This window comes from Triticum urartu, chromosome 6 (genome assembly GCF_003073215.2).
Source record: "Triticum urartu cultivar G1812 chromosome 6, Tu2.1, whole genome shotgun sequence".
Classification (NCBI taxonomy): Eukaryota; Viridiplantae; Streptophyta; class Magnoliopsida; order Poales; family Poaceae; genus Triticum; species Triticum urartu.
The window spans coordinates 539,569,353-539,641,441 of record NC_053027.1 but is presented as its reverse complement, the minus strand read 5'-3'; the positions used below and the strand labels follow the sequence as shown (position 1 = coordinate 539,641,441).

Below are 72,089 nucleotides of genomic sequence, written 5' to 3'. Positions count from 1 at the left end.
GCATTATACTTTTTTGGAAAAAAGTTTCTTGTAAAAAATTTCCTTGTCCAAACTTTGTTTGTGACGCATAAATTCAAATACCCAATTCATTTGGGGGCTTCCTTCATGAAGCTTTTCCTCTTGCATAGGATTATACTTGTACGGCTTCGTTCCTTGTTCGTGTATTACGCCACAATATGCACCATATTGACTTAAGCGATTTGCAAGCTGGGTTGCCTCGCTCCTGTGTTTACCCCTACGTTCCCGATTGTTCGCTAGGGAGTAAAGGGAGCACCTCTGCGATTGTCACAATCGGGTCATCCGAGCCGAACCTCAGACTGGGTGAAGTCGAAAGCTAGCGCTCTGATAGTTTTCAATGATGATCGGCACACAACGCAACTCATGAGTACAAAAAATCTATTGCACAATTCTCATAATAACAATGAGCACTGAAGAAAGGTATCGGTGGGGGTACTATTTTCTTCGAAGATGCTTCTTACACTTCGTAGTAATATAGCATAAGTTCCCTGAGCGCGCTTTGTCTGTTACAGCCTTATGGCCTGATTGCCTGGTTATTGGAAGCACCGTCGATATTCTCGACAGATGGAGTACATAACACTTTTCGGTCCTTGACCGAAGAGGGAGAAGCCGACGGTCGGTTAAGACACATTTAAAGTTTGGTTGAACATGGATATGATATAAGTACTTCGGTACATGCAATCATTCTTTTACCCAAGTCACTTGGGGGCTCTTAAATTTATATGAGCCGTTTTATGATAAATGTTCTTCTTCTTAGTCGTTGCAAAGTTTTATTACTATTATTATTATCTATCACTCCTGTTTTCGACACGAGCGTGTGGTCACTAGCCGGGGAGCCTAATTTCTCTCTCAAAGCCGCTAGAGTTTAGTTTGCTAAACTGGCCTAATGAGAAGTACTCCGCCCTCGGGATAGGAGGTTGAAGCCGTAGGCTGACCCGCTTGAAGTCTTGAGATAGGATGTATCATGTTAAAGCACGACAGAAGCACTTCTTTTGCTAAGGCCAATTTTCGGATTGGCACCGAACACTTGATCTTGTTCGGACGTCAAGTTTTTACTCACGTTTTTTGGTTTTCCAAGCTTATGGCACTTTTAAACTATTTGTGTGTTTTCAGCACAAGTCTCATAGTGCAACGTCGGACACCTTTAGAGATTCGGAAAAAACATTCTCGGATATTGCTATATATGCATCGGTTTCGAATTGTGTCTTCAGTCAATAGTTGGGTTGCCCGGCTCCTGCGCTTGCCTCGTACGTTCCGCTTTGTTCGGCTAGGTGTGCAAAGGGACAACCACTGCGATTGTGCTTCCAGCTCACATGGTTAAGCACCTCAGTGGAGAAAGCCGAAAACTAACTGTCACAATAAGCGTAAACTGGTCAGCGATCCGATGACGGTGTTAAATGATGGGCCATTCATAACAATGGCCGAAGTGTTTACGGCTTGACCTCGACTGTCGCCGAACACTACCGGGGGCTATTAACTGGCCTCCCAAACTAAATCCTCGATATTTTGCTCTTACATTGGAGTTGAGGTTTCATGATCATGCTTAGCATGACAACCAAAGAAAGGAACCGATAGCGGGACTATTTTCTTTGGAAGACATTTCTTCTGTTAAACAGTAATATAACATATCTCTCTGCGTACCTTTGTTTATAAAACCGTGTGGCCAGATTGCCTTGTTTGTTGTAAATCTTTGCCGTCATAAAGACTTTATAAAGTAGGACAAACACTCCTCGGCTACTGGCCGAGGAGGTGGAAGCCGATGGTCAGTCAACAAAGTTTTGTACAATGTGGATCCGAGCATTAATGACGTAAAGTACTTGGATACATAGAGTCATTACACATAATTTGTGATTTTACTATGGATATCGATCCTTAATTCGGCCACCCGTGCCCGCATTAAGGCTCAGGGGCTACTGGGCTTCGGGCTTATTATTTACAAATATTAAAGGGGCACATCGATCCCCTGATCTGGTGTTGCCACCCGACCAATGTCTCGGGGGCTACTGCATTGCCGGTTCAATGTAGAAAATTTTATGTGCAATATAGTTTCCGAGGAGATTTTGATCCTCAGGTTGGTCGGCCGCACCCAACTTGAGTCTCGAGGACTGAGCACGCCGCTTTTAGTGTCCCGAAGTATTCTGCCGAGCTAGGACTTGATCCTTAGGCCGATTTTGTAAATCAACCTGAGTCTCAGCGGCTACTGGGATCAACGGTCTTATGTCATCCTTCATGTGCATCTCGGGTTTTAGACCGATACCCACCTTGAGGGCTACTGGCTCTATATCTCGACAGAGAATAAATTGCACCAATCAAAAATATTGACAAAAATCGGCCCACATTCGGGGTGGTGCACCACCTCGAAAGCAGTCCGGCATAAAGCTCGGGCGCTAGTGGCTGGCTCCATAGAGGGCATTTCCGGCATTAAGCTCGGCTAAACTCCTTCAAACTTCTTTGAACCAAGGTGATTTACGACACCTCGGATACAGTCCGGCGTTGGAGCTCGGATACATAGTCCGACATTGGAGCTCGGATACAGTCCGGCGTTGGACCTCGGATACATAGTCCGGCGTTGGAGCTCGGATACATTCCGGCATTAGCTCTGGGAAGCGGTCCGGCATTGGTGCTCGGCTGCAAAAGATACCTCGAATGCAGTCCGGCGTTGGAGCTCGGGCGCAAGAGGACGCTACCGCCCGGGAACAACTTCAAACCTAAGGTGTGGCATAAAATAACAAGGCATTGATAAAGGCCGGAAACTTAAAGGGGCTCCTCGGATACCCGACGTGTAAGCTCGTCGAATGCATTTCGGTGATCCTCAATACCAGTTTTCAAGACCGACGACCGAAGATGAAGAACGGTTCAGAAGAATCGAGGAGCGTCCCTAACTTGAAGACCGGTTCAGGGGGCTACAGACGGTGTCCTGGACTAGGGGGTACTCACCACGTCATCTCCCGATCTGTTAGATTGGGCTGAGGACCCCCATGGCCGTATACTCATGGGCCAGTCCGGACAGTTGCCGCATATAAGGAAGATTCCACAAGACTTGGCGATCAAGACAAGGACTCCTCCCCACCGGTGTATTCGGCTAGGACTCTTGTTATCCTACGCCTCTGGTGCATTATATAAACCAAGGCCAGGCTAGTCGATAGATCATATACATACAATCATACCATAGGCTAGCTTCTAGGGTTTAGCCTCTCTGATCTCGTGGTAGATCTACTCTTGTACTACCCATATCATCAATATTAATCAAGCAGGACATATGGTTTTACCTCTATCAAGAGGGCCCGAACCTAGGTAAAACATTGTGTCCCCTGCCTCCTGTTACCATCTGGCCTAGACGCACAGTTCGGGACCCCTACCCGAGATCCGCCGGTTTTGACACCGACAGCCGCCGTCCATGAGGACCTTGGTGAGCCAAAAGCCGTCCACGATTGGACTGAGGACCAAGGCGGCTGGTGCTCGGACTGTCCTGTATTTTGGTTCGTCACCGGCATTAAAAGTTATAGCCGTGTCGTTCCAAGGGTTTAGTGCTGCTATTTGACAGACTTCGGCGAGTCCGTATAGTGCTCTTTTGCGCCTATTGTTGGAGGCGAATGTCTCGAAGACCGTCAGTACTTTGCGGTCATGGTCACCTAGGGGGAGGGTGTTGTTCTGGGTTATTTTTGGTGAGGATATCCTCGCCGCTCTTGGCCACTTGCCGGAGTATCCAACATGCTCTAAGGCTATGTGTTGGTATGTTATCCGGTGTTGCATGTATATTGCATGACCCATCGAGCCATCCTTCTAGAACAGTTCTGCACCCCGTACTGGACTTGTATTTCTTTACTATTGAACCGAGCGTGTTGCAATGGTGCGTCCTTTTCGCCTGAACGAGGGTTTGAGTGGGGACCGAGGATTCCCAATGGGCTGCTTGAGTTTTCCAGGTGCTTTCCATTGCGTTGTACTTCTGTACGATAGTTGCCAAGTCAGCGAGGTGTAGGATGCAACGGCGGTTGATGGCGTTGAGGATTCCTTCATCCCTACAATTGTTGCGGAACACTGAGATCGCTTCCTTGTCGCGGCAATCTTTAATCTTGTTTTTGACAAGAAGGAATCTAGCCCAGAAGTGGTGGACCGTTTCCTGAGACTGCTGTTGTATGCTCATCAGAGCGCTTGTATTCGGGTGGGTGGGGGGTTTAAATCTGAAACCTGGCCCAGTTTTGGATTCGGAGTCTGAAGGCCTTCCGAACTTAGCAGATCAGGCTCCGGGATGTCCACTAATTTCTTAGGCCCGTCGTCCGATTCTATGTTCGGAGGGCAGGATGCATCTCCTCGCGGGTAGGTGTCCGGCTCTTCGAGACCGAAGATCCAGACATAGTCCATCCTTAGTATGGAGGAAGAGTTGTCGACTCACTCCTCGACTACCGCTATCTGGTGGGTGATCGGTGGAGATTTGATTTCTCTCTGATCGGGTTTAATCCCGATTCAATCATAGTCTATGGCAACCCCCAGGGCGGCGATGCGATCTAGGAGCTCATTTAAGGACGAAAGCTCCGCTGGATCCATTTGCTTGGAGTGTTCGGAGTCAACACGAAGGGAGTTTTCGATGACCCGAGAGGTCATCGTCGGCTTAACAACTGAACGGGCAGTCATGGTAAAGCCGCCCAGCTGGAGGGTTTGGCATGGAGCCAGCGTTCCTCCGGTGGTGATATTATCCTTGAGAACAAGGCGAATCATCGATCCTGTCGTCAACGTCACAGTGGAACTCTCAATGAAAGCACCAATGTCGGTGTCAAAACCGGCAGATCTCGAGTAGGGGGTCCCAAACTGTGCGTCTAAGGTCGATGGTAACAGGAGACAGGGGACACAATGTTTTACCCAGGTTTAGGCGCTCTCTATGGAGGTAATACCCTACGTCCTGCTTGATTGATCTTGATGAATATGAGTATTACAAGAGTTGATCTACCATGAGATCGTAATGGCTAAACCCTAGAGGTCTAGCTTGTATGGCTATGATAATGGCTATCCTCCGGACTAAGTCCTCTGGTTTATATAGACACCAGGAGGATCTAGGGTTACACAAGGTCGGTTACAAAGAAAGGAATCTACATATTTAGTCGCCAAGCTTGCCTCCCACGTCAAGGAGAGTCCCATCCGGACACGTGTGTAGTCTTCGGTCTTCGTATCTGCACAGCCCATCAGTCCGGCCCATGGCTAACAGGCCAGACGCCCGAGGACCCCTTAGTCCAGGACTCCCTCAGGTACTTTTGTAACTTACCCCACAATTCGGACAAGCGCGTCCCTAAGCCATGGTTCCCCACTCCCATCCCATCCGTCCACCCATTCGTACACTAAGGCCGGGTAAACCCGTGAAGCCCCACACCCTCCTCCGTATGCCACCCAGCCGGAGCCTCTTCCCCGACGACGACGTCCACAGCAACACCTTGACATCCCTCATCCACCGTACCGGATGAGGATCCATCGTCGATCTGGTCGTCTTGCCGGTTCAGCCACCCCGTCCTCCACGTCCAAGGAGCTGCCCCGATGTTCCCCTCGTCTTTCGCGCCACCTCCATTCCCACACCGCCGTCTTCACCCGCACCACCGGAAGAGCATCATCATCACCGTTTCCTCGGATGAAGCTGCGGCCTAATCAGCGCCACAAAAGAGGTTGTACACTGATCATCGCATTTTCTTCTTGATTTGATCTCACAGTGCTGCCGGCGCTCGGTCCCAAGCCGACACAGCGCGGCTCCATCCACGGCGGCGTTGCCGGCCACTTCCTCCATGGCGTCGCTCCCTCTGCGGCGACGTCCACATCAGTAGGAGTTGCTGCTGCTTTAGCTCTCGCTCGCGCCGCTGCTCTGCTCTTGCTCTTGGTCCCCTGCCTTGTCTGCTCTTGCTCTTGCTCTTGCTTGCTCCGATTTAGCTACACTTCAGTCGACTAAATCGACTTTTGGGTCAGTCGATTTTCAGGGGTGGGGAGGCTCGCCGGAGTTAAGGAAGAACCAGCCGCGGCAGGGAGAGGGGCTCGCCGGAGAGGTACCTCACTATCTATCTTAGAGTTTAGGGTGGGGGCAGTGGTCGCCGACGGTGGTGGGGCGGTGGCGTGGGGATCGCCGGCGAAAAAGCTCGGCACGGGGGCGGGGGGTAGAGGGATTGCCGGGGCGGTGGCGGACCAGCGCTGGGGAGTGTTTTCGGGACGGGTGGGGCGGCGCACCGCCGGCCGCGGGCGGCGGCGGGCGGCTGTTTGGCCGGTGGTGGCTGGCGACTCAGGGGGTGGAGGTTGAAGATGATCTGCAGGCCCTTGATTTCGTATCCAACGGCTGCAAAATCGACTGACTAGAGATAAAAAAGTCAGTCGACTGACGTGTAGCCTCACCTCTACTGCGTTCAGTTTCGACAGTAAAATTCAGTTTTGACAGCAAAATTCAGTTTCGACAGTTAAGTTCAGAGATGAACGACTGATGTATTTTACATCTAGCACTTTGTGGCTATGTATTTTACGTCATCTATTGGAGATGCTATTAGAATTCCACTCAGGTTAACGTTGTCTCTCTTGTCCTGCTTTAGCCTCGGTGTCGTACAACTCACCGGAGCTGCTTCAATGACGAAACCCTCCATCACAGTGTAGCAGTACCTCGGGCTCCATCTCCAGACGCCTAAGATCTTCTTCCCCTCCTCCTACAGCCAAGTCAGCCGGAGCATCTTCACCGGCCAACCCAAGCACGCTGAGATCAACATGGCTTCACCAAAGAGGTTGTACACTTGTTGCATCTCTTTTTTACTCTACATGTTATATATATTGTCCACTGAGAACACGGAGTAACGGCAAATACTATTATTTTATCCTACTATATGACAAGCAGTGAGGTACCAGGCAACTTAGCTATCCGTGATGGACTCTCTTGAACGCCATCATTATTTATCTCTGCGCGTTTGAGTTGTGCATTTGTCGATGGCCCTGGGAGCTGAGCTAGTAGGGCAGTGGCCTGGGCCCAAAGTAATAGAAGTAGCACAAAAACATTTTTTTAGTGTACACTTTTCCTTGCTCAAGCCTGCCTACTGCTACCTCTTGAGCACTGCGTTGGATTTCCCCGAAAGGAGAGGATGATGCAGCAAAGTGGCGTAAGTATTTCCCTCAGTTTTTGAGAACCAAGGTATCAATCCAGTAGGAGGCTACGCGCGAGTCCCTCGTACCTACACAAAAACAATAGCTCAACGCAACCAACGCGCTTAGGGGTTGTCAATCCCTTCACGGTCACTTACGAAAGTGAGATCTGATAGAGATGATAAATAATATTTTTGGTATTTTTGGTATAGAGATGCAAAGTGAAAAGTAAAAGGCAAAGTAAAAAAGCAAAGCAATAATAAAGTTATGAAGATTGGTATCATGAGAATGAGACCTGGGGGCCATAGGTTTCACTAGTGGCTTCTCTCAAGAGCATAAGTATTCTACGGTGGGTGAACAAATTACTTTTGAGAAATTGATAGAATTGAGCATAGTTATGAGAATATCTAGGTATGATCATGTATATAGGCATCATGTCCGAGACAAGTAGACCGACTCCTGCCTGCATCTACTACTATTACTCCACTCATCGACCGCTATCCAGCATGCATCTAGAGTATTAAGTTAAAAACAGAGTAACACCTTAAGCAAGATGACATGATGTAGAGGGATAGTTTCATGCAATATGATAAAAAAAACCATCTTGTTATCCTGGATGGCAACAATACAATACATGCCTTGCTGCCCCTTCTGTCACTAGGAAAGGACACCACAAGATCGAACCCAAAGCTAAGCACTTCTCCCATGGCAAGAAAAACCAATCTAGTAGGCCAAACCAAACTGATAATTCGAAGAGACTTGCAAAGATAACCAATCATACATAAAAGAATTCAGCGAAGATTCAAATATTATTCATAGATAGACTGGATCATAAACCCACAATTCATCGGTCTCAACAAACACACCACAAATAGAAGATTACATCGAATAGATCTCCACGAGAGAGGGGAAAAACATTGTATTGAGATCCAAAAAGAGAGAAGAAGCCATCTAGCTACTAACTATGGCCCGTAGGTCTGAAGTAAACTACTCACACTTCATCGGAGGGGCTTGGATGATGATGTAGAAGCCCTCCATGATCGATGCCCCCTCCGGCGGAGCTCCGGAACAGGCCCCAAGATGGGATCTCGTGGATACAGAAAGTTGTGGCGGTGGAATTAGGTTTTTGGCTCCGTATCTGGTCGTTTGGGGGTACGTGGGTATATATAGGAGGAACAAGTACGTCGGTGGAGCAACAGGGGGCCCACAAGAGTGGAGGGCACGCCTGGGGGGGCAGGCGCGCCCCCCTACCTTGTGGCCTCCTGTTAATTGGCTTGACGTAGGGTCCAAGTCTCCTGAGTTGTACTCGGTGAGAAAATCACGTTCCCGAAGGTTTCATTCCATTTGGACTCCGTTTGATATTCCTTTTCTTCGAAACCCTAAAACAGGCAAAAAAAAACAGCAATTCTGGGCTAGGCCTCCGGTTAATATGTTAGTCCCAAAAATAATATAAAAGTGGATAATAAAGCCCAATAATATCCAAAACTGTAGATAATATAGCATGGAGCAATCAAAAATTATAGATATGTTGGAGACGTATCACCTACTAGAATCGCCAGTGCTTGAAAGGAAAAGTGAATGAAAAACATAGGAATTGGAAAGTTTCCTATGGTACTACTTTTCATGAATTTGGTGCAAAGGAATGGAGCAAAGGAAAGCTGTAGGATTTGTTCCTTTACTGTCTCCTTGAAAGAAAAAACCGTAGGAATTTTAATTTCCACTTGTCCTCCTTTTCAAATTCTTATTCATGAAGCACAAGACTAAGAGAGCGTAATAGCATTATAACTGTACATTTTCTTGTGGTTTGACTTAATCTCACCATGCTTCTTTGCATCCTGTGTTCTTCCAATTCTTGTGAACCAAACACCCAGATTGGCAGAAATCATGTGTTTTTAAATTCTCTGTTTTGCACGTGCATTCCTATCCTATTCCTGTCTATTTCCTATCCCTGCATTGTTAGAATCCTCAAATTCAAACAAGCCCTTACACAATTACTTCTTACATATATGTGTCAAAGAAAACCTTGTGTGGTTTGTCCTGCTCCTGCGGTGCTGTGTTCCACCCCAGCTCAGCTACTCCAACGACGGAAGGGTTCACCACAGCAGGGATCCGCTCTCCAGACTGTCTTTTGCCGCCTCAGATCTTCTTCCCCGCCGCCGGCAGCCATGACAACTGCATTACCATCATCAACTGAGCAGATGACCTTGAGGACTACACGGGTCCGCAAGAGAGGTCGCACTCTTCCGTGTCTGCTTACGTTATGCATCGCTTAATATGATGACATGCTACTTTATCGTCGTGTTCACCTAGACTCCGAGTCAGGTCCAAACTTATGCTGAAACTTGAGTTTTTAAATGGTTGTGGGGTACATATTGGGGCAGCAATCAGTACTATTTGTCTACTATCTGGTTAATCTCGGGTGTCTACTATGAGTTTCATGTTGGGTGCAAACAAAAATTAAAGGAGCCATTATCTGTATTTTTTAACTAAAACTATTATCTGCCTCCTATCATTGGTTTTGGGTCTATCCACATTTTGCTACCCTCACTCTGGATTTGTGCATGCACTCCTTACATAATCTCACTATGTTTTATTCCTATGCATGTCAGTTATTGTACACAATGGAACTGAACATGTAGAGCAAAAGAGACGAGCCTTGTGTGGCAATAAAATTTCATGCAAACGTCGCTCCATGGTGGGCGCAAAGGCAGCCCCCCTCCACCCATTTTGGATCGTAATCAAGAGGAAGATAATTGTTCTGGGGGGATTCAAAAGTAGAAGACCACTCCTATTTACCCCATGAGGTCTTCGCTCTAACTTGGCATGCTGATGTTGGTAATATCATGCATATGGTGCCTTGCATTGCTTACTGTATACATCAAAGATGTCATCTGCTTAGTTTAGACATGCTTTGTGTCAATGCCATCTGTTTAGTTTCTTTATCGTATATGTGAATCATGCAATGCCACCTTGTTTAGCCAGGTACCATACATGTGAATTTTGCAATGCCACCCTAGTTAGCCAGTCATCTTATATGTGAATTATATCATGACATCATTTTTATTACGTGTTACTTTTGTCAACAATTTTAGTACATTCAATTACTCTTCCTGTGCATCAGCCATTCGGCACGGTCATGGAAAAATCTGGAGTGGAAACACGGTCTTCAAAGCAGACAATGTTATCTAACGAAGCGCATGTCTTGCTGGTTAAAGATAGCTCCTCAGAGGAGGATCCAGAGACAGATGACCAGTCCTTCCCCCCCCCCCCGAGGTGCATGCTCTAACTTGGCAGGGTTATGTTGCTCATATCATGCGTATGGTGTCTTGCATTGCTATGTCATTTGCTTAGTTTAGACATGCTTTGGGTGAATGCCACATGTTTAGTGTCTAATTACCATATATGTGAATTATGCAATGTCATCTTGTTGCAAGACATTATATATGTGAATTATGCAATGCTATCTTGTTGCAAGGCATTATATATGTGAATTATGCAATGTCATGTTGTTTAGCCAAGTGTCATATATGTGAATTATATCATGTTGTCCTTTTTTTGTATTTCTCATTGCTTTTGTCGACAATGTTTGTATATTCAACTGCTCTTCCTGTGCATCAGCCATTTGAATTGGTGATGGAGAAATCTGGAGTGAAAACAAGGTCTTCAGAGCAGACAATGCTACCTGCTAAAGCAGAAATCTTGCTGGTTACAGATAGCTCTTCAGAGGAGGATTCAAAGGCAGATGACCAGTCCTATTATCCCCCTGAGGTGTATGCTCAAACTTGGCAGGGTTATATTACTCATATCATGCATATGTTGTATTGCAATCTTTAGTTTTTACATCATATACACGATATTGAATGTCATCTCCTTAGTAGATACATCATATATGTGATTGCCCTCTGCTCACTTCCTTAGTATATAAATCATATATTTGAATTATATCATGCCATGATGTTTACATAGACAGCATGTATCTGAATTATGGCATGCCAACCCATTTTCTAAAGACATAATATAGTTATATCATCTCATCTTGTTTACATAGTCATCATATTTTGAATTATGTCATTCTATCCGTGAATTATATCATGCCATTATGTTTCCATCGACGGCATGTTGTGATTTATGGCATGCCATCCACTTTAATAGACACATCGTATAGTTATATCATGTCATCATGTTTACATAGTCATCATATTCTGAAGTATGTCATTCTATCCTGTTTAGTTAGCCATCATACATGTGAAAATGTGTCATGCTATCCTGTTTAATTAGCCATCATATATATGAAATTATGTCATGCTATTCTGTTTGGTTAGACCACATAAATGTGAATTATTGCATGCCCTGTTTTCTTCCCTACTATCCATTGCACATGTCTATCTTACAATGTATGTACATTCAATTACTTTTCTTGTTTATCAGTCATTTCAATTGGAGGGGGTGATCACAGTATATGTGGGAGTAAAAACACAGTCTTCAAAAAAGATCGTGCTACCTACCGATGGAGATAGAACCACGATTATACTTGCCCAAGAACCATCCCCACCACACATAACCCGTACTCACGCAAATTGTACCCTTGCCCAGTTGGACAGAGAACCAGCTACACCCCTTCTAACCCCAACCCCAGCAGATAGTAACCTAGTCCCCGTTGACACAGCACCGTCTCCACCATAGAGCACCCAAACACGAGCAGTTGGTAAGGCAACCGCAGTGCCCAAAGCACGAGGACCACCACTCCGAACCCCAAGTCAACGCTTAAAGCAGCAGAAGAATTGTTCTCAGGTCAGGTTCCGTAGCTATGGTTCATACTACTTTGCTCTTGCATCACTGTATTTACACATACCAACTAATTTCAAATTTGAAGGATGCAATTGAAACTCCAATGGTGCAACAGGTATGTTTTAAACCTGTTTCTTTAACGTGTTTGCTATTGTAACTTGCTCTATGTTGATTTCAGTTTCAATTGAATAAACAGTTATGTGCTCATGCCATGCACATTACAAGTGTTGTGATTGTTGTGTAGTTTCCACACTTATATTCTGTCTATGCTGCTTTGTCTTAAATAGATATGATTTGAACTGTATCTATCTTTATTTGGCAACATAAACTAGAATGATATAGACCATACAGTGAACATACTACATAGATATATGTGTGTTTCATGTTGTTATCCTATCCACCTTACTACTGAACTGGTTTACCAAAATGAGTTTCATATACTAAATTATACACCTGTGATGTGTTTGTTTGTTTCTCTTTTAGAACGCGGATAAAATATTGGAGAAGAGTACCCCGTTATGCAATGGTAAAGGAAGTAATGCAGATAAGGTTCAAGATAGTGAGACATCCCTGTTGGTCTCCAAGAAAGCTGATAAAAACTATATTGAAGACACTGAGACAACCCCAAAGTCCTGTCTTGATGTAGTGTTCGAGTTACTGGCTACTACTGCTGGCACCAGCTCTTCGAACTCGCTGCCTGAGTCAGTTCGGCTTCTTGAGTCTCAACTTTAAGTTGAAAGACATTGATCAGATGTTATGCGACAGGAAGCCGAAGGACTGAGGAAGTCCATGCAGAATTCAGATGCATACTTTCTGGTGTAATAGCAAGTGCTGGAGGATTTAAGCGCCAAACAAGAGAAAGTTAATAAGCTTGCTAAGCATCTTGCCAGCATTATGGGTACCCAGGATATTGTTTCTTGAGCTCTTCTGAAGTGGTTTCAGTTCTGGACTTGTTTTGTTGCGGTGTTTATATGCTGCTTTGTTCCCTATATTTGCACTGGTGGCGAACTTTGATGCCCAGTGGATGTAATATGTGCAATAGCCGTGATAGCCTAGCGTAAGTTGCTTGCAAATTTATTTCCTTATTGTCTTGTTTATTTGTTTTCTTGTAGTTAGTGCAGTTCTTTTTCCGCGGCTTGCTAGTGGCCGCAATAACCTATTTTTTAAAACTAGGCCATAATAACCATGGGCTACATATTTACTGTAGTTAACATGGGGCTCCTACGGGCCGTAGAAACAATGGGCCTTCTACGGGGCGTAGAAACAATGGGCCTTATACGGGCCGTAGACACAATGGGCCTTCTTCGGGCCGTATCATCAATGGGCCTTCTCCGGGCCGTATGATCGGTTGGCCAAACATGAGCCAACAACAGACCACATTATGGTCGTAAATGGGCTAGAGTTGAAATCGTCCGTTCATGGGCCGACCATAACGGGCCATCGTTAATCGGCCGTATTTGATGACGCTATGAAAATGGCCCAACATATTAACGGGCCACAAACGGGCCGATTGTAACCACGGGATGAATTTGGCCCACAAGCAGAAAATGACAATAATGGGCCGTAAGTAAACGAATACTAGAAATGAGCCCAAGAATAAATGGGCCCTGAGAAGGCCGAAAGATAACATGAGCTGGAAACAGCCCAACGGAATAATGGGTCGTTAATGGGTATAAAGTGATACACTAGTCATTACGGGCCAGTTTCACCACGTGCCGTTAATGGGCCGAGGGTTACTAAGGGCCTCATATGGGCCGAAAGACGTCATGGGCCATACATGGGCCGGAAGTTAAAATGGGCTGGAATTATATTGGACGTTCCAGATAACGCTACTAGGCCTAATTCGGATAGGCCGTAAACGGGCCCTGGGTTAGCGGGCTGTAAATGGGCTATATGCGAACAGGCCATTAACAGGCTTGCCGTGGGCCGGCCCGCCACCTTTTGACCAAGTCAAACGGGCCGGCCTTTTCACAGGAATGGGCCTTTGTTGGGTCGTGCCATGTGTCGACGTATCATAGCCGCTTTGGGTCCAATGAGTGGATGACATCTGCCCCAAAGGTGAGCCGACACGTGTTTCCTCCAGCCAATGATGATTTTACACGTGGAAAATCCCCATTGGTCGGGGCTGTTAATGGGTTATCGAATCCAAAGCCGGACCCGATAGCTTAACGGCATTCCATTACGGTGGATGCCACATGTTGGTCACCCTTGACGAAAGCACTTCTGTGATGCGTGACTTATCGTCATGGAAGTGGACACTTCCGTGATGATAATTTTGATAATGTCATGGAACACTTCTACGACAGCACGGGTATGACTATCTTGATTCTGTCATAAATTAGTCATGGATGTACATGCATGACAGAAAACGTGACCTACTGTGACAAACACGTATCATCACAGAAGTGTATTTTTTTGTAGTGTTAAGTCAGGGACTTTGAAGTAATCGGAGGGGGGACCTGCCTTGCAATGCTGAAGACAATCTACACGCCGGACACCTCGTCATTGAAGTCTGGTTCGGGGGCTACTGAGGGAGTCCTGGACTAAGGGGTCCTCGGGCGTCCGATCTGTTGGACATGGGCCGGACTATTGGGCCGTGAAGATACAAGATAGAATACTTTCTCCCGTGTCTGGATAGGACTCTCCTTTGCGTGGATGGCAAGCTAGGCGGCTGGATGTACTATTTCCTTTCTATGTAACCGACTTTGTACAACGCTAGTTCTCTCCGGTGTCTATATAAACTTGAGGGTTTAGTCCGTAGGGACAACCATAATCAGATAGGCTAGACTTCTAGGGTTTTAGCCATTACGATCTCGTGATAGATCAACTCTTGTAACCCCTATACCGATCAATATTAATCTAGCAGGATGTAGTGTTTTACCTCCATTGAGAGGTCCCGAACCTGGGTAAACATTGTGTGCCATGTCTCATGTTACCATCAACCTCAGACGCACAGTTTGGGACCCCCTACCCGAGATCCGCCGGTTTTGACACCGACAGTTACGAAAAAAACTGGATCCACTTCGTGTACAAAATGGACAATCTCTTTCGAAGTATTAGGGTTTCGGACGAAAACTCATCTGTTACAAAGGCATTTCATTTTTTAAAATAACCTAGGTATTAACAAATTGAATATAATGATAAAACAGACTAATATTAAATGAAAAATAAATAAATTAAAAAATCCCGCCTAGTGGGCCACAACGGCCTGCATACGACTAGAAACCCAACCTGTAGTTGGGCCAGGATGCAGGCCCATAGGGCAGCGCGACACAGGTCGGCCCAGAAGGCCTGCTTTGGAGAGGAGCTCGAAGGAGCAGCTGCTACCTCTTGAGCACTTGCGTTGGTTTTCCATTGAAGAGGAAAGGGTGATGCAGCAGAGTATCCTAAGTATTTCCCTCAGTTTTTGAGAACCAAGGTATCAATCCAGTAGGAGGCCACGCACGAGTCCCTCATACCTACACAAACAAATAAATCCTCGCAACCAACGCGATAAGGGGTTGTCAATCCCTACACGGTCACTCACGAGAGTGAGATCTGATAGATATGATAAGATAATATTTTTGGTATTTTTATGATAAAGATGCAAAGTAAAATAAAAGGCAATAAAAATAACTAAGATTAATATGATGGAAGATAGACCCGGGGGCCATAGGTTTCACTAGTGGCTTCTCTCGAGAGCATAAGTATTCACGGCGGGTAAACAAATTACTGTTGAGCAATTGACAGAATTGAGCATAATTATGAGAATATCTAGGTATGATCATGTATATAGGCATCACGTCCGAGACAAGTAGACCGACTCCTCCCTGCATCTACTACTATTACTCCACACATTGACCGCTATCCAGCATGCATCTAGAGTATTAAGTTCAAGAGAACAGAGTAACGCTTTAAGCAAGATGACATGATGTAGAGGGATAAACTCATGCAATATGAAATAAACCCCATCTTGTTATCCTCGATGGCAACAATACAATACGTGCCTTGCTGCCCCTACTGTCACTGGGAAAGGACACCGCAAGATTGAACCCAAAGCTAAGCACTTCTCCCATTGCAACAAAGATCAATCTAGTAGGCCAAACCAAACTGATAATTCGAAGAGACTTGCAAAGATAACCAATCATACATAAAAGAATTCAGAGAAGATTCAAATATTGTTCATAGATAAACTTGATCATAAACCCACAATTCATCGGTCCCAACAAACACACCGCAAAACAAGATTACATCGAATAGATCTCCACAAGAGAGGGGGGAACTTTCTATTGAGATCCAAAAAGAGAGAAGAAGCCATCTAGCTAATAACTATGGACCCGTAGGTCTGAAGTAAACTACTCACACTTCATCGGAAGGGCTATGGTGTTGATGTAGAAGCCCTCCGTGATCGATGCCCCCTCCGGCGGAGCTCCGGAACAGGCCCCAAGATGGGATCTCGTGGATACAAAAAGTTACGGCTGTGGAATTAGGGTTTTGGCTCCGTATCTGGTAGTTTGGGGTACGTAGGTATATATAGGAAGAAGGAGTACGTCGATGGAGCAACAGGGGGACCATGAGGGTGGAGGGGGCGCCCAGGGGGTAGGCGCGCCCCCTACCTCGTGGCCTCCTGGTTGATGTCTTGACGTAGGGTCCCAGTCCTCTGGATCATGTCTGTTCCGAAAATCACGTTCCTGAAGGTTCCATTCCGTCTGGACTCCGTTTGATATTCTTTTTCTGCGAAACCCTAAAATAGGCAAAAAAAAACAGCAATTCTGGGTTGGGCCTCCGTTTAATAGGTTAGTCCCAAAAATAATATAAAAGTGTATAATAAAGCCCAATAATGTCCAAAATAGAATATAATATAGCATGGAACAATCAAAAAATATAGATATGTTGGAGACGTATCAGCAGCCGCGGCTGGGTTTATAAACCAGTGCAGCTGCCCTTCGCTCGGCGAGGTGGGAATAAACTTCATGCACCGCGCACACAGGAAGCACATGCCTTTAGTCCCGGTTGGTGGCTCCAACCGTGACTAAACGGGGGAGTCATTAGTCACGGTTGGAGCCACCAACCGGGACTCAAGGCCTGCGCTTCCCGCCGCTTGCCCTGGCCAAAACTGACCTTTAGTCCCGGTTGGTGGCTCGAACCGGGACTAAAGGTCCCTCCTATATATACTGACACTTCAAAAAGAATTAGTTTCTTCTCTTCTCTTCCGTCCTCTGCTTCGACATCACCGCCGCCGCCTCGCGCGTCGTCATCGTCCCCATCGCCGCCCCCGTCCTCGCCGCCTTCCGCATCATCGCCACCCCCCATCCCCGTCGCCATACGTCCCCGTCGCCGCCCCTGTCGCCTCGCCGGCCGTCGCCTCGATGTAAGCCCATGTGCCGCCATGGCGGCCCCTCCCAACCCCCCCCCCCCCCCCCCCGCACACACACACACACACACACATTTTCTTAATTATTTTCGGTTTTACTGTTTTTTAGTTGAATTAGATATATGTAAATGTTAATTAGATGAATTAGATATATATATATATATATAAAGGTTAGATGAATGTTTTTTTAGTTTTTATACTTTTAGTTATAGCAATGTTTAGATGAATTTTAGATATATAAATGTTAATTAGATGAGTAGGAATTTTAGTTTTTTATACTTTATGTTTTGATGTTTTATTGAGTAGGAATTTTTTATGTATATATGTTTGTTTTGATGTTTTAGATGTTTGAATGTATTAAAAGTTTGTCATATTGAAAAAAGTTTGAATGTTGCATATTTCACGATGCAACATTTGATCCAATGTAACTAGATGCAATAATTTTGACATATGTCAAAGTTTGATCATATGTCAAAGTTTGAATTTTGACATATGCAACATTTGTTCATATGTCAAAGTTTGATCATATGCAAAGTTAGAATTTAATGTTGTATTTGCAAAAGTTTGTTATGTATTTGCAATTAATTAGTATATGTATGTATAGTACAATAGATTCTCTTAGTAGTCCTTTAATAATAAGGGATTTATCAAGAATAATGCCCCCATTATGGATGTGCACAAGTTGATCCATTTTTTTCTAATCTCATCTACGTACCCTAGCTTCTATATGTCACGTTGTCTTGCGTCAAAGTATTGAAGAAATCTATGGTTTCATCATTAGCCAGAAGTAACAGGCGCATGATGGTACGAAGCTCTCCATAGTCATTTTGGAACGGAGTTCCTGATAGAATAATTCGCTTTTTGGTACGAAGTTCAACAAAGGCCTTCCAAATAGCGATATTCGGAAGGCTCTTGCTGAACTTCATACCAAAAAGCGAATTATCATATCCTGGACTCCGTTCCAAAACAACTTTGGAGAGCTTTGTACCATCACGCGTCTGTTCTTCCGGCTAATGATGAATCCATATTTTTCTTGAATCATTTGACACTAGACAACGTGACATATAGGAGGGTACATGAGATTAGGAAAAATATTGACCATTTTCTGCACATCCAGAATGGCGCCATTTTGTTAAATCCCTTCAAGGTTAAGAGAATCTGTTACGATTCTGAATCTTGTTCCTATAGCCAGGGACTAAAAGTTTTCCTCGTATATAATAAATCACAATCCAATCATTTAGAAAAGTTACATTTGCATAGAATTTGTTCTCGACGTCAACGATGCCCGGCCCGCATCCTCGCTGTCGACCCGTTCGCAACGATGTCCTGTTTCAGAGGAGCCATGTCCGGGATTGGGCTCCGCCGGGCTGGCATTGGGAGGTGCTACCTTCAGGGGGGCGCCGCTTGGTGAGGAACCTGGCCCCGGGTCCCGTCGTCGACTCGGAGCTCCTTTGGTGGCGTTTGCGCGGGCCACTTTCGGTTCGGAGGCAGCCGGCCCCGCCGGAGGTGGTACATCGTCGTGTCAGGTCGGAGGACGAGCATGTCCGTTGCTACATGGCTGCGTTGGATGTCAGGTTCTCCAATACCTGGCAGGTTCTTCGAGGATCTCACCCGTGCTATGATCCTATGATGATTCCTTCTCTTTGGGTGTCCACCGCCCGCACCTCAGGAACCATGAGTGAACTAGATTATTCGATAGTATTCGATCTGTATTAGCTAGTGATGTATTCAAGATATTCGAGACGATGTATTTTGAGATTATATTATTCGATAATATTCGAGACGATGTATTCGACATTATATTCGATGATGCATACTAATTATCTGGATTATTCAAGATGCATATTATGTACTATGATTCAGTTTTTCTTTATTGATTGCATGCATGCATTCTAATTTGAATACTTAATTGTTTTATATTTCTTTTGTATTAGTTAAATAAAAGTTATGGACAATACCGACAGAGAAGGAGAGGAGGCCATGTTCAACATCATATGCTCATCCCCTCGCCCACATGAGTTTGAAAAAGATGACGGCTCGCAATATTTGTAACCTACCGGTGAGGGTATGATATTTGATGAAGAGGAACGAATAGATAAAGTCGAGAACTATGATGACGAAGAAAATGTTGTTCTTGAAATAACAAAGACCGGCGAGGTATATTTATATAAGCAGGCATCTGGTGATCATCACATGTTTTAATTGATTTATATATATATTAACGGATCGATCTTTCTTCTTTCAGCCCTCCGGATCGAGCAAATCTTCTACAAGCAGCAGGACAGTTCGAGGCCCGGCCAAAAAGTTGAAGGATGGCGTAAAGTACAACATCGATGCCATCAAACCTAATGGCGAACCGGGCGAACCTAAGAATAATGCGAACAAGTTCATTCGTCAATGCGGATTTCTTATGAAGGATCAAATAATCCCGATCTCCATTCAAGAATGGAAAAAGCCAACAAAGGAACGTCCAGATCTTTCTTTTGTCGACCAAAGAGCAAAAGATCGGCTTTGGGAATCTCTCATGTCACATTTCACCCTACCAGATCATTTCACAGATGCAAATGTGGAGAAAGTCAAGAATGCTGCTCTTAGGAAGATGGCGGTAGCATTCAACAACTTCAAGAAAAGTATATGGGCCAAGTACGTCGAAGGAGGAAAGATGACTCCAGAATTCAAGGGAACACTGGAGAAGGCAAGAGATCACTAGGACAATTTCATGAAATTCAAGGAATCGGAATTAGCTCAGGAACGGTCAAGAATAAACAAGATCAATGCCGCGAAAAAGGAGTGGCACCATAAGCTGGGGCCAGGTGGCTGCGAGGTGGCCCGACCTAAGTGGGATCTCGCTGAGCAACAGATGGTGGATGCAGGGGTCATTCCAGTTACGTTGAGCTGGCACCCTAGGTCCAGGACTTGGTTCTATGCGCATGGGGGCGTTGGACCCAAAGACATGCAAGGTTTTGGAGCGGGCAAGTATTAAAGGAGTCGACCTTAGTATACTTGTTGCAATAGAAGAGGCTCGAATGGGGGTGTTCACGCCCAACAAAGAGAACGACGAGCTTACGCGCGCCCTGGGAAATCCTGAACACCCAGGAAGAACACGAGGCAAATGTGTTGTTCCATGGTTTGAGGGGTTTGCGGACTGGAACGCCGACTACAGAAGTCGTGCGAGAAAGAAGATGCATGAGGAGAAGAAGAGGAAGGTGGAGGAGGAGCAGAGAAAGCAGGAAGCAGACCGCCTTCACATCGCAGAATCAAAGCACGCGGATTTGGAACTCACTTTCCAGCGGCAGTAGCAGCAGATCGACTCACTTAGCCAGGAAAGGGGATCTCAGCAGCGGCAGCGGCAAGTGGATCCCACATTGGATAGCACCGTCCCATCCATGCCGAGAAGCAGCATGGGTTTCGCCCCGGGTGATGGGGCACTATTGGATAGATACCATGTGGATGACATCATGGATAACACTAACTGTGAAATACACTTTAAAATGAAGAACATATCCATGAAGGTGGCGGACGGCATTGCTTATACAAATCCCCCAAAAGCAACCTTCCTTTGCAATCTGATTCTAGGTGGCTATGCTTGTGTCATGGTTGATGAAGTGGTGGCACAATATTCGAGGCTAGAGCTTGACATTCCTGGAGGTGACGACGAGCGCACACTGGGAGAGGTCATACATCGTATCATTCTATGGAGAAAGGATTGCATCATCTTTCCAAGGCCACCGACACCGCGTTAGCCGGATCCTCCTCCATGTCTGCCACCGCGTCAGCAGACTCCCGCTCCTCCAAGTCAGCCACCGCCCCAGTAGACTCCAGTTCCTCCAAGTCCACCAATGCGTCAGCCCACTCCTCCTCCTCCAAGTCCGGCGTCAGCCCACTCCTCCTCCAAGTCCGGCACCGCGTCAGCCCAGTCCTCCTCCTCCAAGTCAGGCACCGCGTCAGCCGTCTCCGCCGCCTAAGCAACAGTAGAAGAGAGGCGCCGCAGCTACGGCGGCTAGTGGTACAACAGGAGGCAAGAGATACCAATTTGGTCCAAGCCTTAAGACTCTTCCTCGGTTGCCTTATGACCTGACCGAAGAGGAGAACAAAGCCGAAGTGAGGGCCCAGTTGAAGGCCCATTTTGGACCAAAATCGCCATCGCCGCCAGAGGAGAAAGTACCTGAGCATGTCATTGACCACTTTATTCGTATGGCTGAACCACCAGCTCCCAAGTATAGGGACTCAGACTATGAGCGCCAAATCAAGAAGCCATATCAAGCACACAAAAAGGAGTTGAGTGAAATGTCTCCAACGTATCTATAATTTTTTATTGTTTCATGTTGTTATATTATCAATCTTGGATGTTTTATAATCATTTTATATCATTTTTTGGTACTAACCTATTGACATAGTGCCAAGTGCCAGCTGTTGTTTTTCCATGTTTTTTATATCGCAGAAACTCAATATCAAACGGAGTCCAAATACCATGAAACTTTACGGAGACTTTTTATGTGTCAGAAGGAACACAATGGGTAGCCTACATCTTGAAGCAGTAGAAGAGAGTAGATGGTAAGTTAACCAAGTATCGTCGCATAGCATAATCCTACCTGGCGATTCTCTCCTCGTCACCCTGTGAGAGAGCGATCACCGGGTTGTATCTGGCACTTGAAAGGGTGTGTTTTATTAAGTATTCGGTTTCTAGTTGTCATAAGGTCGGAATACAACTCCGGGTCATCCTTTTACCGATGGAAACGGCTATTCGAATAGATAAACTTCCCTGAAGGGGTGCACCACATTACCCAACATGCTCGATCCCTATGGCCGGACAAACTTTCATGGGTCATGGCCGGCCTTAGAAGATCAACATGTCGCAGCCCTACCTAGGCACAACAAATAGGTCAGCACGCCGGTCTAAATCCTATTCGCGTAGTGGTCTGGGCCCATCGCCCATTGCACACCTGCACGTTGCGAACACGGCCGGTAAGCAGACCTAGCCTCCCTAATACAAGAGCAAGCGTTCCAGTCCAATCCGGCGTGCACCGCTCAGTCGCTGACGTCAAGAAAGCTTCAGCCGATACCACGACGTCGAGTGCCCATAACTATTCCCGCGTAGTTGGTTAGTGCGTATAGGCTCGTGGCGAGACTCAGATCAAATATCCAGATCTCGTTAAGCGTGTTATTTGAAGTATCCGCGGACGTCGGCCAGGGCCAGGCCCACCTGCCTCCTAGGTGGTCTCAACCTGCCCTATCGCTCCGCCATAAAGTATCACTCGGGGGCCACCAGGAACCTAGTCTGACCACTACCTGGGTGGAACGACCTGCCCCTTCAGCCCCAATCTCTGAACGGTACCATAAGTAATGTAAAAGTATATAGTATATGTACCCACGATCACCCCCGAGGTGATCACGGCCTAGTACTATAGCATGGCAGACCAACAAGAGTGTAGGGCCACTGATGTAATACTAGCAACCTATACTAAGCATTTAGGATTGCAGGTAAAGGTAACAACGGTAGTAACAAGGACAGGCTATGCATCAGTATAGGATCAAATCGATGAAACAACAACACTACTCTAATGCAAATAGTAGAGGAAAAGAATAGGTGATATCAGGATGAATAAGGGGGGTTGGCTTGCCTGGAAGCTCTGCAGACAGATTTAGATCCTCGACGATGAAGTAGTCGATCACCCTTTCAACCGCGGTCTCGGGGTCTACCGGAAAGAAGTAACGAAGGGGGACACAATAAATAACAGAGCAATCAAAGCATCACAAAAGCATAACATGGCAATACGTGGTGCTAGGGGTGACCCAACATAGTACTAGGTGATACTGGTGAAGGGGGAAAACATCCGGGAAAGTATTCCCGGTGTTTGACGTTTTCGGGCAGATGAAACGAAGGTGGGTTGTTGCATGTTCGCTATGCTAGGGATGTGCGGCGGGCGAACGGACTGCATGTTCGGATTCGTCTCTTCGTTCTGAGTAACTTTCATGTACAAAGTATTTTCATCCGAGTTACGGATTAAAGTTTTTCTGAAATTCTTGGATTTATTATTAATTCAAAATTGAAAACAGAATTTGCTAAGCGTGCCCAAAAGTAAACCCACCGAGAGGCTGACTGGTGGGTCCAGAGGGCCTAATTGACCAAGTCAACAGCCCAGTCAATAGTCAACTGGTTTGACTATTGACTAGTCAAATATGGCAAGTGGGGCCCAGTTGTCATACTCTGTAGTTTTCTAACAATGTTTAGTTAATTCCTAATTTAGGGGTTATTAGAGGGTGGCCCACGTGTCAGTCTACATCTATTGAAAATATTTTAGTTAAGCAGTTTAACTAAACACAAACTAAAAAGTAACTTAACAGGGGGCTAATCCCCAATCATTAAGGGTCGACCTGATCTAGTAGGGACACAACCAACCTCGGGGCCTGCCTGCTCGAGGCAAGTGCTGGCCACGACGGCAGAAGTGGCAGCGGCTGCAGCGGCAACTACAGCGAGCAGCAGGGGGAGCGCGGGCACGGGCCAGGCGAGGCCAGCGGCGGCTGGGTCGCAGCCGGCAGCGGTGCAAGAGCACGGCGCGCGGAGTGAGCAACATGGAAGAGAAGGCAGTAGCAGTGTTAGCAGCAGAACGCAGAAGCAGCGGTGACAGAGTGCGGGAGGCTGGGCGAGGCCACACACGGGCTCTGGGCTGTCCAAGCGGCCGGAGCACGACGGCAGCGCATCCAGGAGGCGGCTGGGCGTGGCCACGAGCGCGCGTCGCGGGCGCGGCGGATCGCAGGCGAGCACGGGGCGGGCGTGGGTTGCTCGGGTGAGGCACGCGGGCGTGCGGCGGCCGGAGGCGGCCTACGGCAGGGGCTTCGACAACAGGGGCGAGGGGGAAAAGTGGGGGACGCGGTGGCTCACCCCGGGGAGGTCGGGATGCGCTCAGGGTGGACGGGGCAACACTTGAGTGGCGGTTCCGACAAAGACGACAGGCGGCAGAGGTTGAAGGAGGGTTTGATCCCGTTGATGGAGAGGGCCTCGGCTTGAGCCGAAGGGCGGAGCTGACGTGGACAACGACGGTGGTTCTCCGGGACGTCTGCATGAGGCGCGGGGTGAATGGAGGCCGTGGGATCGACGGCATCGCGGCGCCAGAGGCGTTCGGGAGAGAGTGACCGGGAGTGAGGGAGTGAGTGGTTGGTGCTAGGGTTAGGAGGGGAAGGAGGGAGGGGGCCTAGCGATGTTAAGTAGGGCGAGGGGGCGCAGATGTGCGCCACGACACCATGGCGTCCGTGGATGTGCTCCACGATGCCCCTGCTACAGGTTGAAGGAGGGAGAGATGGGCTGACCTGGGTAAGTTGCTAGATGGGCCAAAAGTGCCCAGTAGCTGAGGTCTTTTGATTTGTTCTATTTTTTTTCTTTTAACATTCACCGTTTGCATTTAAATAAGCCACCAGATGACCTTGCAAAAATGTGAAGCTAGTCAAAAAAAATACTAGGAAATATTGAGCATTGCCACAAAAAGTTTGACGTCAGTATAGTTTCATTTGAATTTTTCATAATTTGAAAAAGCTTTTAGAACATTGTTTTGGCCCCTGTTTTAGTTATTTTAGGGCACTTAACCACTTCATAACATGTTGGTTTCACCATGACAATTATTCAGGGACTATTTGCAACACTATGAACATTTTAGTTTTGCAGTTTGAAAAAACATTAATTTGACTTTCAACATAAATCTGAATTGGAGTTTGATTTTGAGCAAGTGGCACTTAACCTTGAGAAACATGATGACGTGGCAAGATTAGAGGGGAGATTACTGTAGCATGATTCTCGGGGTGTTATAGATGGCTTTATCTCTCTCTCTCTCTCTCTCTCTCTCTCTCTCTCTCTCTCTCTTTATTCTCAATACAATGGTCTCTTGGAGATCCATATGATGTAACTCTTTTGCGGTGTGTTTGTTGCGATCCGATGAACTTTGAGTTTATGATCAGATCTATCTCTTTTTATATCCATGGAATTATTTGAGTTTATTTGATCTCTTTTATGCATGATTGCTTATACCCTCGTATTTCCTCTCCGATATTTGGGTTTTGTTTGGCCAACTTGATCTATTTATCCTGCAATGGGAAGAGATGCTTTGTAGTGGGTTCGATCTTACGGTGGTTGATTCCAGTGACAGAAGGGGAACCAACACGTATGTATCGTTGCTACTAAGGATAAAACGATGGGGTCTATCTCTACATAGATAGATCTTGTCTGCATCATGTCATCATTCTTATTGCATTACTCCGTTTCTCCATGAACTTAATACACTAGATGCATGTTGGATATCGGTCGATGTTGGAGTAATAGTAGTAGATGCAGGCAGGAGTCGGTCTACTAATTTTGGACGTGATGCCTATGTAATGATCATTGTCTGGATATCATCATGAGTGTTTGAAGTTCTATCAATTTCCCAACAGTAATTTGTTCACCCACCGTTTGCTATTTTTCTCGAGAGAAGCCACTAGTGAAACCTACGCCCCCGGGTCTCTTTCTCATATTATTTGCCTTTGCGGTCTACTTTTATTTGCTTTTATTTTCAGATCTATTAATCCAAAAACCCGAAAATTCCTTGCTGCAGTTTATTTTTTTGTGATCTATTTATTCAATCTATTACAACTTTTTCCCGTCACGCACCAATTTCTGGCACCGTTACCCGAAAGGGATTGACAACCCCTTTAACACGTCGGGTTGCGATGATTTGTTATCTGTGTCTAGGGGTTGTTTACGTTGTGTTGCTTGGTTCTGCTACTGGTTCGATATCCTTGGTTTCATATTTGAGGGAAATACCTACCGCCTTTGTGCTGCATCATCCCTTCCTCTTTGGGGAAATACCGACGTAGCTTCAAGCGACATCAAAAGGAATTTCTTGCGCCATTGCCGGGGAGGATCTTCAACACATACCAGGTTCCTAATCACAAATCTCATCTCCTCGTAATTTATATTATTTTCCATTTGCCTCCCATTTTCCTCCCCCCCCCCACTTCACAAAAATTTGCCGTTTTATTCGCCCTCTTTTTCGTTTGCCTTTTTCTCGTTCGATCTTATGTTTGCTTGTGTTGCCATGTGTCTTCTATACGCTTTCATCTTCTCTTGCTAAAAATATATTGATATGAATCCCCATCCACTTGTTAATCATTTTAAAAGATCCAATCATGATGAACCAATTGCTAGTGAGTTGAGTGCACTAGATTATCTTTATGAAGTTTTGCTTGAGATTCGTGAATCTGAAAATTGTGATGAATAAATTTATGAAGTGATTCAAGACAGCTCCTTGAATGAAAAGCATGATTGCAATGATTTTACTATAAATTGTATTATTGTCAGTTGTGCTAATAATATGCAAAACCCCAACCTTGGGGATGCTAATTTTGCTATGTCCACTACTTGTTGCAACGATCATGATTGGGGTGATTCTTCTTATGATCTTGAAAATTTATTTAAGCCTCATGAATATTTTTGCAATAATATTGAAAGTGGGTTTGGAAGAGCGTCAACTCTAGGTAAAAATAATCCCACGTATTTGCAGAGGTTCAATCTTATGACATTTTTGATAAAAGTGGGCTTGGAGAGGTCATGACTTTATTTGAGGATAATCCCACTATTTTGGAAGAGTGTCAACGTTGCATGCATGTGGATCATATAGATAATAATTTATGTGATAGTTATTTTGTTTAATTTGATTATGATCCTACATGTAATTATTATGAGAGAGGAAAATATGGTTGTATAAATTTTCATGTTACTAAATTACCTCTTGTTATGTTGACATCGTCAATGTTTCACTCCTCTTCTTTGCATATGTTAGATGTTTCTTGTCTTGATAATTTGTTTGCTTATAAAATTCCTATGCATCGGAAGTATGTTATACTTAAATGTGTTTTTCATATGTTTCATGATGCTCTCTTTGTGTTTATATTACTATCTTTCATGTGAGCATCATTGAAATCTTATGCCTAGCTAAGGGCGTAAAACTATAGCGCTTGTTGGGAGGCAACCCAATGAATAAATTTTATTTTTGCTTTTTTTGCTTCATGTTTTTGAGTGTTAGCACAATTATGCTACTGTTATGATTGTGTTTTTTATGTTTTAATTAGTGTTTGTGCCAAGTAAAGCCTTTAGACTTCTTGGGTGATAGTTGTTTGATCTTGCTAAAAAACAGAAACTTTTGCGCTCACGAAAATAATTCTCATTTTTTTACCAGAGAGCAATAAAATACCCATTCCACTTGCAGTAGATCAATATACAAATTTCTCAGGTCTTCCTAATTTTTTAGAATTTTTGGAGTTACAGAAGTATTCGAAATAGTCAGATTGCTACACACTGTTCTGTTTTGATAGATTCTGTTTTCTTTGTGTTGTGTGCTTATTTTGATGGCTCTATGGTTTTCTTTTATGGTTTTTTGCCATAGAATAGTTGGAATACAATAGATATAATGCAATAACAAAATATGAATTGGTTTGATACAACACTTATAGTAGTGATTTATTATTCTTATACTAACGGATCTCACGAAGGTTTTGTTGAGTTTTGTGTGATTGAAGTTTTCAAGTTTTGGGCTATCTTACGATGGATGAAGGAATAAGGAGTAGAAGAGCCTAATCTTGGGGATGCCCCGGCATCCCAAGCTATTATCCAAAAATGAGCAACCAACTAAGCTTGGGGATGCCCCCGAGTGGCATCCCTCTTTCTTCTAACAACCATCGGTATTTTACTCGAAGCTATATTTTTATTCGTTACATACTATGTGTTTTGCTTGGAGAGTCTTGTATGATATGAGTCTTTGCTTGTTTTATTTTTCGTTTTAAGTCTTGATCCCTTGCTGGACACACCTATTTGAGAGAGCCAAAATTATGTCGTGACTTGTTAGAATTGCTCTCTATGCTTCACTTAAATTTTTTATGAGCTATGGACTTGCTCTAGTGCTTCACTTATATCTTTTTGAGCATGGTGTGCTTAGTATTTTTGAAGAGATGCTCTCTTGCTTCACTAAGATTTATTTGAGAGTTAGTAAAATTTTCAAGAAATTCTCTCTTACTTCACTTATATTAATTTGAGAGAAAGAAAAATTATGCTCATGATCTTCACTTATATTTGTTTGAGCTTGTCAAAAGCAACAAATGAAAATTAATCCCAAAGTGATAGATATCCAAGAAGGATATAATAAAAACTTTCATGAATATCATTGGATAAAATAAACTTGATTCTTAGTAATAGTTTTGAGATATGATGATGTGATATGTGAGTCATCTTGATGAGTAATTATGCTTTAGTGAGAATATTGGTGTTAAGGTTTGTGATTCCCTATGCAAGCACGAAAGTCAATAGTTATGCAATGAAATTATATCCTACTTGTGGTGCATTATTTGGTGTTAGTTATGCTTAATGCTTGCTTATGAGATTATTCGTTTCTTGGTTGGTCGCTTCTCAATCTTTTGCTAGCCTTCATTTTGCACTAAGTATGATCACTACTTGTGCATCCAAAAACCTTTAACCCAGTTTTGCCACATGAGTCCACTATATATACCTATATGTGGTATTCTTTTGTCATTCTAAGAAAAATTGCATGTACCATCTCTAATTTTCAAAAATAAACTTCTCTTTTGTGTGTTAATTTTGCTCACGGAGCGGTGATGGGTGGCTAATATTTTCCATGCTAGATATGTTATTCTCGCGATGAGTGTTTATTCACTTGTCATTGCACGAGAGTAAGGCAAAGGTATTAGGGATGCCCAGTCCCGAAATGAAAAAAAAATGAATTTACTTTATGTTGTCAAATAATAAATTCCTTGGAAAGTGTTGGTATGGAGGGCAACCATGGATACGACTAGCCATCGAAAGTGAAAGTATGGTGGAAAAAGGAATAAATTTTATTTTCTGTTTGGGAACCGCCTATGATATTTCTAAGCATGGAAAGTATTGGGAACTCTAACTCGTTTTCGTTGGTGGGATGGATACACCTCCCAAAATGTTTTTATCTCTAAGTTTTTCGCTTTGAGCTCTGGCACCTCTACAAATCCCTACTTCCCTTTGCGAAGGGCCTTTCTTTTACTTTATGCAATTTTTATTTTTGAATTTGAGTCTCCATATTCTCTTATAAAAGCACCAACTAGGAAGCAATATGATCATACTTGAGTATTGGATGTAGCTAATATGTGAGTGTGTTTCATGAATGAATCAATGGTTGAGCATGATGGGCTAGGGATAGTTTATTTTAGCGTTGATATTTTGAAAGACATGGTTGCTTGTTGATATGCTTGAGTATTTAAATTATCATGTCAAAACTACACTATTGCTTTGAACAATATAAAAGTCCAAATGTCCATGCTATAAAGAAAGAAATATGATATGACATGTTAGGCATCATTCCACATCAAAAATTCTGTTTTTATCACTTCCCTACTCGAGGACAAGTAGGAGTTAAGCTTGGGGATGCTGATACGTCTCCAACGTATCTATAATTTTTAATTATTCCATGCTGTTATATTATCAATCTTGGATGTTTTATAATCATTTTATAGTCATTTTATATGGTACTAACCTATTGACAGAGTACCAAGTGCCAGTTGCTGTTTTTCCATGTTTTTTACATCACAGAAAAACAATATCAAACGAAGTCCAAATGCCACGAAACTTTACGAAGATTTTTTATAGGCCAGAAGGAACACAACGGGCCCTGGCTGCACCTGGGGGGTGCCCCGAGGGGAGCACAACCCACCAGGGTGCACCAGGAGGCCAGGCGCGCCCTGGTGGGTTGTGCCCACCTCCAGTGCCCCCCAGACCGCTTCTTTGCTCTATAAATACCCCAATATTCCCAAAACCCTAGGGGAGTCAACAAAATATTGATGTAGAGACTCGAAGGTCTGAAGTAAACTACTCACACATCATCGGAGGGGCCATGGAGTTGATGTAGAGGCCCTCCATGATCAATGCCCCCTCCGGCGGAGCTCCGGAAAAGTCCCCAAGATGGGAACTCTTGGGTACAGAAGGTTGCGGCGGTGGAATTAGGTTTTTGTGGTGCTCCTGGATGTTTGCGGGGTACATAGATATATATATATATAGGAGGAAGAAGTAGGTCGGTGGAGCAACGAGGGGCCCACGAGGGTGGAGGGCGCGCCCAGGGGGGTAGGCGTGCCCCCTGCCTCGTGGCCTCCTTGATTGTTTCTTGACGTCCACTCCAAGTCCCCTGGATCACGTTTGTTCCAAAAATAACGCTCCCGAAGGTTTCATTCCGTTTGGACTTCGTTTGATATTCCTTTTCTACGAAACACTGAAATAGGCAAAAAACAGCAATTTGGGCTGGGCCTCCGGTTAATAGGTTAGTCCCAAAAGTGTAAATAAAGCCCATTAACATCCAAACAGGTTGTATAATAGCATGGAGTAATCAAAAATTTATAGATATGTTGGAGACGTATCAGACACCATCTCGGATGGGGTTCACCACCTCCATTGGTGCCTCTCCGATGATGCGTGAGTAGTTCTTTGTAGACCTTCAGGACCATAGTTAGTAGCTAGATGGCTTCCTCTCTCTCTCTCTCTTGATTCTCAGTACAATGGTCTCTTGGAGATCCATATGATGTAACTCTTTTGCGGTGTGTTTGTTAGGATCCGATGAACTTTGAGTTTATGATCAAATCTATCTCTTTTTATATCCATGGAAGTATTTGAGTTTCTTTGATCTCTTTTATGCATGGTTGCTTATAGCCTCGTATTTCTTCTCCCATATTTGGGTTTTGTTTGGCCAACTTGATCTATTTATCTTGCACTGGGAAGAGGTGCTTTGTAGTGGGTTCGATTTTACGGTGCTTGATCCCCGTGACAGAAGGGGAACCGACACGTATGTATCGTTGCTACTAAGGATAAAACGATGGGGTCTATCTCTACATAGATATATCTTGTCTACATCATGTCATAGTTCTTATTGCATTACTCCGTTTCTCCATGAACTTAATACACTAGATGCATGCTGGATAGCGGTCGATGTGTGGAGTAGTAGTAGTAGTAGATGCAGGCAAGAGTCGGTCTACTAATCTTGGACGTGATGCCTATGTAATGATCATTGCCTGGATATCATCATGAGTATTTAAAGTTCTATCAATTGCCCAACAGTAATTTGTTCACCCACCGTTTGATATTTTTCTCGAGAGAATCCACTAGTGAAACCTACGGCCCCCGGGTCTCTTTCTCATATTATTTGCTTTTATTTTCAGATCTATTAATCCAAAAACCCAAAAATACCTTGCTGCACTTTATTTTATTTGTGATCTATTTATTCAATCTATTACAACTTTTTCCCGTCACGCACCAATTTCTGGCACCGTTACCCGAAAGGGATTGACAACCCCTCTGACATGTCGGGTTGCGAGGGTTTGTTATATGTGTGCAGGGGTTGTTTACGTTATGTTGCTTGCTTCTCCTATTGGTTCGATAACCTTGATTTCATATTTGAGTGAAATACCTACCGCCGTTGTGCTGCATTATCCCTTCCTCTTTGGGAAATACCGACGTAGCTTCAAAAGACATCATCGAGCTCGAGCTCAAGCCAAGCAGCTGCAAAAAAGCGGGAAAACTATTCCCCAGCTAGGAGAACAGGCGGTGCAATTGACCCCCCCCCCCCCGCTCATTGTACCTACACATGTGAGTACCGGCACCGATCAGTTGGTAATAACTGATGATCATAGAAGGCATGCTGAAGAGGCCGGTGTCATTGTAGACAACTCCTAGGCATCGAGCCCATGGAAACTTTTACCAAGGAGCAACTAAAACAGAAATATGCTCGCATCCAACCTCTGGTGAAGCCTGAGGACATCAAGAGTCTATCAACGAGAATGTATGAACTGCATGAATGGTACATCAAAGAAACCAAGACTACCGATCGAGAGTTCCTCATGGTGAGAGTCAGGCCAGAGCATTACTACCATGAAAATGCTCTATATGTTGAGTTTAAAGAATTGTTTTAGTTATTCAATCAAGACGCACTTGACAAATATATCGTAAGTTGTTGTTGTTTGTAAATGATTTTTTTCTGTAATTTAATTAAGTTTCTAGCTAGCTGTAGTGCTCTTTGATCATTACCTGTAATTATCCTCACTATATTCTTTTTTGTGATATTATGCAGAATGAAGATGTATGAAATGAGCCCATTGACCCAAATACCATTAATCAAGATATATGGACACGTCCATAAGAACGAAAAGACACAGAGAAAAGCTTGCTAGAGTTTTTGGTGTGCCTAAATACCTGTCCAAAAATACTACTTCCTTACAACTTCAGATGAGTCACACTGTCTTGTACTAAAAATTATATTTTTGCTTAATAGCTAGATGTTAATAAGTGTACAGAGGGTTTAGGTAGTTGATGAGTTATGCACATGCCTGCTTAATTATACATGCATGCCCGCTTAATTGTACATGCAAGCTGTGCGCATGCCATTTCCACTGGATCTTGTTAATAATTGAAATTAACGAGGGAAAAGTTCAAGTACTGGACTCACTTCTTAAAGATGTTAACGACTACTCAATCGGTTTCCACCGGATGGTCGACAGGTAATTTAAATCATTATCGAACTATATGTCGGCCTGTTTAGTTCGTCATTCCCTGATATCAATTAATTAATAACTCATTTATTCATTTTATTTGCCGGCGGGCAGGGCTTGGGAAAAGTTCATCAAACAGGTTGATGGCCAATGGAAAAAAAACTGAAATGGTGTCTACCCAAGGTAATTAATTAAGTACCTATCAGCTAGCTATCATCTCTTTAATTCTAGTTTCAATACCATTATTTTGCTTGATTAATTATTATTTGATTGAATTCTATTGTCCTAAAGGCCCTGAAGCAGACGTCGGGGACTGATTTATGTGCATACTATGTTTGCAAGAACATTCGCATGATGGCATCCGAAAGGACTAGAACTGATAGAGACTAATGGGTACGTTTGTCAGAACACTATTCATAATTTTTACATTATTATCTAATATACATACACACAACTAATACATGCATATTGATCTCTTTCTTTAAAAATGAAGGAGATGCGGGATAAGCTCCTACCAGCGGCTCGCGTACGAGCAATCCAAGAGGAAATAGCTGGATTTTTGCATAACGTGTACAATATGTAGTGTCGTAAAATATGTTTGAAATGAAAAAGAATTAAATGAAAAACACAAAACTAAAAGGAAAACTCTGAATGTTTTTTATGACAAGTTTATTGACGCGAGGATGACTCGGATAGCAACTATTAGTATTTTTTGTCTTTTTTTTCTTTTCGGATGGCAATTTAGTTGTAAAAATGTCAAGGCGGGATTGCTTCGTGCCACACGCGTGGAAATTATCATTTTGATAAATCTATGCTAACGATAACTTCGTTGAACATAATTTCTATCAACATCGAAATCAACTGCATCCAACAAGCAAACTTTTTTGTCAGCCCATGTATAGAACACTTTATCAACATGTCTCTTGTTTGGAGATGTAAAGCCAAATATAACACTCGCAGTATTCTAAATTCATGTATGTCGTGGTTCGCACTAAAAAATTATTGGAATTTCTACACCTACGAAATATGATGACACGCAAAGCATTAATAACAACCAGACAACAACGGACAATAAGTGAGATCAATCATTTACCACTATCGTAATATACATCATCAAAAAATATTTTTTTAGTAACGCTTACTATTTACTAATAGGAAACTATCAAAATTGGAGCACGACCGACGCTGGAGATGCGGCTGCAGCTGCGCAGCTGCCGGCGTCCTGGGAGGAGTACCAGCCCCAATCCCGGATTTTCGGTTCGCTGATCTACGATATGCTTCAGGGAGGGAAGCCGCTGCCCGCCGAGGTCATCTCCAACGACGAGGACGACGAGTGCTACGACAGCGACAATGGCTCCAGCGAGGACTCCGGCGACGAGTAGATCCCCTATGCTATGTTTTGATTATGTTTAATTATGGTTTGTACTAAGAACTTCCCTATGCTATGTGTGCTGAACTCCCATGCGCTATGCTATGTGTGTTGAACTCCCGTGTGCTATGCTATGCTACGTTGGTTTGATGAACTCCGGCGAGATGTTTTTAGCGTGGAGTATAGTTTGTTTAAATTTGTGTCATATGCGGGATCGTTATGCGGGATCTGTTCTTGCAGCGCGGCCGGTGTCCTACAAAAATCGTTTATTAGATACCGTAAACGATTTTTCAGGAACAATGGTTTACGGGATCTACTAGAGATGCTCTTACCGACCGAAAATTAAACAATAGGTGGTCTCATATGCCACGTTCAACCACGAGGCTCTAATTTCTGGGAGCTTAGTAACTTTATTATACTGATATATTAGATGCCATAGGCATCATAGCATACATACATGGGTTGAACCAGAAGGAAATTTGCACGACAATGTTAAAAAGAAAAAAAAAACTGTGAACACATGTTGTCCATGAAAACTTAAACCAAGATACATTCGCTTCTCCAACGACCAAGTGAGCTAGGTGAACTAGACTCAATCAATTTATATGCGGTGGAGTATTATTCTGCAAAGGTAGCGGCCGTAGGCAGACCGGGCTTAGTTCAGTCCAGGCAGCTTCTCCTTGATCTTGTCCATGAAGCTCTTCTTCTCACCGGTCCCGTCGGTGCCGTGTGTCCCAGTGCCAGTTGTTTCGTTGTGTCCTTGCTGCCCGCCGTCGGTGGCCGTGGTTCCATGCGTCTCCGTGCCGGTCATTCCAGTGTGTCCATGCTGCCCGTAGGTGCCAGCGGTCTGCTGGTGGTCACCGTGACCACCGGGGAGCTTCTCCTTGATGTTCTCCATGGCATCCTTCTTCTTGTCGATGCCACCGGTGCCCTGTGTTCCCTTATCGGTCACTCCGGTGTGTTCGTGCTGCCCGTAGGTGCCGCCAGTGGACGGGGTGCCATGTGTCGCCGTGTCGGTGTGTCCTTGCTGCCCAAAGGTGTCACCGGTCTGCTGGCGGTCATTGTGGCCACCGGGGAGCTTCTCCTCGGTGTTCTTCATGATGCCCTTCTTCTCGCCTGTGCCGCCTGTGCTGTACGCCTCTGTGTCAGTCACTCTAGTGTGTCCGTGCTGCCCATAGGTGCCGTCGGTGGCCGGGGTGTCATGCGTCCCCGTGCCGGCGTGGTGCCCGTCGGTGCGAGCAGTCTGCTGGTGGTCGTCATGGCCGTCGGGGAGCTTCTCCTTGAAGTTCTCCATGACACCCTTCGTCTCGTCGGTGTCGTGTACCACTGTGCCGGTCATTCGGGTGTGTCCCTGCTGACCATCTGTGTCGTCTGTGGCTGTGGTGCTATGCATCCCCATTCCAGTCATTTCGGTGTCTTCCTGGCTCCCGTAGGTGCCACCAGTCTGTTGGTGGTCACCATGGCCACCAGGGAGCTTCTCCTTGATGTTATCCATGGCGCCCTTCTTCTCGCCGGTGCCATATGTCCCCGTGTCGGTGTGTCCCTGCTGCCCATAGGTGTCACCGGTGGCAAGGGTGCCATGTGTTGCAGTGTCGGTGTGTCGCTGCTGTTCATAGGTGTCGCCGGTCTGCTGGCGATCATCGTGGCCACCGGGGAGCTTGGGCTTGATATCGTCCATGACGCCCTTTTTCTCAGTGTTGCCGTGTGTCCCCCAGCCGGTCATTTCGGTGTGTCCCTGCTGGCCATGCATCACCGCGCCGGTTTGTCCCTGCTGACCGTAAGTGCCACCGGTGTGCTGGTGGTCTTCGTCTCCACTAGGCAGCTTGTCGTTGATGTTCTTCATGACGCCCTTCTTCTCGCTGGTGTCGGTGTCATGCATCCTCGTGCCAGTGGCTCCGGTGTGTTTGTGCTGCCCGTAGGCACCATCGGTGGCCGGGGCGCCATGTGTCCCCGTACCGGTGTTTCCTTGCTGCACATTGGTGCCGCCAGTGGCTAAGGCGCCATGCGTCGCCGCATCGATGTGTTCCTGTTGCCCGTAGGTGCCACCAGTCTGCTGGTGGTCCCCGCAGCCACCAGGGAGCTTGTCATTGATGTTCTCCTTGACGCCCTTCTTCTCGCCCGTGTCGGCGCCATGCAACCCCGTCCCGATGGCCCCGGTGTGTCCATGCTGCCCGTAGGCGCCATCGGTGGCAGGGGCACCATGTGTCCCCGTACCGGTGTTTTCGTGCTGTCCATAGGTGCCGCTGGTGGTTGAGGCGCCATGCGTCGCCGCATCGGTGTGTCCCTGCTGCCCGTAGGTGCCACCAGTTTTCTCGTGGTCCCCATGGCCACCAGAGAGCTTGTCATTGATATTCTCCATGACGCCCTTCTTCTCGCCTATGTCGGCGTCGTGCATCCCCGTGCCGGTGGCCTCAGTGTGTCCGTGCTGCCCATAGGCACCATCGGTGGTCGGCGCGGCATGTGTCCCCGTACTGGTGCTTCCCTGCTGCCCATACGTGTCGTCGGTGGGCGAGGCGCCATGCGTCGCCGCAGCGGTGTGTCCCTGATGGCCGTAGGTGCCAGCAGTTTGCTGGTGGTCCCCATGTCCATCAGGGAGTTTGTCATCGATGTTCTCCATGTCGCCCTTCTTCTCGCCCGTGTCGGCACCATGCAACCCCGTCCCGATGGCCCCGGTGTGTCTGTGTTGCCCGTAGGCGCCATCGATGGCAGGGGCACCATGTGTCCCCGTACCGGTGTTTTCCTGCTGCCCATAGGTGCCGCTGGTGGCTGAGGCGCCATGCGTCGCCGCATCGGTGTGTCCCTGCTGCTCGTAGGTGCCACCAGTCTGCTGGTGGTCCCCATGGCCACCAGAGAGCTTGTCATTGATGTTCTCCATGACGCCCTTCTTCTCGCCTATGTCGGCGCCATCCATCCCCGTGCCGGTGGCCCCGGTGTGTCCATGCTGCCCATAGGCACCATCGGTGGCCGGCGCGGCATGTGTCCCCGTGCTGGTGTTTCCCTGTTGCCCATACGTGTCGTCGGTGGCCGAGGCGCCATGCGTCGTCGCAGCGATGTGTCCCTGATGGCCGTGGGTGCCAGCAGTTTGCTGGTGGTCCCCATGTCCACCAGGAAGTTTGTCATCGATGTTCTCCATGTTGCCCTTCTTCTCGCCCGTGTCGACGCCGTGCATCCCCGTACCGGTGGCCCTGGTGTGTCCATGCTGCCCGTAGGCACCATCAGTGGCCGGGGCGCCATGTGTCCCCGCACCGGTCTTTCCTTGTTGGCCATAGGTGCCGCCGGTGGCTGAGGCGCCATGCATCGCCGCGGTCATGTGTCCCTTCTGCCCGTAGGTTCCACCAGTCTGCTGGTGGTCCCCATGGCCACCAGGGAGCTTGTCATTGATGTTCTCCATGACGCCCTTCTTCTCGCTGATGTCGGTGTCGTGCATCCCCGTGCCGGTGGACCCAGTGTGTTCGTGCTGCCTGGAGGCACTATCGGTGGCCGGGGTGCCATGTGTCCCCATACCGGTGTTTCCCTGCTGGCCATAGGTGCCACCGGTAGCTGAGGTGCCATGCGTCGCCGCGACAGTCTGTCCCTGTTGACCGTAGGTGCCACCAGTCTGCTGATGGTCCTCATGGTCACCAGGGAGCTTGTCATTGATGTTCTCCACGACGCCCTTCTTCTCGCTGGTGTCGGCGCCGTACATCCCCGTGCCGGTGGCTCCGGTGTGTCCGTGCTGCCCGTAGGCACCATCGGTGACCGGGGTGCCATGCGTCCCTGCAGTGGTGTGTCCCTGCTGCCCGTGGGTGGCAGCGGCCGGCTGGTGATCACCGTGGCTGCTGGAGAGCTTCTCCTTGATCTTGCTCATGATGCTCTTCTTCTCGCCGGTGCCGTGTCCCTGGTGCTCCATCCAGCGCCGAACTTGTCACTCGGGAAATCTACTAGTGGTGTTGTTCACTTGGAGCAGGTGGTTGTGTGAAGCAGGTGCTGCATGAGGCACTATTTATAGGCCGTTAGAGGATAGACGAAGCACGACGTGTTCTCTCGTGAGTCGATGGGCAGGTGAGTGCCGACTAGCCCATAATGAGGGGTGGTCACTGGTCAGATGGACGAATCGCCGCGGCAGGGCGCTACGTGTGGTCGCGTCAGTGGGTCGGCAGGTGGCTGCCGACTAGAGGAGCCGGGCCTCTCAAGCCAGTCGGCGCGTCCCGGTCGCCACGTCCGTCTCATTCGTCCCGGTCGGCGCGTCCCAGCTCATTCGTCCTCGTCCGGGAAGAAGATGATTCCCCAAAAACATCTGACCCTTCTTTTCTCTTGCAAAAGAAAATGAATTGTTTGCTTAAGAGGATGGAAGATCGAAAGTGTCGGCATATAACGACAATGAGGCTACGAGAGTAACTAGACGAAGCATACGAGAGGTTAAGGGCTTTGATTCAAAATGATTTTATACAGTAGGATTTTTTGACTGATTTAGATCCTAGGGATTTTTCTATGTTGCCTATTTCATTCATAGGACTGAAATGCTTGGTGATTTTCCTTGGAATTCATTTGCACTTCATTTTGGAGAAAAACGCGCATCCACTAATATCTCTGTGCAGAATTCCATTGCTTTTGTAGGGATATATCAAACACTCTTTCATTTGAATTCATGTAGTTTTATAATTCATAGGATTCAGGACATGTCACTACTATCCTTCGTATTTTAGCAGTAAAGAATCACAACCACAATGAAATCAAAACTGTGAAGCAGGCAATTTGCAAAGACAATAGCAGAGAGTAACATCCTCAGAATTTTTGCATCAAACAAACTTGATTTGCTAAGCTATAGATAGTTTCAGTGCAGTATTTAAATGCAGGTTGGGGATTCCATTAGATGCATGCTAGTGAGCCAAAGCAGAAGTAAGAACAGATCACCCAAAAGTGGGGAGAAAATCGATCTCAATGATCTGTTCTCCACTGAAAACTGAAAGGGCTGCCTCCAGCGTACCTCATCACGAAAATTTGCAGGATGTTAAAACTTCCATCAATGCTTATCACAAAAAGAAATTCAGATTTTTTTGAATTTAATTTATTAATTTTTCGGATTGTATTGTTCATCGGGGAGCATGTGAGCTCGGGATAAAAAAGAGCACTTTCTTGCTGCGGAGCGCTTCTTTTGTTTTCATACAACGTTGTAAAATTGAACGTGATCACAGGCTTCTTTCGAGTAATGGAGCCAGGGCTGCTAACACTAACGATTCAGAATCAGAATGATGGGGTGCGGAGATACGTTTGGTCGTCTCGGCCGGGTGAAATCTTCATTTTCTCCTAATGCCGTCTTACCTTGTTGTTATTTGACATCCCGGACGCAAACATCACGCGATAACGCACCCCTGTGGCCAAGACATTTCGAAATGTCTTCAGTAAATCGTGTTCCTGCAAGTTCTTCGCGCTCTAGCTAGTGGTAACATGGCAGAGTATGGCGCTACCATCTTTGCAAGGGAGGACAAGAACAAACATTCAGACAAGTATATACTTCTTTTCAAAGCATTACTTCCATCGCACACGCTTGAAAATAATGGTTGCGTTACACACACATAACGTTACAGTTTTGTCCCAACATTCAGAATGAGGCTACATGATTTATCAACGAGCAAATGCGCCACTCTAAACCGCAAGGAAGCACGCAATTCTACATTTGAGAAGAAGGCCGCAGAGAAACCAAACATAAAAATGACCAAGCTGCACGGAATGCGCTCGCGTGTGGACGGGCAGGTGAGTGCCGACTAGCCCATAAAGAGGGTGGTCAGATGGACGAATCGCCGCGGCTGGGCGCTACGTGTGGTCGCGTCAGTGGCTGCCGACTAGAGGAGCCGGGCCTCTGATGGGCAGTTGGCGCGTCCCGGTCGCCACGTCCCAGCTCACTCGTCCTCGTCCGGGAAGAAGATGATTCTCCAAAATCATCATCCCATCCTTCTTTTCTCTTGCGAAAATGGTACTGTTTGCTTATGAAGATGATACTCCCTCCATTTATAATACTCCTATAAGAACGTTATTACTCCCTCCGTCTCTCCGTCTCTCCGTCTCAAAATGCTCTTATATTATGGGACGGAGAGTGTAGATTGAAAGTGTTGGCGTGTGACGACAACGAAAGTAACTTGACGAAGCATAAGAGAGGGTAAGACTTTTTTTTCTTGCAATGGGGAGCAAGCCTCAGTTTTGCATCGAGCTATGTGCACACAACCATATTATTATGTCGTAGAGGCTGAGGTTTTGATTCAAAAGAATTTTATATTTTTTTAGAGTATTTATATCATGGGAAATTTTTCTATATTGGTTGTTTGATTCAGATGAGTGAAATGCCCGGTAATTTTCCTTAGAATTCATTTGCACTTTATTCTAGAGAAAAGTGTGCACCCACGAAATCTCATTATAGAATTTCTTCGCTTTTATAGGGATATATCAAACACTCTTTCAATCAAATTCATGTAGTTTTCTAATTCGTTGGATTCAGGAGATGTGACTACAATCATTCGTTTTCTATTCCACGTTTGCCAGCACTATGGTCCTGTTTGGAAACCATGTAGACTCTCCTTCTTTTGTGGGGGAAACCATGTAGACTCCACCTATAATAAGATCACCTTGTATATTACTGTGCACAGACCATAATAATGGTTACAAGGGAAACCATTCCTCTTTTTTTTTGGAAAAGGGAGGCTCACCCCCGCCTCTGCATCTGAAAGATGCATGCGGCCATATCATTAATAAAAGGTTTGAAAAATAACAAAACTAGGGAAACCATTCCTAGTGTAAACATATATTGTTTTCCACAATAGTTGTATGTAAGTCGCCTAAATTTGGAATTTGGGCTAGTTTATTTTCATGTGAAGAAAGGAACAGTTGGAGGGAAGGGAGGAGCTCGCCAGATAAGACTCCCATATCTATCTTAGGGGTGGTGCAAGTTTGCCGGAAAAAGGTCAGCGCCGGAATTAGAGATTGGCAGAGGGCGGTGGTTGGGGAGGGGGACGAGGCTGGCGCCGGAGCACCTCGGTCGAGGGCGGCAGCTCGAACGGTGGTAGTAGGCGGCAGGGGGGAGGGGGGATCACTGCTCGAACGGTGATTTTTAACAGAAAACTTATGATTAATTTTTTGCAGGTCATATTCCAGGCTACGGCATGGATCCGTATGTGGTCATTACTCACTCCTACGGCCTCCCGGGAGCAGCTGGCTACTGGGTGCAACCGATGGGAGATGGCAGCACGGATTTTTTTCAACCGGTTTGGATGGCGATCACTACATAGGATAGGTCCTTAGTGTATCCTCGTCCAGCCGGATGTGGCTTTGAGACTTGTACTCTTTATTTTTGCTTTGTTCCTTTTGTGGGCAGTACTATGCAGATCAGACTTTGTTACTGTCGGCTTTTTAATAAAGTGGCCGCATGCATCTTTCTGATGCAGAGGCCGGGGATGACCACTTTTTCCAAAAAAAAAGAGGGGAGGGGGAGATAGTGATCCGTTTTCTAGGAAGAAGAGCAGTTGGAGGAAGAAGACGTGAGCTGAACCGTTCATTTTCTATCCAACGGCTCAAAATCCTGCCAAATCAGCTGATGGCCCAGTTTAAGTTTTCAGGTGACTTGCAATTAGCCACTCACTTTGTTTTCTGTTTGGATAGGAGGGCTGTAGAAGCATGTAACCATGTGAATTAGAAGAGCACTAGTGGAATTTGCATTATCTCCCCCCTTTATGTTTTCCTTCATACAAATGATCAACGAATATATATCTTACAGTCATGAGAGGGGCTATAATTCCATATATTGTTTTGCATATTAAAAAATCTGAACCATACAAGGTATATTTATACACTGTAGAAAACAGAATTCATATGTGAGGTCGAACAAACTTGATCTGCCAGACCATAGACGGTTTCAGTGCAGTAATTTAATGCAGGTTGGGGATTCACAGTGGATGAATGCTAGTTAGCCAAAGCAGAAGCAAGAAGAGATCACCCAAAAGGAGGAAAAAATATCGATCTCAATGATCTGGTCTCCACCGAAAACTTAAAAGGCTGCCACCATACATACATATAAACTTCAAAATAAAAGATAGGTTTATCTGTTCATGCAATAATCTCATAGCAGAGCAGCATATGATTTGCTTTCTAAATAAATAAACAAGGCACCACAAAAAAAAAATCTGAAACAATTTATAGGCACTTTTTTCATCCTACTCTTGCACGTGACTTCTAGCCATGTCAGTTATCGAAGGCTGTATGATTCAAGCGCAACGCAGCCGACCCTGTCTCCACGTCCCAGTTCCTATCCACACACAACAGCACCTTCAGGGAGTGTGTGCACTGTCTACTCTCAGAGCATACAGATCTTACAAGGAATCAGCATCACCGAGAAGAACAAACTATGTTTTGCATCAAAGCTAAGACAAGAGTGTGCTTGTTTTGTTTTGAACGTTGTAAAACTGAACCTGATCACAGGCTTGTTTCGAGGAATGGAGAAGGGGTTATTCTAAAGAAGAGTTCGAAATCTGTTATGCCACTAGGAAAGTCCTGCAACAGTGCAACACAAAGCTATCATTTCTTTTACCGCTCCGAAGTACTCCCTCTGTAACTTAACATAGGACTTCTTTGACAGTCATATTGTCAAAAGACGTCTTATATTAAGTTACAAAAGCCTGTCGGATAATAAGATGGACAAAAGAAAAGGAACAAAAAGGAAATTTGCATGACGGAGTGTAAATAGACGAAAACTGTGAACACACTGTTGTCCGTGAAAACTTAAACCAGAGATACATTTGCTCCTCCAACGACCAAGTGAGCTAGGTGAACTAGACTCGATCAATTCATATACGGTGGAGTATTATTCTGCAAAGGTGGCGGCCGTGGGCAGACCGAGCTTAGTGCTGTCCAGGCAGCTTCTCCTTCACCTTGTCCATGAGGCTCTTCTTCTCACCGGTGCCGTGTGTCCCAGTGCCAGTCGTTCCGGTAAGCCCCTGCTGCCCATGGGTGCCGCCGGTGGCCGTGGTGTCATGCATCTCCGTGCCTGTCATTCCAGTGTGTCCATGCTGCCCGTGGGTGCCAGCGGTCTGCTGGTGGTCACCTTGGCCACCGGGGAGCTTCTCCTTGATGTTCTCCATGATGCCCTTCTTCTCGCCGGTGCCGTGTCCCTGGTGCTCCATGTTGCGCTGAACTTGTCACTCGGGAAATCTACTAGTGCTGCTGTTTACTTGTCTTGGTTGTGTGAAGCAAGTGGTTGTGTAAAGCAGGTGCAGCACGAGGCACTATTTATAGGCCGTTCGAGGGTGGACGAAGCTCCAGGTGTGCTCTCGTGAGTGGATGGGCAGGTGAGTGCCGACTAGCCCATAAAGAGGGGTGGTCAGATGGACAAATCGCCGGGCAGGGCGCTACGTGTGCTCGCATGAGTGGGTCGACAGGTGGCTGCCTACTAGAGTGAAGAAGACACTTCCCCAAAAACATGTGATCACTCTTCTTTTCGTTTGCAAAAGTGGTATTGCTTAGCAGATCGAAAGTGTCGACATGTGACGACAACGAAAGTAAGTACACGAAGCATATGACAGGCTGAGCTGGGGGTTTGATCCAAAAGAGTTTTGTAGGATTTTTAGAGAATTTAGATCGTAGGGATTTTTTTTTCTGTGTTGGCTGTTTGATTCATAGTATATTGAAATGTTAGCAAGTTTTCTTAGAATTCATTTGCACTTTATTTTGGAGAAAAAAGTGCATCCACTCAAATCTCTGTGTATAATTCATTTTCTTTATAGTGATATCAAACACAAAAATGCCTTTTGGAGGCCGAGCTCCATGCAGGCCTCCAAAAGCATTTCTGAAATTTCATCAAAATTCATATTTCTAGATTTTAAAAATTATGAAAAAATACACATAGACATGAAGGCATAATATACATGTGTGTAAATTTTCAGGACAAATTATGTTGAAATGAGGCCTCTGTAAAAAAACAAATATGAGGTTTTTCAACACATGATACTATTAATCCTCAAAGACAACAAATTTGTATTTTCTGCACAGGTCGCATCTCAAGGTTTTTCATTCTGAATTTTTACACACATATACATTTCATCTTTGTATACTTGCATAAAAGTTTCCAGATTTTTTTGAAACTGAAAAGTTCAATTTTTTGAAAAATAGATTCAAAAATAAAAGGCTGCATGGAGCTCGGCCTCCAAAACGCCTCACTTCATCAAACACTCTTTTATCTGAATTCCTGTAGTTTTCTAATCCTGTAGGATTCAAGAGGACATGTTAGTAAAATCCTTCGTATTTCTATTTCCCTCGTTTTGAGAAAAGATACCCTAATTTGGCGCCCCAAACTAGCAACTCACCCGTACAACCGGCTCCTTCATTCCTCTCTTGTCGTCCCTGTAGGACATAGTCAGGCAAAACTCTTGCGATGGTAAGATTTTTTCCATGCCGTGCCATGCGGGATGTGGTGGAGCTGGCGCATGATCTGGCGTAGTGGCCATTGGTGTCGCGAGGTGCTTCCACCGATGACGCGGCGGTTCGAATTACATGCAAGGTAGCGTGGAGCAGACGATCGACGTGGAGGTAAGCACCAGAGCGGATGTGCGTTGGAGTTGCGTGCAAGAGGCGGACGACCAACAGCCGAGCTCGATCATGGACGTCGCGACTGCTCCAAGTCTTTCAACTTCCAAAATTTTGACAATCGTAATTTGAATTTTTTAAAATAATTTTCAAACGTTTCACTTTCAAAATTTGATCTTTTAGAATACTTTGAACTTACAAAATTTTGAACTTCAAAAAATATTTCAAAATTTTGAAATTATAGAATTTTGGAAAATTTCACAGAAAATAGAAAATGTACGTCCTATGTGGGGCCCACAATGTGATTGTGTAGTGGGAAAACTTGTGTGACCATACATGTCGATTACTACCTCCACAGGTCTAAGCACATGAGAGACTTACGAGGCACGTCTAAGAGCAACTCTAGCAGATTTGCCATAATAACTTCCAATAATTATGATTTTGGCCAAAAAAGGCATTGTAGCATGGTCCTCATATTGTTGGGCATCGTAGTATAGAAAAAAAATGTCCTATGAAACAAAACTAGGATCACTATGAAGACATACATACAAGGTTAGATCTTTACCAACAACAAGTTGCAACGGAAAAAGAGTTTGTGAAGATCGTGTTCTTGAAGTCTCACGAACAGATCCCTCAAACAAGAACCGGACGTACGGCCCCTCTGTGCATTGCACATGTTCAACACCAGAGATCTGGCAGTGCTTCCTCGTCTGGGGCTTGATGATGCCAGAATAGAAAAGGAGGGAGGAGCAGCCCTTCGCGAGAAGAGCTATGGTGGAGAACTAAAGAGGGGGACACCGCAGATCGCGAGAGAACTTGTGTCTCAGTAGGGGGCGCCCCATGGGTATATATAGGTGGAGGGGCGAGGCCAAGTTGGAGGAGGGGGCTTCCCCTTGTGGCGACGGCCAAGGGGGTGCCGCCCCACCACCCTCTAGCTTGGGGGGCACCACATATATGGGCCTTTAGGCCTATGTGGCTGCGCCCTAATAGGCTTTAGTCTATTTGGGCAGCCCATGGTGCCTAGAATAATCCTGAGGGGCTCCATATAAATACTGGAGCCCTCATATACTAGTATTACATCCTCCAGATCTTTCACACCTATCCAGTTTTATTTGGTTTTCTCTGAACTGCTTCTGATTTCCCCGAAACACTTCTGGTTCTCTCGCACAATAATTTCCGTTATCTCCGAAACTTTTTTGGTGATATACTCCAATACTCCCAACTCAATTAGAACTCAACGAATCAAAGGTTCTTAAGTATGTGAGCTTGTAGGTTTGGTGAAACACATACATGACCGAAAAAACTTTCGACCAATGATCAATAGCGGAACTATGGACATCCATATTGACCCCTATACTCACACAAATGTTTATCGACTGAACCTGTAGCTACCATATGATATTCATTTTGCTTTGCGATAATTTACAAAACCCGAGGTGATATATATCAGTATCCCCGTGAGTCAAATACATTCTCACTATACCTGATGATGATAGATGTCGTCACACCGAAGGCCCCTAGAAAATCTCTCCATCGTCACAGGAACAAAATCCGAGTCTCGATCTATCTAGTTCCCCATCATATGTTTCCGATGAACATGCAAGATGCCGTTATGATCACCCTGTTACAACTGACATCAGAATAACCCCAAAGTGCATCATCCGGTATGGAGTGACTCTATACTCTCATGGTCTAACGAAGTGCATATGTTAACTTCCCGTTTCATGGACTATAGACTTGTGACAATATCATCTCTTAGTAAAAGATACAACTTGGGTCATGGCAATACGAGTGTTCTTCCAACATCGTTACCTCAAATGTTCTCAGCATCATTGTCACATTTAACTATGCCCATGACCAGAAAAACAAGACCATCATACACCAACTGAGCTAGTCTTAAATGCAAGACAAGGAATCTTATTTTATCGCTTATAACTCTAGATGTGTAGATGAGTTTTCCTCTGATTCTCTTGGTTTTTGCAGGATTGAGAACCACGACAATTATAGCATAGAATATAAACATTAATCATGAATTATTATTGTTGGGTAATGTTGCATGGAAAATATAAAAAAATAAGCACACGCAAGATCTATCCATGGAGATGCATAGCTACGAGAAGGGAGAGTGCTTCTACGTATCCTCGTAGACCGTTAAACGGAAGCGTTTTATCACGCGGTTGATGTAGTCGTACTCTTCGCGATCCGATCACGATCCAACCGATCTAGTGCCGAACGAAATATGACACCTCCGAGTTTAGCACACGCGCGGCTCGATGACGTCTGCTCCTTCTTGATCCAGCAAGCGGGAGAGGAGAAGTAGATGGGATCACAACCAACACGACGTCATGGTGGTGATGGTGGTGGTGGAACACCGACAGCGCTTCGCTAAGCATCGCCGGGACGAGGCGGTGGAACTACGGAGTAACGGGAGAGAGAGGGGCGCCAAGGGCTTGGCGTGTCCTCTTGGGGAGCCCCCTTGTAACACCCACGATGCGGCTATATTCCCCACGTGTCGGAGCATGACTTAGAGGCATAACCGCATAGTAGGCATGTCGCAAGAGGGGTAATCTTTACACATCCCATGTACTGAATAAGAAAGGGATAAAGAGTTGGCTTACAATCGCCACTTCACACAATACGTAAATATAGTATTACATCATCCAGAATACAATCAAGGTCCGACTATGGAACCAAATAAAGAAAGACAACCCCAATTGCTAGATCCCCGATCGCCCCGACTGGGCTCCACTACTGATCAACTGGAAACGAAAACAACACAACGAACATGATCTTCGTCGAGCTCCCATTTGAGCTGGGTTGCATCACCTGCACTGGTAGCATCGGCACCTACAACTGTTTGGAAGTATCTGTGAGTCACGAGGACTCAGCAATCTCACACCCACGAGATCAAGACTATTTAAGCTTATGGGTAGGAGAAGGTAGTGAGGTGGAGCTGCAGCAAGCACTAGCATATATGGTGGCTAACTTACGCAAATAAGAGCGAGAAGAGAAGCAAAGCAACGGTCGTGAACTAGAAGTGATCCTGAATCTACTTACGTTCAAGCAAAACACGAGACTGTGTTCTCTTCCCAGACTCCGCCGAAAAGAGACCATCATGGCTACACACGCGGTTGATTCATTTTAATTAAGTTAAGTGTCAAGTTTTCTACAATCGGATATTAACAAATTCCCATCTGCCCATAACCGCGAGCACGGCTTTCGAAAGTTCAAAACCCTACAGGGGTGTCCCAACTTAGCCCATCACAAGCTCTCACGGTCAACGAAGGATATTCCTTCTCCCAGGAAGACCCGATCAGACTCAGAATCCCGGTTACAAGACATTTCGACAATGGTAAAACAAGACCAGCAAAGCCTCCCGAATGTGCCGACAAATCTAGATAGGAGCTGCACATATCTCGTTCTCAGGGCACACCGGATAAGCAATCCGTACAACTAAAAACCAACCCTCAAGTTTCCCCGAGGTGGCGCTGCAAGGGGCTCTAGTTTGGACCAACACTCAGAGGAGCACTGGCCCGGGGGTTTAAAATAAAGATGACCCTTGAGTCTGCAGAACCCAAGGGAAAAAGGCTTAGGTGGCAATGGTAAAACCAAGGTTGGGCCTTGCTGGAGGAGTTTTATTCAAAGCGAACTATCAAGGGGTTCCCATTATAACCCAACCGCATAAGGAACACAAAATCAAGGAACATAACACCGGTATGACGGAAACTAGGGCGGCAAGAGTGGAACAAAACACCAGGCATAAGGCCGAGCCTTCCACCCTTTACCAAGTGATACATCTCCATCGTATCTACTTTTCCAAACACTTTTGCCCTTGTTTTGGACTCTAACTTGTATGATTTGAATGGAACTAACCCGGACTGACGTTGTTTCCAGCAGAATTGCCATGATGTTGTTTTATGTGCAGAAAACAAAAGTTATCGGAATGACCTGAAACTCCACAGAATATCTTACAATAAATAATAAAAAATCCTCGCCAAAGATGAAGACCAAGGGGCCCACACCCTTGCCACGAGGGTGGGGGCGCCCCCCCCCCCTCCTAGGGCGCGCCCCCTACCTTGTGGACCCCCTGGAGACCTCCTGACTCCAATTCCAACTCTATATAACTGCTTTCGGGGGAGAAAAAAAATAGAAGAGCAGATTTCATTGCGTTTTACGATACAGAGCCGCCGCCAAGCCCTAAAACCTCTCGGGAGGGCTGATCTGGAGTCTGTTCGGGGCTCCGGGGAGGGGGATTCGTCACCGTCATCATCATCATCAACCATCCTCCATCACCAATTTCATGATGCTCACCACCGTGCGTAGGTAATTCCATCGTAGGCTTGCTGGACGGTGATGGGTTGGATGAGATTTATCATGTAATCGAGTTAGTTTTGTTAGGGTTTGATCCCTAGTATCCACTATGTTCTGAGATTGATGTTGCTATGACTTTGCTATGCTTAATGCTTGTCACTAGGGCCCGAGTGCCATGATTTCAGATCTGAACCTATTATGTTTTCATCAATATATGAGAGTTCTTGATCCTATCTTGCAAGTCTATAGTCACCTATTATGTGTTATGATCCGTTAACCCCGAAGTGACAATAATCGGGATACTTACCGGTGATGACCGTAGTTTGAGGAGTTCATGTATTCACTATGTGCTAATGCTTTGTTCCGGTTCTCTATTAAAAGGAGGCCTTAACATCCCTTAGTTTCCATTAGGACGCCGCTGCCACGGGTGGGTAGGACAAAAGATGTCATGCAAGTTCTTTTCCATAAGCACGTATGACTATATTCGGAATACATGCCTACATTACATTGATGAATTGGAGCTAGTTCTGTGTCACCCTATGTTATGACTGTTACATGATGAACCACATCCGGCATAATTATCCATCATTGATCCGATGCCTACGAGCTTTCCATATACTGGTTTACGCTTATTTACTTTCTCGTTGCTATTGTTACAATCACTACATAATACCAAAAATATTACTTTTCTTTCATTACTCTTTTGTTACCGTTACCACCACTATCGCATTACTTTGCTACTAAACACTCTGCTGTAGATACTAAGTTTCCATGTGTGATTGAATTGACAACTCAGCTGCTAATACTTGATAATATTCTTTGGCTCCACTTGTGTCGAATCAATAAATTTGGGTTGAATACTCTACCCTCAAAAGCTTTTGCGATCCCCTATACTTGTGGGTTATCAAGACTAATTTCTGGCGCCGTTGCCGAGGAGCATAGCTCTACTCTTTGAGTCACTTGGGATTTATATCTGCTGGACACTATGAAGAACTTGAAAGACGCCAAGACAACAATTTATCCCTCAACTACGAGGGGAGGTAAGGAACTGCCATCTAGCTCTGCACTTGATTCACCTTCTGTTATGAGTAAGCTTGCGACACCTAAACCTGCTTCTGCTATTCGTTCTGATATGTTGCATGTTATTGATGATGCTACTTCTGCTATACATGATACTTATGATGAAACTACTTCTATGCTTGATACTACTGTGCCACTTGGTGATTTTCTCGAGGAACGACTTGCTAGGGCTAGAGAGATTGAAAATATTGAATCTGATTATGAAGATGAAAGTGATGATGAAGAATCACTTGTTATTCCTGAGGGTTATTTATTTGATCAAGAAGCTTCTTTAGCTATTTTAGCTTGAAAAGATAGATATGAACTCAAAAGGTTATTAGCTAAATGGAATAAGCAATCTCTAAATGCTAGGATGAGACCTGACCCTACTTTTGCTACTTCACCTATCTGTGTTACTGATAAGGATTATGAATTCTCTGTTAATCCTGATATAATTACTTGGGTTGAATCTGATCCTTTTCATGGCTATGAATCTGAAACTGTTGTGGCACATCTTACTAAATTAAATGATATAGCTACCCTGTTCACTAATGATGAGAGATCTCACTACTTTTATATCCTTAAAATATTTCCGTTCTCATTAAAGGGTGATGCTAAGATATGGTTTAATTCTCTTGATCCTGGTTGTGTGCGTAGTCCCCGGGATATGATTTACTACTTCTCTGCTAAATATTTCCCTGCTCATAAGAAACAAGCTGCTTTAAAGGAAATATAAAACTTTGTGCAAATTAAAGAAGAGAGTATCCCACAAGCTTGGGGAGGCTTCTGAAGTTACTTAATGCTTTGCCTGATCATCCTCTTAAGAAAAATGAAATACTTGATATCTTTTACAATGGACTAAACGATGCTTCCAGAGATTACCTGGATAGTTGTGCTGGTTCTATTTTCAGGGAAAGAACACCGGATGAAGCTGAAATCTTATTGAATAATATGTTGACAAATGAAAATAATTGGGCACCTCCTGAGCCAGCTCCTGCTCCAATTAATGATCCTATTCCTAAACCAACTCCGAAGAAGAGAGGTGTCCTATTTCTCAGTCCCGAAGATATGCAAGAGGCAAAGAAATCTATGAAATAAAAAGGTATTAAAACTGAAGATGTTAATAATTTACCTCCTATTGAAGAAATACATGGTCTTAATTTACCGCCTACCGAAGAAACATATGATCTTAATCCTTTATTTATTGAAGAACCTCCAGACCTCGATAACCCGACACAGGTAGTAAAGGTAAATTCTCTCTATAGATATGATAAATCTTAAATCCCTCCTGCTAAAATTGCTAGTCAATGCTTGGATGAGTTTGATAATTTTATGTTTAAGCAAGAAGACTTCAATGCCTATTTTGGTAGACAATTAAAACAAGATGCTGATATGATTAAATACTTGGGTGATTATATGGCTAATATTAGAGGTGAACTTAAACTTGTTAGCAAACATGCTTCTATGGTTACCACTCAAGTAGAACAAGTACTTAAAGCTCAAAAGGAATTGCTCAATGAGATGAATAGTAAGAAAAATGATTACGCTGTTAAAGTGGCTACTAGAACTGGTAGAATGACTCAGGAACCTTTGTATCCTGAAGGCCACCCTAAGAGAATTGAGAAAGATTCTCAGAGAAATAAAATTGATGCACCTAGTTCTTCTGAAAAGAAGAAAAAGAAAAATGATAGAACTGTGCAAACTTCTAGTGAACCTATTGCTGAACCACCTGATAATCCAAATGATATCTCTATGTCTGATGCTGAAACACAATCTGGCAATGAACATGAACCTAATGAAAATGTTAATGATGATGTTCATAATAATGCTCAACCTAGTAATGATAATGATGTAGAAATTGAACCTGTTGTTGATCTTGATAACCCACAATCAAAGAATCAACGTTATGATAAGAAAGACTTTGTTTCTAGGAAACATGGTAAAGAAAGAGAACCTTGGGTTCAGAAACCCATGCCTTTTCATCCCAAACCATCCAAGAAAAAGGATGATGAGGATTTTGAGCGCTTTGCTGAAATGATTAGACATATCTTTTTGTGTATGCGATTGACTGATATGCTCAAAATGAATCCTTATGCTAAGTACATGAAAGATATTGTTACAAATAAAAGAAAGATACCAGAAGCTGAAATTTCCACCATGCTTGCTAATTATACTTTTAAGGGTGGAATACCAAAAAAACTTGGAGATCCAGGAGTACCTACTATACCATGCTCCATTAAAAGAAACTATGTTAAAACTGCTTTATGTGATCTTGGAGCCGGTGTTAGTGTTATGCCTCTCTCTTTATATCGTAGACTTGATTTGAATAAGTTGACACCTACTGAAATATCTTTGCAAATGGCTGATAAATCAACTGCTATACCTGTCGGTATTTGTGAGGATGTGCCTGTTGTGGTTGCAAACGTTACTATTTTAACGGACTTTGTTATTCTTGATATTCCCGAGGACGATAGTATGTCTATTATTCTTGGAAGACCTTTTCTTAATACTGCAGGGGCTGTTATTGATTGCAACAAAGGCAATGTCACTTTTCATGTTAATGGTAATGAGCATATAGTACACTTTCCGAGGAAACAACCTCAAGTTCATAGTATCAATTCTATCGGAAAAATTCCATCGATTATATTTGGATGTTTTGAATTTCCTCTTCCTACTGTCAAGAAGAAATATGATATACTTATTATTGGGGATGTGCATATCCCTGTTGAGGTAACCTAGTGCTATTCGAAATTTCTCCGGTTTCATGTTAATCGGAATGAGTTTGTTAACAAGACTTGATCAACATTGTTAGTGGATTCCTTTTGACGAGCATGAGATGGATGAAACTAGAAGCACAACCTTCTGTACCCTCTCTATACTTTCTGTTATTTAGTTGAAATAAAGTAAAAATAAATAATTTTTTGTCTGTTATCGGATTATCCGTGAAATATAAAAATACCTCGAAAATAAAAGTTCTCCAAATGCCCTGAAATTTAAATATGATTTTTTCTAGAATATTTGAGGATTTATGGAACAAAGAACACACCAGGGGGGCCAACCACCCTGCCACGAGGGTGGAGGGCGCGCCCACCCCCCTAGGGCGCGCCCCTGCCTCGTGGGCCCATGATGGCCCTCCTCCACTTATTCCTGCACCCATCCTCTTCTTCTTCCTCCCACAAACACGAAAAACCAACTCAAGCACGAGTTCCAGCCCTCTTTGCTGCCATTTTTGATCTCCTTGCTCAAAGCACCTCTCACAAAACTGCTTGGGGAGATTGTTCCTTGGTATGTGACTCCTCCATTGGTCCTATTAGTTTTTATTCTAGTGCTTTATTCATTGCAAATTTTTGCTGCTTAGGTGACCCTGTTCTTGAGCTTGCATGTCAAATTTATATGGTCAAAAGTAGTTTTGATGCATGATATAGGCCCTAGGCACTTGTAGGAGTGGTTGCTATCAATATTATTGAGTTTGGTTTACTTTTATTTTGAAGTTACTAAAAATTTCAGAATTTTTCAGAAAATGATGAGGAGATTATTGAGGGGCTCATCAAGCCAAAGCTCGAAGGAAAAGGCACGGAAGCCTAAGTATAATTTGCCGCGCACCGCGGAGGTTCGGGCGTGTGAATGGCCTTCCGAGGATTTCTTGAGAGTAGCCAGGATTTATGAAGATTTTCATGAATTGGCTCATAATGCAGGCCTCACCACTTTCCTCCACGACCAATGCGATCAGTATCTCTTACTCACAAATACCTTTGTGCAAAACTTTCATTTTCATTCTAGGAACTCACCACCTACGATGGAGTTTCATTTATATGATGAGCATAAGGAGATGTCACTTTATGATTTTTGTCGGATTTGTTTAGTCCCTTTTGGGGGCAAGACAGAAGAACCACATGTAACATCCCAAATTTTCAATTTGGAATTTTATACATTAGATCATCATGCATATCATATTTTATTTTGCATTTTGGTTGATCCTAGAAATTCTACGCAACTCAATGACCCACGGAGAGAGTTGGGGATTTCGTTATTTTCATATTTGAGTTCTCTCAAATTTTGAGAATAGGATCATTTGATTTTATTTATTTTATCATCAATTATTTCTACTACAAAAATATGAGAGAGGGAATAAAATGACTTTCCCAAAATAAAGAAATATTGAGTATTTAATAAAAAAAATCAAATAAGATTTTATTTCGGAGTTTTTCGGTGTTTTATTTGAATTTAGGAAAAATGTGTGTTTTTCAAAATTGCATTTAGGGCCCAAATAAATGTTCACCTTGTGCGGCTTGATTTTAGAAGCCCCTGAAAATTTATTTCAGAACTTTTGGAGTCCGTTTAGTATTTCTTTTTATTTTTCTTCCGAGCGGAATAATTAAAAAAAACGAACCGACTTCGGGCTGTACCCGAGCGGGACACCGCCCGAGGCAGCCTTTAAATAGCGCCGCCCCGAGCTGCCCCAGCCCATCAGCCCCGCCTCGATTCGCGCACGCCGCCGGAGCCGCCGCCGACGACGATCCCGCCGCCCGAGGTTTGTCGCGCCTCGTTTTCCATGCCAAAAAAAGAGAAAAAAAATTCGGCATTCGTCGTTTTTCTTTTTCTCGGATTAAATCCGCGATTTTTCTGATCGCGATTCCTGATCCGATTTTCGTTTTAGTTTAACTTTTCGCTCGTTTATCGGAATCAGGCAATTCAAGCGCCTAGGGATTCGTCTCGAAACCCTCTATCCGTTTAACCAACTTAAACAAGTTTTTGTTACTGTAAAATTTGCCCTAGATCCAGATTACTAGAACGAAGTTGTTTTGTTTCGCCGTTTGACTTTCGTTGCTTCGTTCGATTTGATTCTTTTTGCCAACCGGAGTTCTTAAGTTGAACCTTCTGGTTAGATCTCTTATTTGAGTTTTACCTGTGCATTAGATGAGTACTTATTGTATGCTTGTTTGTTTGTCTGCGATAGAATACCCGGAGTGCGCCGCCTGTTACATCGAATCGTTAGGTTTCGCGGATCATCAGCAAGGCAAGTAACACTTTGATCATACCTTTTCCTACTACCCAGTTTTATTGCATTAGATCAATCCTAACACATTACATGATTAGGATCTAATTAAATCGTGGGATGGTAAGTAGATGAGGTAGTACCTATTACCTGTTATTATCAAACCTTTGGGAGTTACTTCTACGTTTGCTTATTACGCCATGCTATGCTAGTAGACGTGGATTGGGTGAGTGATATCCATGACAGATGTGAGATTGTTAATTAATGGTTTATCTAAGGTGGCAACTTAAACACACATCTGGGTGGATTGAGGCACCTGGGTATTCCAGGACTTGCCTGTTTTCTTTTGCACCGCCACCTATGCTCAAAGGGGTCATGAGACTATTCCCACTAGAAACTTCCATGTGCAGCCACAAGCTATTATGGGCTCTAGCATAGTTGACTAAGTTGTGCGAACTCTTATAGTGGTAGACTAGCAGATGTAGGTGGTACGGTCTACCCGATCGTAAGGTGCTAGCGCTTCTAAAAGACTATCTCTCGGTCATCCGTCTTCTCAAACACCATGTAGTGCGAGAAACCAAACGGAGGCGATCGAATCTTGTGGGGAAAAGTGCGCAAACCTCTGCAGAGTGTAATAAACTAATCATGATTAGCCGTGTCCCCGGTTATGGACATCTTGAGTATCTAGTACTTGGATTTTCATGTGAATCTCAACATGTTACTCTAAATTAATTTTGTTGGGTTATGTTTAATGATGATGCTTAATTGGGATTGAGAATGCTGTCAACCATTCTCAATGTTTAACTACCACCATGATAGTAATTAAATTTTATTCCTTTGAAGTAGGGAAAAATTGGCTTTACGCAAAACTGTAACCATAGAGCTTTCCACCAGCCAAATATGCATATAGTATAGCTGTTTCATTCCATTACTCTCTATGTGTTACCTTGCCAGGATATTCCATGTGCTGACCCGTTTTCGGGCTGCAATGTTAATGTTGCAGACTTTTCAGACGACGATTAAGGAGTTTTTAGGTCGTGGTTCTATACTCAGTGATGCCGTTGGAGTTGATGGACTCACTTATCTTCCAAGCCTTCCGCTGTTATCGTTATTAGATGGCCTTAAGCCATATTTATTGTAATAAGTTCTCTTTTGAGACACTCGATGTAATAAGTGTGTGATTGCTACTCTGCTATAAATCCTCCGAGTACTGTGTGGTGTCAGCATTACTGATCCAGGGATGACACCGGAGCACAGAGATCAGACTGTTTGAGGTCTGGTCACTACACCACATCATGATGATGTGGAGGGGTTTATTGATACTATCACTGTAGGAGAAACTAGGAAGGTTTCCGATGCACAAATCACTAGCATACATTTTCCTATTTTACGTTACTTTGCAGTATTTGCTAGTCGTTGCTTAATTGGACGCGGAAACTGTGGAAACCTTAGTATCCCTGATATAATTATTTTGCTCCACGGTTCATACAGTGATAACACTTTTAGTATGGGCGGTATTATTGCTAAACGGTTAAGTCTGAACCGTACAAAGGGCCCCATCTTTGGAGGCATCTATGCTACATGCCTAGATGCACATTTTAACATACCTATTAGGCATGCTGAGAAGGAAGAAAAAGTGCTGCCTCGTGTTTATCTAGATTATAAAAGTATGGTGGCACATGATTTTATTATTAAGAATAGGGCAAGAGAGCTTAAATATCAATTGGTCTTTAATAAACATCATCCTGAGACTATTACCTTGCCTGCTCCTTCTTTGTTTGATTTGACTGTAGGCACGTACCTTGTTCCGTTGACGACTATCCATGCCTACCGGAACCCTGCACCAGCTGAGGAGCCAGAACCGGAACCACAATTTGATCCTTCACGACAGTCTAACTATCAGTGGGATCCAGAGATGATTGCCAGCCAGTGGCAATCAGAGCCTTCTTCTTCCTCATCGCAGTACGACCCCAACTATTATTATGGATATCAGCCAGGCCAGCCATGGCCATAGACCAACTTAGGCCAAAAGCCTAAGCTTGGGGGATTACGTATTTCTCACCGACATTACATTTATGTTCACACACACTCATTGCTAGATGTCGGTGTTCATACTTTTTCATTGTATCATCCATGCTAGTTTATTTCCTTCTATGCTTTCTTCTTGTGTGCTTAATAAACCTTAAGAAAAAAACCAAAAAATTAGTTGTAGCTTTTAATTAATTTAATTTCCCTTCTTGTAGTAGTAATTAAAAAAGAAAACCCAAAAAGATTTCTTGTTCTTCTTTTGCTTGTTGGGAGCTTTCCCGTGTAAATAGTTTTATTTCTTTTCTTTTCTTTGGGGGTCAGTAGGAGAAGACCATGATTAAATTGTTGAAGTGGCTCTTATATGCTTTATTGTTGATTTAACCAAGAGCCCATATTGCTTTGTATTCTCCTGTTTATTGAATGCTCGCAGATTCCAGCTTAGTCCAATGCACGTGCACTCTTATTATTATTCACATCGTTCGGTCGTGAAAGTGAAAGGCAATTATGATGATATATGATGGACTGACTGAGATGAGAAAAGCTGGTACGAACTTGACCTCTTTTGTTCTTGTAAATATGGTGAGTTCATCGTTCTTGATTCAGCTTGTTATGAATAAACATGATTCGCAATGACAATTAGAGATCATAGTTGCTTGTGCCATGCTTGATTAGCCATGAGTTATAATGGTTTACCTTTCTTGCCAACATGCTATTAAAATGGTTATGATGTGGTATGATAGGGTGGTATCCTCCTCTGAATGATTTAAGTGACTTGACTTGGCACATGTTCACGCATGTAGTTGAAACAAATCAACATAGCCTTCACAATATTTATGTTCATGGTGGATTATATCCTACTCATGCTTGCATCCAATGTTTATTAATTTTAATGCATGTACATGGTTGTTGTCGCTCTCTAGTTGGTCGCTTCCCAGTCTTTTGCTAGCCTTCACCTGTACTAAGCGGGAATACTGCTTGATCATCCAATCCCTTAAACCCCAAAGTTATTCCAGATGAGTCCACTATACCTTCCTATATGCGGTATCTACCTGCCGTTCCAAGTAAATTTGTATGTGCCAAACTCTAAACCTTCAAATAATTATCTTGTTTTGTATGCTCGAATAGCTCATGTATCAACTAGGGATGTCTGTATCTTCCATGCTAGGCGAGTTATTCTCAAGAGGAGTGGACTCCGCTCCTCACTCATGAGAAAATGGTTGGTCACCGGGATGCCCAGTCCCATGCTTTATGCAAACTAAATCAAAATAATTGCAAAACAAAACTCCCCCTGGGACCTGATGTATGTTGGAGGCACTCGTTGTATCGAGCAAGCCATTAACTGATGTTTGTTGGTGGAGGGGGAGTATAAACTTTACCATTCTGTTTGGGAACCGCCTATAATGTGTGTAGCATGGAAGATATCGCCATCTCTTGGTTGTTATGTTGGCAATGAAAGTATACCGCTCAAAATATTATTCACCTCTATTTCAAAACCAAGCTCTAGCACCTCTACAAATCCCTACTTCCCTCTGCGAAGGGCCTATCCATTTACTTTTATGTTGAGTCATCACCCTCTTATTAAAAGCACTAGCTGGAGAGCGCAGCTGTCATTTGCATTCATCACTGTTAATTTATATTGGGTGTGACTATGATTGGATCTCTTTTACCATGAATTACAATGTCTAGTCAGTCCTTGATCTTTAAAGGTGCTCCGCATTTATGTTTTGCGGTCTCAGAAAGGGCTAGCGAGATACCATCTTGTTATATCATATTATGATTGTTTTGAGAAAGTGTTGTCATCCGAGATTTATTATTATGGCTTGCTAGTTGATTATGCTATTGATATGGGTAATCATGAGGCCTGAGAATTATTGCAAATATGGTTAGTTATAATCTTTGCTAAAAACTTGAATGCTAGCTTGACATATTTACAACAACAAGAGCAAACAGAGTTTGTAAAAGTTTTTCTTCATTTCTTTCAGTTTGTCAACTGAATTGTTTGAGGACAAGCAAGGGTTTAAGCTTGGGGGAGTTGATACGTCTCCGTCGTATCTACTTTTCCAAACACTTTTGCCCTTGTTTTGGACTCTAACTTGTATGATTTGAATGGAACTAACCCGGACTGACATTGTTTCCAGCAGAATTGCCATGATGTTGTTTTATGTGCAGAAAACAAAAGTTCTCGGAATGACCTGAAACTCCATGGAATATCTTACAATAAATAATAAAAAATCCTCGCCAAAGATGAAGACCAGGAGGCCCACACCCTTGCCACGAGGGTGGGGGCGCCCGACGCGCCCCCTACCTCGTGGGCCCCCTGGAGACCTCCCGACTCCAACTCCAACTCTATATAACTGCTTTTGGGGAGAAAAAATAGGAGAGAAGATTTCATCGCGTTTTACGATACGGAGCTGCCGCCAAGCCCTAAAACCTCTCGGGAGGGCTGATCTGGAGTCCGTTCAGGGCTCCGGAGAGGAGGATTCGTCACCGTCATCATCATCATCAACCATCCTCCATCACCAATTTCATGATGCTCACCGTCGTGCATGAGTAATTCCATCGTAGGCTTGCTGGACAGTGATGGGTTGGATGAGATTTATCATGTAATCGAGTTAGTTTTGTTAGGGTTTGATCCCTAGTATCCACTATGTTCTGAGATTGATGTTGCTATGACTTTGCTATGCTTAATGCTTGTCACTAGGGCCCGAGTGCCATGATTTCAGATCTGAACCTATTATGTTTCATCAATATATGAGAGTTCTTGATCCTATCTTGCAAGTCTATAGTCACCTATTATGTGTTATGATCCGTTAACCCCGAAGTGACAATAATCGGGATACTTACCAGTGATGACCGTAGTTTGAGGAGTTCATGTATTCACTATGTGCTAATGCTTTGTTCCGGTTCTCTATTAAAAGGAGGCCTTAACATCCCTTAGTTTCCATTAGGACGCCGCTGCCACGGGAGGGTAGGACAAAAGATGTCATGCAAGTTCTTTTCCATAAGCACGTATGACTATATTCGGAATACATGCCTACATTACATTGATGAATTGGAGCTAGTTCTGTGTCACCCTATGTTATGACTGTTACATGATGAACCACATCCGGCATAATTATCCATCATTGATCCGATGCCTACGAGCTTTCCATATACTGGTTTACACTTATTTACTTTCTCATTGCTACTGTTACAATCACTACATAATACCAAAAATATTACTTTGCTTTCATTACTTTCTTGTTACCGTTACCACCACTATCGTATTACTTTGCTACTAAACACTTTGCTGTAGATACTAAGTTTCCAGGTGTGGTTGAATTGACAACTCAGCTGCTAATACTTGAGAATATTCTTTGGCTCCCCTTGTGTCGAATCAATAAATTTGGGTTGAATACTCTACCCTCGAAAGCTGGTGCGATCCCCTATACTTGTGGGTTATCACCAAGTATATAGATGCATTAAAGTAAACAAGATATGATAATGATATCCCAACAATATCCATGTTCCAACAAGGAACAAACTTCATCTTCACCTGCAACTAACAACGCTATCAGAGGGGCTGAGCAAAACGGTAACATAGCCAAACAACGGTATGCTATGGCAAGGTGGGTTAAAGGCTTGACATGGCAATATGGGAGGCATGATATAGCAAGTGGTAGGTATCGCGGCATAACAATAGAGTGAGCAACTAGCAAGCAAAGATAGAAGTGATTTCGAGGGTATGGTCATCTTGCCTGAGATCCCGCAAGGAAGAAGAACGAGTCCATGAAGAAGACAAACGGATGTAGTCGAACGGATCCTCACAAACGCGACGTTATCGGAACTAACCCAAAGAAGCAACACCGGAAAGAAGCAAACAACATAGTAAAAAACCATCACATCAACATGGCATGATGCACAACCAAGTATGATGCATGTCCGGTTTAATGAAGCATGGCATGGCAAAGTGCACAAACAACACTACAAGTTAAGTGGAGCTCAATATGCAACGAGTTGCATATTGACGGAACACCACATTCAAGTTATTTAGTTCGATCTCGTTTATGTACCCAACAATATTAAATGTTGATTAACATGGCAAGAGGTGAAGCAAAATAAAACTACCTATCTAGGCAAGTTTAAATGAGGCCGGAATAACAAGCAACAAGTCCGGAAAATCCTCATGTGCATATTTAAGGATTTGGTACTGTTCTGCCCTATAAACAATTTTAGAGTTTTTAAACATGCAAAGTAAAGCCACCATGTTAAACTAGGCATTTTTCTACCCCATTTACATAAAGTTTAATTAATTCCGAGCTACGGTTAATTAGTTATGAATTAAATCATTTTAACATGGCATAGGAGCAAATTTAGCCAAACAGAATTTTAAACATTTTAAACATAGATGGAAGTTGCAAATTATTACTCTACGCAAAATTCTAAGCAAGTTGCATATATAATTTACTTAGATCCGATGCACGGTTGGTGAGTTATGATATGCATGATGTGCAAGGGTGTTTCTGCAAAATGGCAAATCATGGGAAAATCGTTAAATTGCATATCTAGGGAAAAAATGCCTATGGGCCGAAACTGCACATGGGCCAACAGTGCAAAAGGAGAGGGGGTGGCTCACCCATGGGCCATGGCCCAGGTCGGTGATGCTAGGCCCGGTGCGGTGCGGGAGTGGCTGGAGCTGGGCCAGTGGCTGGATAGGCCCACGTGGGCGGCACATGGTCAACGGGCAAGACGAGCGGGCGTCCTTTGCTCGACTGGAAATAGAGCTGCAGCGGCGCTGGGACTTGGCGAAGGAGAAGCCTCTCCGGCAAGGCAAGGATGGGGCAGTGGTACTTGGCGCGGCGGCGGAGCTGGCCCTGGAGCGAGGTGGCCCACCACGTGACGCAGAGGAAGCGAGTGGGACGCTGGGGGATCAGAGGACACAGTGGCGGCCTGGCACGACGGCGGAGTACGGGCAAGCACAGGCGAGACAAGGGGACTTGGCGGGGCGACGGCTCCCTGGTGGCGACAAACGGCTGCAGTACTTGGCGCGGCGAAGGAGGAGTCTCTTGCTCCGGCGTTCGTCATGTGCCATGGAATCGATCCACGACGAAGGGTTTGAATAGGGAGGCGGCTTGGAGCTTCCGGCGACGACGATGAGCGAGGCAAGGCGGGTGCGGCGGGACTGACGACCGACTGCACAGCCGCGGTTCCAGGGAGGCACGGCTCTGGCGGGCAGGGGCCGGAGACGAGGTACGGAAGGACGGCTTCCATGGCCTCCTCATGTTCCTGTAGAAAGAGAGAAAAGAGAGAGATTTGAGATGGGAGGGAGCAACGAGATGAACAGGGAGAAAGGAGGGGTGGAGCGGGGACGCGGGGTCCTGCTGGTGCGGCGGCTTGCTGCGGTTGTCGATCGGGTAGAGCGAATCGGGGAGGAGCAGTGGGGAGCGTTGGTTGGTGGGTGGAGGAAAACGAGGAGAAGGGATCCCGAGGTGGATCGAGACCGGGTGGCGGCGACGACGGGGACAACCTTCCTAGAAATTAGGGTTTGTCCAAAATAGGCATAGGTTGATCTATATATAGCAAAAGGGCCAAGTTTAGGGGCATTTGGTCCCTCCGATCTTAATCGGACGGTCTCGGATAAATAGGCTAGGGAGATCAAATAATAAAACGGAGATGTTTTCGGGATGTTTGGGGATGATCTGGATCCAACGGTGATGACTGTCCGGGTCGGGTTCGGGTAAGTTTCGGACACGCGCGAGGGGTCGATGCACTGTGCAAAGAGGGGTAAGATGGACCTAGGCTGTGTAGGAGAGGTCTCAGGATGATAGGAGAGAGACGGAAATGCAGCCCGTCAAGGTTTTCGGAGACCGAAAACGTTCGACGTTTGACCGACTATAATGTTGCTATAGTTATCCGTTGGGACATCAAACGATCTCCGAATGCGATGAAATTTGACAGGCGTTCTAACTACTCGATAACAACACTGCATGTCAACTTTCAACCCATTCCGAGAACATTTCCGGCCACTTATGAAATACTATTTCGGACATGCCGCGTGCGCGTGCAAGTGTGGTCGGGCTCAGAACGGACAACGGAGAGAACGGGGAGACCCGGACGAATGCAAGTTTCGAAAACATGATGATGCAATGCGGATGATGACATGGCAAGATGCAACACGCAAGCGAAAGACATGGCAACACCAACGAATAACTGGAAGACACCTGGCGCATCGGACTCGGGGCGTCACAACACTCCACCACTATGAGAAGATCTCGTCCCGAGATCTAGGATGGCACCGGAGGGAAACGGAAGAGGAAGAGAAGAGGTAAAACTAAGTTGCTTCTTTGACAAAAGAGTGAAACTGAAGAACCTTGAGAGGTTGAAAAATTGAAAGAAAGAAAGAACACAACAGAGTTGAACGAATTTGAGAGCACTCCGGTAGAAAAGAGAAATAAGGAACATTACTAGAACCTAGTAGGTTGAAACACATAAGAAAAAGGGTTGCAATGGACAGGAAGTACATGCAAGCACTCCGGTAGAAACGATATGTACAAGGAACGATAAGGATCAAATATGACAACACTCTGGTTGGAAATGGAAGGTAAAGAATATGAGCTTGGCAAAATGAAAGCACTTGGATGAGAGTCTGGTTAGAAGAGGAATGATAGCCACAACACTCCGGTTAAAACGAGATAGAGAAGGAATAAGAATGATATAATTTGGGCAGCACTCCGATTGAAAATGGAAGGAATTGAACATGAACTTGACAAGATGAGAGGATACTTGATGAAATCAACAACACACTGCCTCTGGAACTATTGAAAGAATGGCACAAGGGGTAAGAAAGATTTCAGACAGCACTCCGGTTGAGAAGGAAGGCAAAACTTGATAAGATGAGAGAACTTGAATGAAGGACACGACACTCTGGTTGAATGGATAAGCACAAAAAGAACACGATCCTCGCAATTCGAGATGATGAGTGAAAACAGCAACATCACAATGCCTCCAGAAGAAAGACTAGAAGAAAGATCGTCGGAACAAAAGAACGGAGAAGAAAATGACAACTTCTACCACAAATGAGCTTGGAAAGCACCCTTCCAAGAAAGGTTATAACGGAGTTGTTGGAAAACCAACAACAAAAAGAGTAAGCTTGTAGTGGGCTTATGGAGAACATCTCAAAACTATGAGGTGAAATTCTGCCACTAATGGAAACAATAGATTGGATTGATATGAACAAGGAGACGAGAAACTTATTTCACCGGGAGGATAAATGAAGAACTTGGATCATTTATAAGCACCATAACTAGCAACAATCCTTAGGAAAGTTTCTGGTGAAATATAACCCAAGATAACTCCAATGAAACGATTGATGGGATGCAAAGGATCTCATGAACGAATTGAAAATGATGGGTTTAAAATATGTCATTTCGGCCAACTTGTGAATCAGGAAACATGAAGGAAGCTGTCAAAATGACATAACACCACCTCAAAAGATAATGTAGAAAGAATAGCACTTCAGAATGCAAGATGACGAATACTTGAACTCCTCAAAACAAGACATGTGTTGAACACCGTGTTTATTTCAGAGTATAGCTTGGCGGATTTTAGCTTCGAGAGAAAACTTGAAGAACAATTGAAGAATGAAAAGAATCCTTGATGAACCACCATGTAGAGCCTTCATGAAGAACTCTGGTAAGAAAAGATGAAGCATCTCGACCCGAGAATGTGATATGATGAACAACTCCGGAAAGAAGAAATTAGGTCACTTGGATGAAACAATAATAAGAATTACATTATGCGTATCCTTCACCAATTTAAATTGATGACAAGCAACAGATTTTGCATACTACTTATTCTCGTAGAAAAGCTTCGAGAGAAAACTTGAAGAACAATTGAAGAATGAAAAGAATCCTTGATGAACCACCATGTAGAGCCTTCATGAAGAACTCTGGTAAGAAAAGATGAAGCATCTCGACCCGAGAATGTGATATGATGAACAACTCCGGAAAGAAGAAATTAGGTCACTTGGATGAAACAATAATAAGAATTACATTATGCGTATCCTTCACCAATTTAAATTGATGACAAGCAACAGATTTTGCATACTACTTATTCTCGTAGAAAAGCTTCGAGAGAAAACTTGAAGAACAATTGAAGAATGAAAAGAATCCTTGATGAACCACCATGTAGAGCCTTCATGAAGAACTCTGGTAAGAAAAGATGAAGCATCTCGACCCGAGAATGTGATATGATGAACAACTCCGGAAAGAAGAAATTAGGTCACTTGGATGAAACAATAATAAGAATTACATTATGCGTATCCTTCACCAATTTAAATTGATGACAAGCAACAGATTTTGCATACTACTTATTCTCGTAGAAAAGCTTCGAGAGAAAACTTGAAGAACAATTGAAGAATGAAAAGAATCCTTGATGAACCACCATGTAGAGCCTTCATGAAGAACTCTGGTAAGAAAAGATGAAGCATCTCGACCCGAGAATGTGATATGATGAACAACTCCGGAAAGAAGAAATTAGGTCACTTGGATGAAACAATAATAAGAATTACATTATGCGTATCCTTCACCAATTTAAATTGATGACAAGCAACAGATTTTGCATACTACTTATTCTCGTAGAAAGGATTAAAGAGAGGTATAGCTAACTTGATAAGGTCTTCAACGAACCACCGGTAGGATTGAAACAACGAATGAATTAATATGATAACCATGGAAGAGAATCTTGAGCAAACCACCGTAAGACTTGAAAATGAAAGTAGCAAAAGCACAAAACACCAGGAAGATTTTGAAAACGAATAAAGATACTTGCTGGGATTTAGATACATGAGAACGAAGAGATCACGAGCTGATAAAAGAATACTTGAATGATGCACCGGTAAGATTTGAAGAACGAGAGCTGAAAGCTGGAATGAATAATTCTGAGATGAGGACTCCGGAGAATCAAAAGTGAAGTGGTTGAGCCAACGATGAACGAATTTGAAAGATCTTGGAGGAAGACATATGGCTGATGACAGTTCATTCTTACGTCAAACTTGAAATGAATTTGAGAATAACACCGGGAAAATAAGAGTCAGGTAAGATCCTATGAAAAACTTGTGGGTTAGGGCCCACTCAAAAGAAACATCGTTGAAAAGATTGCTTGAAAAGAGAGATTGCACTGGTTGAATTAAATGGCTTGAATGAGATAACATCCTCAAAAGAGCTTGAACAAATGCAGAGTGGAAACACTAATCTTCGAGATATCTTCAGCACTTCGGACCAATTGAATTGCGATAAGTGGATGATTAAGAGGTGCACCGACATGAGAAGGCATTTTAAACAAGGAAAGGAATATGATCAACAAGGCTTGAATTGAATCCACGGAAAAGAAAGAGAACGAAGAGTGATGAACTAGAAGCTCCGTTAGAATCTTCCTGAGAACCACCAGATAAGAACATTGACGGAAAAGAGTGGAGAGACTTCACACCCATACGCTGGATACTTGATTAAGAAATATGAGTCCTTGAAGAAAAAGGGTGGGAGGGCGGGAAAACAAAAGACAGCTTGGGACGGATGAAATGAACATGATGATGCAATGCAGATGATGACATGGCAAGATGCAACACGCAAGCGAAAGACATGGCAACAACAGCGAATAACTGGAAGACACCTGGCGCATCGGACTCGGGGCGTCACACCCCTCCCCACTATATATAGGTGGAGGGGCGTGGTAAACAGCCCCTCCAAGCCCTAGGGCGCAGCTAAAGGGGAGAGGACTTCTGTCGGTGTCAAAACCGGCGGATCTCAGGTAGGGGGTCCCGAACTGTGCGTCTAGGCCGGATGGTAACAGGAGGCAGGGGACACGATGTTTTACCCAGGTTCAGGCCCTCTTGATGGAGGTAAAACCCTAAGTCCTGCTTGCTTAATATTGATGATATGGGTAGTACAAGAGTAGATCTACCACGAGATCAGAGAGGCTAAACCCTAGAAGCTAGCCTATGATATGATTGTATGTTATGGTTGTTGTCCTACGAACTAAAACCCTTCGGTTTATATAGACACCGAAGAGGGTTAGGGTTACACAAGGTTGGTTACAAAGGAGGAGATATCCATATTCGTATTGCCTGGCTTGCCTTCCACGCCAAGTAGAGTCCCATCCGGACACGAGACGAAGTCTTCAATCTTGTATCTTCATAGTCTAACAGTCCGGCCAATGGAGATAGTCCGGCTGTCCGGAGACCCCCTAATCCAGGACTCCCTCAGTAGCCCCTGAACCAGGCTTCAATGACGATGAGTCCGGCGCGCAGTATTGTCTTCGGCATTGCAAGGTGGGTTCCTTCTCCGAATACACCGCAGAAGAATTTGAATACGAGGATAGTGTCCGACCCTGCAAAATAAGTTCCACATTCCACCGTAGAGAGAATAATATTTTCACAGATCTAATTTGTTGGCTTGTTTTGGCAGCATGATGTTACGTCATGGCCCGGTGATTATTCGAACCATTTCTTTTAACCAGCCCCGCACATAACGCGAGGCAGTTTTTCGACACGTCTTGTCAAAGCAGAGATCGTGTCCCCTTATTACGGGATTCTCATCAATACGGGCGTGGGTAACCCAACCGCGCCATGAATTGCGGTGCTTGGGGGATAAGCGAGTTTTACCAGGCAAGTGGGGACGCTTAGTTTCGTCCGCCCATATAAAGGGATAAGGATTCACCTTTCTATCCATGCCTTCTTCCTCCTTTGCTCATCCGTTTTCACACACTCGAGATCCAGCGCCCAAGTCCGCACTTCCCACCTCGACCTTCTCCAATCATGTCCGGAGCGGGAGGCAAGTGGATGGTCTTCTCCATCACGGAGGGAGACATCAAGAAACTGAGGAGAGCTGGATACCTGCCCGACGACATCGCGCACCAGCTCCCAGATGAGGGGCAGCTCATCCCCACCCCCAGGCCCCATGAGAGGGTAGTATTCCTCACCCATTTCCTCCCCGGACTGGGGTTCCATCTGTTGGGGAATGTTGCAGAAAACAAAAAAAATTCCTACGTTTCACCAAGATCAATCAATGGAGTCAACTAGCAACAAGAGGAGAGTGCATCTACATACCCTTATAGATCGCAAGTGGAAGCGTTCAAGAGAACGGGGATGATGGAGTCGTACTCGCCGTGATCCAAATCAGCGATGACCAAGTGCCGAACGGATGGCACCTTCGCGTTCAACACACATACGGAGCGGATGACGTCTCCTCCTTCTTGATCCAGCAAGGGGGAAGGAGAGGTTGATGAAGATCCAGCAGCACGACGGCGTGGTGGTGGATGCAGCAGTGATCGCAGCAGGGCTTCGCCGAGCTTCTGCGAGAGGGAGAGGTGTAGCAGGGGAGAGGGAGACGCCAAGGCTTTTTGTGTGGCTGCCCTCCCTCCCCCCCTTTATCTAGGCCCCCTGGGGGGTGCCGGCCCTAGGAGATGGGATCTCCTTGGGGGGCGGCGGCCAAGGGGGAGGCTTGCCCCCCAAGGCAAGTGGAGGCGCCCCCCACCCTAGGGTTTCCAACCCTAGGCGCAGGGGGGCAAGGGGGGCGCACCAGCCCACTAGGGGCTGGTTCCCTCCCCACTTCAGCCCACGGGGCCCTCCGGGATGGGTGGCCCCACCCGGTGGACCCCCGGGACCCATCCGGTGGTCCCGGTACAATACCGGTGACTCCGAATCCTTCCCAATGGCTGAAACTGCACTTCCTATATATAATTCTTCACCTCCGGACCATTCCGGAACTCCTCGTGACGTCCGGGATCTCATCCGGGACTTCGAACAACTTTCGGGTTGCTGCATACTAATATCTCTACAACCCTAGCGTCACCGAACCTTAAGTGTGTAGACCCTACGGGTTCGGGAGACAAGCAAACATGACCGAGATGACTCTCCGGTCAATAACCAACAGCGGGATCTGGATACCCATGTTGGCTCCCACATGCTCCTCGATGATCTCATCGGATGAACCATGATGTCGAGGACTTAATCAATCCGTATACAATTCCCTTTGTCAATCGGTACGTTACTTGCCCGAGACTCGATCGTCGGTATCCCAATACCTTGTTCAGTCTCGTTACCGGCAAGTCACTTTACTCGTACCGTAATGCATGATCCCGTGATCAACCACTTGATCACATTGAGCTCATTATGATGATGCATTACCGAGTGGTCCCAGAGATACCTCTCTGTCATACGGAGTGACAAATCCCAGTCTCGATTCGTGCCAACCCAACAGACACTTTCGGAGACACCTGTAATGTACCTTTATAGTCACCCAGTTACGTTGTGACGTTTGGCACACCCAAGGCACTCCTACAGTATCCGGGAGTTGCACAATCTCATGGTCTAAGGAAATGATACTTGACATTCAGAAAAGCTACAGCAAACGAACTACACGATCTTTGTGTTATGCTTAGGTTTGGTTCTTGTCCATCACATCATTCTCCTAATGATGTGATCCCGTTATCAATGACATCCCCATGTCCATAGCCAGGAAACCATGACTATCTGTTGATCAACGAGCTAGTCAACTAGAGGCTCACTAGGGACACATTGTGGTCTATGTATTCACACATGTATTACGATTTCCGGATAATACAATTATAGCATGAATAATAGACAATTATCATGAACAAGGAAATATAATAATCATTTTATTATTGCCTCTAGGGCATATTTCCAACAGTCTCCCACTTGCACTAGAGTCAATCATCTAGTTACATTGTGATGAATCTAACACCCATGGAATTCTGGTGTTGATCATGTTTTTCTCTAGGGAGAGGTTTAGTCAACGGATCTGCTACATTCAGGTCCGTATGTACTTTACAAATCTCTATGTCTCCATTTTGAACACTTTCACGAATGGAGTTGAAGCGACGCTTGATATGCCTGGTCTTCCTATGAAACCTGGGCTCCTTGGCAAGGGTAATAGCTCCAGTGTTGTCACAGAAGAGAGTCATCGGGCCCGATGCATTGGGTATGACTCCTAGGTCGGTAATGAACTCCTTCACCCAGACTGCTTCGTGTGCTGCCTCCGAGGCTGCCATGTACTCCGCTTCACATGTAGATCCCGCCACAACGCTTTGCTTGCAACTGCACTAGCTTACTGCCCCACCATTCAAAATATACACGTATCCGGTTTGTGACTTAGAGTCATACAGATCTGTGTCGAAGCTAGCATCGACGTAACCCTTTACGACAAGCTCTTCGTCACCTCCATAAACAAGAAACATTTCATTGGTCCTTTTCAGGTACTTCAAGATATTCTTGACCGTTGTCCAGTGTTCCATGACGGGATTACTTTGGTACCTTCCTACCAAACTCATGGCGAGGTTTACATCAGGTATGGTACACAGCATAGCATACATGATAGACCCTATGGCCGAGGCATAGGGGATGACACTCATCTTTTCTCTATCTTCTGCCGTGGTCGGGCATTGAGCCAAGCTCAATCTCGTACCTTGCAATACAAGCAAGAACCCCTTCTTTGACTGATCCATTTTGAACTTCTTCAATATCTTGTCAAGGTACGTACTCTGTGAAAGACCAATGAGGCGTCTCGATCTATCTCTATAGATCTTGATGCCTAATATATAAGCAGATTCTCCAAGGTCCTTCATTGAAAAACACTTGTTCAAATAGGCCTTTATGCTTTCCAAGAATTCTATATCATTTCCCATCAACAGTATGTCATCCACATACAATATGAGAAATGCTACAGAGCTCCCACTCACTTTCTTGTAAATGCAGGCTTCTCCATAAGTATGCATAAACCCAAACGCTTTGATCATCTCATCAAAGCGAATGTTCCAACTCCGAGATGCTTGCTGAAGGAAATATGCCCTAGAGGCAATAATAAAGTTATTATTTATTTCCTTATAATCATGATAAATGTTTATTATTCATGCTAGAATTGTATTAACCGGAAACATAATACATGTGTGAATACATAGACAAACAAAGTGTCACTAGTATGCCTCTACTTGACTAGCTCGTTAATCAAAGATGGTTATGTTTCCTAACCATGAACAATGAGTTGTTATTTGATTAACGAGGTCATATCATTAGTTGAATGATCTAATTGACATGACCCATTCCATTAGCTAAGCACCCGATCGTTTAGTATGTTGCTATTGCTTTCTTCATGACTTATACATGTTCCTATGACTATGAGATTATGCAACTCCCGTTTGCCAGAGGAACACTTTGGGTGCTACCAAACGTCACAACGTAACTGGGTGATTATAAAGGAGCATTACAGGTGTCTCCAAAGGTAGATGTTGGGTTGGCGTATTTCGAGATTAGGATTTGTCACTCCGATTGTCGGAGAGGTATCTCTGGGCCCTCTCGGTAATACACATCACATAAGCCTTGCAAGCATTACAACTAATATGTTAGTTGTGAGATGATGTATTACGGGACGAGTAAAGAGACTTGCCGGTAACGAGATTGAACTAGGTATTGGATACCGACGATCGAATCTCGGGCAAGTAACATACCGATGACAAAGGGAACAACGTATATTGTTATGCGGTCTGACCGATAAAGATCTTCGTAGAATATGTAGGAGCCAATATGGGCATCCAGGTCCCGCTATTGGTTATTGACCGGAGACGTGTCTCGGTCATGTCTACATTGTTCTCGAACCCGTAGGGTCCGCACGCTTAAGGTTACGATGACAGTTATATTATGAGTTTATGCATTTTGATGTACCGAAGGTTGTTCGGAGTCCCGGATGTGATCACGGACATGACGAGGAGTCTTGAAATGGTCGAGACGTAAAGATTGATATATTGGAAGCCTATATTTGGACATCGGAAGTGTTCCGGGTGAAATCGGGATTTTACCGGGTTACCGGGAGGTTACCGGAACCCCCCGGGAGCCATATGGGCCTTCATGGGCCTTAGTGGAAAGGAGAAAGGGGCAGCCCAAGGTGGCTGCGCCACTTCCCCCTCCCCTAGTCCTATTAGGACTAGGAGAAGGTGGCCGGCCCCCC

General features: G+C 44.6%; 2 protein-coding genes across 2 annotated transcripts; both read right to left on the bottom strand.

Moving 5' to 3' along the window:
- Window positions 1-34,653: 34,653 nt before the first annotated feature.
- Window positions 34,654-38,102, bottom strand: LOC125515052 (filaggrin-2-like). The gene has a single exon (XM_048680471.1). The coding sequence runs from the start codon at window positions 38,041-38,043 to the stop codon at window positions 34,810-34,812; it is 3,234 nt and encodes a 1,077-aa protein (XP_048536428.1). The 5' UTR covers window positions 38,044-38,102; the 3' UTR covers window positions 34,654-34,809.
- Window positions 38,103-42,861: 4,759 nt separating this feature from the next.
- LOC125515054 (cold-shock protein CS120-like) lies at window positions 42,862-43,381 on the bottom strand. Its single transcript, XM_048680473.1, has one exon. It carries the CDS (start codon window positions 43,298-43,300, stop codon window positions 43,019-43,021), a length of 282 nt encoding a protein of 93 aa, XP_048536430.1. The 5' UTR covers window positions 43,301-43,381; the 3' UTR covers window positions 42,862-43,018.
- Between the last annotated feature and the right edge of the window lie 28,708 nt (window positions 43,382-72,089).

What these genes read in the sequence shown, in the direction of transcription:
- LOC125515054 (XM_048680473.1), bottom strand. Translation starts at nt 43,300, where the DNA reads ATGGAGCACCAGGGACACGGCACCGGCGAGAAGAAGGGCATCATGGAG.
- LOC125515052 (XM_048680471.1), bottom strand. Translation starts at nt 38,043, where the DNA reads ATGGAGCACCAGGGACACGGCACCGGCGAGAAGAAGAGCATCATGAGC.